Here is a 72,089-nt window from a genome sequence, read left to right on the forward strand (position 1 = left end):
GGCGGGTTCTCCTGCGGTGGCCCTACCATTTGGGGAACCAAGAGCCATCTTTGAAAGATGGACAATGATGATGATGATGATCAGGCGGCAGCTAGCTCCTCCTTCCCAGATGTTCTGATCACTGAGAAGGATAGGGGGCACTGTCCGTCGTCCGCATGACGATCCGATCGTCATTGAATGTAAGGTCGCCAATCAGCTGGTTGGTCGAATCCTTATTGACACCGGCAGCTCATTGGACTCATCAGTCTCTGGTGCCTGCAGAAGCTGAAATACAACCTCAGAAGCATGCACCGGTTACCCTCCCCCTGGTTGGCTTTGGGAGTGGGATGGTTTACCCAGTTGGTAGGATTGACTTACCTATCCGGCTAGGTGAGAAAGGAAAAGGACGATACCTGATCATCAAATTCTTGGTTGTTGAGGAGTTGACCGCCTATAACATAATCCTAGGCCGTCCAACCCTCGGTGAAGCCAAGGCTTTAATCATCCATTCTCTCATGCTCATTAAGTATGAGAGGGATGATGGCTCTGTTGGGTCCTTGAATGGGGATCAAAAGACGACCCAAGAGTGCTACCTCTCAGCCGTCAAGGATACTGTGGCCCTTGAAGGCCAAGGGAAGGAACCAATAGACCTTGAAAATGTCAAGGACGCTGCCCCAGCCCCACCAGCAGCCGGGAAGAAAAGAAAGGCTCCTCAGCTGGTAGAGGCGATGAAAGAGAAAAAATAGCAATCAATGACCGAGGAACGGTCAGATAAGCTCCATCCCCAACCGGCTGGAGAACATATTGATATAAATCTGGACGACAGCCGTCCAGAGCGTACTGTTAGGGTTGGGACGACTGCTTATGCTAAGCTGGGTGCAAACCTGCACCTGCTGCTCAAAGAATTCAAAGACATTTTTGCCTTTGAAGTGGAAGAGATGTCAGGCGTTAGCCCGAATCTTGCTGTCCATAAACTCGCCGTGGATCCAAAAAAGAAGCTCATCTGGAAAAAAAAAAGAAATCACGGCAAGGAAAGTAGTCAGGCGGCAGCTGCCAAAGTTAAAAAGCTGCTGGATGCCGGGTTCATTCGGCCATGTAATTTCCCGAACTGGGTGGCGAATGTTGTGTTTGTAAAGAAGCCGAATGGTACCTGGCGTATGTGTGTTGATTACACAGACCTCAACAAGGTATGTCCCAAGGACAGTATTTAGGATTAATCCTAATGATTGCATGTTAGTCAGAAAGCGCACATGAATACGATCAGAATAAAGTAGAGGCCTATTATTAGGGCAGGTTCAATCTCTTTTAGGTTGGATTTGTACCTTCATCCCCGAACCCTTATTTTGTTCATGACCTTATGGAGTTGACGATCTCATGGATCGTTAAGGGGTGTAACCTTCACCTCGTGAATGGTTTACAAGTTCCTAAAAAACTTGTTGGCGACTCTTTTGCTCTATCTTCTTCCCTTTTGGACGCCACCGTACTTTAGTGTATGATCACAGTGGGGTTCAAGCTAGTGGGATTTAAAAGCTTGAAATTATTCCCTACAGTTTTTGGCGACTCCACTGGGGAGGATTTCTATTTTAATTCTTGAATTTGTTTCCTCAATGATTTAGAATGAGTGGATGAGACTCGAAAAGTTCTAAGTATTTCATGTGCGTAATTTTGATTAACATTATTGTCATATGCATAAAAAAGATCTCATTGGAAAGACCATCCGTAATGAGTTAAAAACATAGGATTTTAAACGTAGGAAATTTGAGAAATATCTTTCACAACTAGGACTGAAATAACATCGCGCGAAACCGGAAAATTTTATTGAGCATAGAAAGCTGTTGAGGCATGTGGGAAGTAGCGTCAGGGGCCAGAGCTTGGCGCAAGTATTTTAGTCGTAGCGCCAGACGCCAGTATTGGCGCCAGGCGCTACATCTAAAGGCTAGCGCCAGTCTCTGATTGCTGGCGCCCATTTCCCCCAATACCGAGCCAGAAATATGCGTTCTAATTTCGACCGGTTTTTTGTATTGTTTGCTCGATCCTACTTTCTGATTGAATTTTTTCTCACTTTTCTGAAACCCATATGTGTGATACATATGGACATAACCTCTGGGAATTCATGTTCCATCTACCCGATTGAACGCTCCGTGCAACAAAGGGTACATCCGAGATGTTGAATTCACCAAACCATGGAAGCGAGTTGTTTCTAGGCTCGCGGTGTCCCATCCACTCGCGCCAACCCTTCATGGTTAGGCTTCTGCGCGGTGCTTCCGGACAATTAACCATGGACCCTCTATTAACTAAACCATATCCTGAACTTTAGAGAACTAGAGCCATGGTTAGGTTGCGAACTCATTGCATCATATTGTGCCTACTTGACTAATTGTGCATTATTTGTTGTGCATACTCTATGTGATTTTTCCTAACCGTTTGTTTGACTTGTGTTAAGACTAAATAAACTAATTAATGACTAAAGGACTCTGTTTAATTAATTAATTAATTAATTTGAGCTAGTAAATAAACATAAAATCTAGTCATAGTTCCTTTAAGTCAACCCGAATTTTTATTCCCGTATACTGCACAAACGTCAACTTGTTTTGGTCGTATCCGGAGTTCTATACAGAAGTACGAGTCGTACAACCTATGGATCTGTAGCCCCGAGTTTTGTCTTTAATTTGGAGTTAGTTTCATCCAAATCAGAGTCACAGATCAAAAGTTATGACTAAAATACCACAGTCTGTCAAGTTTAATGCATATACGTGAAGTCTTAACTTAGTTGTGTCTAGTCACATAGTCTAGCCACATGGTCATGACACGAGTCTTAACATGTTACCTACACTCACTAGTCTTAGCACACACTTTGAGTACACATCACCATGACCATGTCTTAGGTTCATGCATGAGCGAGTCGGTCTTTTCCGTCATTTGAGTTGGGGGTACATTCTATTCCTAATTCTTCATATCCGTCCACCTCCATCATCTTTTTCTTTTTTCACATTCTATTCCAATCTTCCTTCACTTTTTCTATCCATTGCATGTTGAATGAAGTTTGAGTCAAATAATTAACAATAAATATCCCCAAATTACTTTTCCACAGTACTTGGTCGAGGAGAGAAGGTCGATTAATCAAGGACAACCTCTTTATTCAAGTTTCACTTTTTGATAAACTGATTCGTCAAAAGAGGAAGGCTTAAAGGATAATGGCAACTCAAGAAGAAGTCAATGAGCTTAGGAACCAATTGGTTACCGTGACTGAGACACTGAAGCTTCTCACCCTCATGGTCGATGATCCCGTGAAGCAACAACAAATGAACCTCATGCAAGAAAGTTTGAGGAAGCTATCTAGCGATTATAAATTTCAGGGCATGAGTGCACAAGGGGTCTCGCTGGACAAGGAAATGCTTCCACATAAGTTCAACGCCACTAACATCCCTAAATTCAAGGCAACAGATAACCCTTACTTCCATCTAAGAGCTTTCGAAACTATAATGAACATTAAGGGTATCGATAAGAAGGCTTTCCCCTCTCTGTTCCCACTATCTCTTGAAACCGTTTGCCAACAATGGTTCTTCTCCCTTGACAAGGAGAAAACCTCTACTTGGGAATTGATAGTGAACGCTTTTGTTGATAGGTACAAGTGCAATATTCAAGTTGAAACCAATCATAGACAACTTGAGATGCTAAGACAAAAAGAGAATGAAGGTTTTACTTCTTTCTTTAATAAATGGAGGGAAACTTCCGCCAAGATGATTGAGGTCCCCACCAAAAAGGAGTCTGTGAGGATGTTTATCAAGAATCTCCAAGAAAAGTATTCAAAGCACTTAAAATATCAACACAACTTGAATACTTTCAAGGCTGTTTATGACATCGGAATTGAAATCAAAGATGACCTCGCAAAGCAAAAAGCTACTAACAATACTAACCACGGTGGCTAGAAAGGAAAGAAGAACGACAATCCTTCTTCTTCCGAAAACTCCCACTCTAGTAACAATGTCAGTACCTTTGATCTCAGTGAAATTTTAGCCATGGACAATCAAGGATCTAAAAGGAAACCCAGGCGAGAGTTCACACCCATTGGAATGACCTACGATGCCTCTTTCGATCGTCTCTATGATCTAGGATTAATCAAACCTATTGGCCCTACCGAGGATCCAACACCAGAAAATCGATCTTCGAGATGGAATCCAAACTCCTATTGCAAGTACCATCGAGGGCGCGGTCATACTACTGATGAATGCTACAGGTTTCAAAACCTCATTCAAGATCTCATGGAAGCAAACAAGATCCCATTGCCTCTAGCTAGCGAGAAGACTGGGTGATGATGAAGCGAACAACACAAGACAGAGGCGAGTTGCAACGACAAGATTTCATGACCTCTTTTTTTCTATTTCTTTTTCATTTTTTTCCTTTCCCCAATAAGTCTAGCATAGGCACCTTGTCTTTTCCTTTATATTAATTTTGTAGTTTTTTTTCCTTTTCCCTTTTTAATAAAATGAGCATTTATTTCCTTGCATATGATCATCGCATTACATTGCACCATTTAAAAAAAAAAAAAAAAAAAAAAAACCATGTCGAATTAAGCACAAGGTATACCAATGATTTAAGGCACCCCTTTCTAGCCACATCATATCTCCTTTCACCTTTCAAATATACATCCTTTTCTCATAAGCCAATTTGAGCCTCGTCTAACGATAGACCTCTCTTTTTCAACCTACATCTACCTAACCTTGGGATGGGATGGTGTGAACTTATGCAATCTCAAAGGCTTGAGTGAATTCAAAAGATTAAAATAGAAAAAAAATAAGTAAAAAATAAATAAAAGTGTACAAAAGGGCAAGTGTTCCAATGTCTTTGATATGAAAATATCTTTGATATGAGCACGTCTCATATTGCGTCTCTTATCGAGTGCTCGGTACCGTGCCTGAGAAACATGAATGCCAAGTGAGTGATAGACCGCATGATCAGGATTGCCCACACTTATAAAAATAAAATAAATGCTAAAGCAAAAAAAGCTAAAAAAGAGTAGAAACTCAAGCATAAAAATATAAAGATTCGAAAGCGAGGTTGCACACCTTGGGGGCTTAGTTAGGGTCTTGAGCCTTTATCCCCTTCTTCTTTAAAACCTTTAGCCTAACCATGTTACAACCCTTAAAAGACCTTTTTGAGGTATACACACTCTTGTGCGAGGTTTGGCTAGAGCTACGTTCGGCCTGATTCCTAACGGATACGTAGGCAATCTCACATCGAGGTGCGGCCGTAATAAACATGCATTCATATTCACATTCACACACTCACACCATGATCATATCAAGGGATTCCCTATGCTCATCCCTATTCATTTAGAGCTAGACTTGGGGGCTTGATCCCTACATCATTAGCTTACCTAGCCTAAGAGTCACCACCATTGGACTCTTTTCAATAATATTTTCTCCACACACTTAGCCTTTGCAACCTAACTTTAGTGTCACTTTCACACACTGCACATATACATGACCAAATATACCCTTAGGAACCCTTTGTCATGGAATCTTAACATAACGTTAAAGCATGCCTTGTCATATCAACATCACTCATCATTGCATCACGAAGTACGAAGTGCTTAGCCTCTATGCCTAAGTTACCTAAATGCTTTCATCATTGAGTCAACCATTGAGATAGCCTAGGATGGGTTAATCCTTGCACCTTGAGAGATAGTATCAAACAACATTTGACTAAGCTCATTCAACATGCATCTTCAAACTTCGATTCTTCTTTTCGCGTCTTTCTTTTTTGGGAGAAAGTCGGTACCCTCCACAAAAATGACGGAAATTTTTTGTTTTTTTCATCTTTGAGTCACATTGAGTCAACACTATGCACACACGGGTCACGAGTCACACGTGTCATTTTACTTCGTGTCGAGTCAACCTCTAGTCAGTCAATTATCGAGTCAAGCTTATACCTTGAGTCGTGTCAAGTCGATGAGTCAAGCAACATTAAACCTTAGGTCAACCCTAAGATAATTGAAAAGATTGGCAAAGTTCTATAGTAAAAATAAATACAGGTGTAGCAGAACAGGGAAGACCCTATCACAACGTTTGACGACAGAGTCAATTCTTGGCGCCAGAGATATTTCAGCAGCGACAGAGCTCGAAGCCTCTCCAAAAGGTGATTTCGACTTCATACAACGATTTCGGGTTCCTTGGTACGCCAGTTAGCCCCTATGAGCAATTTGACATGATTAAGTAGTTGGTTTGATTACAACAGCAAATAAGTGATCGACCTGATGAAAGATCGTCTCACTTAGCTTAAAGCGCCTAAGCATTGGCTCAAAAGTAGAAAAGGCACCGACGTATAGGTTCAAAGCAACAAAAGCGCTGACAAACAGGCATAGCGAAAGCAAAGTTCGAGCGAGCTTGAAAGATCGACAAGTGTTGGTCTTCGGTAATTTTCTTCGGAATATTATCGCAACAACTGAGGATGACTTCAAGTAAAGTTATTTTCGACGGCATTTGCTAAGATTGTGGAGGTTGTCACCTAATATTTGAGAAGATAGAACGAGATGGGCGGTCTTCGACGGCATTCGCTAAGATTGTGGAGGTTGTCACCCAAGATTTGAGAAGATAGCACAAGATGGGCGGTCTTCGACGGCATTCGCTAAGATTGTGGAAGTTGTCACCCAAGATTTGAGAAGATAGGACGAGATGGGCGGTCTTCGACGGCGTTCGCTAAGATTGTGGAGGTTGTCACCAAGATATGAGAAGAGCGGTTCATGATGAGGCGGTCTTCGACGACTTTTTCCTATGATTGGAAAGGTTGTCACTATGACTCAAGAAAAGGCTCGAGATGTAGCAACGTTGATTGACGGCGTTCCCTAGATTGCGGAAGATCGTCAAAACAAATAGCAAGATGGCGTTCCCTAGATTGTGGAGGGTTGTCACAAACAACTGAGGATTGTTTCAAGAGAAGGAATCTTCAATAGTATTCCCTTGGACGCGGAATATTATCAATGCGGATGGAGATTGTTTCAAGAGAATCAATCTTCGATAGTATTCCCTTGGACGTGGAATATTATCAATATAACGGAGGATTGTTTCAAGAGAAGCAATCTTTTATGGTATTCCCTTAGACGTGGAATATTATCATAGCGGAGGAGGATCATTTCAGGCGAAGCAATCTTTCAAATTTGGAAGCAGTTACAGGCGTAGCAGTTTTCAAGCGGGATGGCATTCTCTAGCTTGCAGGAGGTCATCAAAACAATCGGTTACTTTCAGAGACGTGTGCTCGACGGTGCAAGATACGCGTTTCTTAACTCTTTTATCTATTTAACTAACGCTAGTTTGCATGTATCGGCGTTACAAGAGTGATTCAGGATCGCAGAACGTTCTGAATCATCCTCCGTCCCTATCACTACTTTGACTTTTGTTTTCGAAACTTGCCTTTCTCCAAACTCAGTCAAAGTGGGGGCTTCTGTAGACACCCATTTGTGTCTCCCCAAAACCAAACCCGGTGATGAGTACCTTTCATGTCGAATCATAATCGAATGAAGTGAAAGTGTGAAAAGTCTAGTGTTGCGAAAAGTTTTAATTTCTTTTCTCTTCTCTCTATTTTTGAAAATTTATTTTTAGGAAACAGCCAATCCAGTTTTGTTGGTCCATGATATGGGTCCAATAGTAGTGTAGTTGGATGGGGCTTGAAAAGACCTTTCCAACGATATATTATAAGCCCAATTCCGATGAATATTGAGGAAATTATGACCAATTTACCAAATTGGGCCCGGTTTGAGCTTTATATACGGCCCAATGATCTTGGGGAGGGCCTAATATGATTTATCATTCCTAATGCAATTAGGTCATTCCTAATGCAATTAGGAATGGTTTTAGTCTTCTAGAATTTTCTAAAAGGTTCTTTTCAATCCTAATTGAATTAGCATTGATAAATTGACTTTTGACTTTTCAGAGTTTAAATTAAAATCAAAAAGCATTTTCGATAAAATTATATGATTTTATCCTCTAGTACGGTAAATTTATCTGATTTTCAAAAACGCGTTGGAAACAGGCTTGGCGCCTAACCCCAGGCCTTGGCGCCTGACGCTAGCCGTTGGCACCTGACGCTAGTGTTGGTGCCTGGCGCCAGTTAGCCAAGGGTGGCGCCAGCTCTGTTTTCTATGCGTCAGACTCTTTTTTGTTTATTTTATCCTTTTGGCTGATTTTCTCTATAAATAACGTATTAAAACTCCGTTTTCATTCATCAATTCATCATCTACATCTATCGTTCACCAATTCTCCTCATTCACAAGTTTTCATTCGCATTCATTCATCTCTTTCCCTCTTTCTCTTTTCTAAACTTGCTTTTCAAATACAAAATTCCGCATCCGCAAGACTTAGAAACACCTAGCCATATTCGAAGTTGCCTTCGCCCTAGACGTGAAAGGTTTAATTTCTGAGGGTTTGGTCCCAAATCCTTATTTCAATTATTTGATTTAATTGTTTGTTTATTATTTTTCTTGAAGTTACTAACGTGTGTATTTTTTTATTAGAAAAAGGTACGAGGCATCAAAGTAAGTGCTTTAATGGTTTTTTTTTTTTATTGATGTTATGATGTAGAAATCATGTTTACATTGATATTATGATATTCCTAGTATCATGTCTAGGGTAATTTTAATATCAAATATGATTGTTATGATGCTTCGTATGTTCTTCCTAATATTTATTCATGTTAGTATCATGTTAGGGTTAAAGATTTGATTTTTATTACTTAGCGACATGCTAGGGTTTGTTATTAATCTTGTTAGTATCATGCCTAGAATCTTGCTATTATTATGTTTTAATATTAACATGTATATGATTATAATTGTTATAATTATTATATTGATAATTTATTATGTTGCTTGTTGCTATTTATTGGTATTGCTTGATCACGCCTTTATTGCATGTTTAAAGGGAATTTGGTACTTGTAATCACGCTTAATAAGATATTTAATAATCTTGTTAGGGTTAATTATGATTATAAATTCATGTGATCGTCAATAATAGTTTATTTGTGCATTAAATTCAACCAACATAGATAAACAGGTTTAGGATTAATCCTAATGATTGCATGTGAGTCAGAAAGCGCACATGAATACGATCAGAATAAAGTAGAGGCCTATTATTAGGTCAAGTTCAATCTCTTTTAGGTTGGATTTGTACCTTCATCCCCGAACCCTTATTTGGTTCATGACCTTATGGAGTTGACGATCTCTTGGATCGTTAAGGGTGTAAAATTCACCTCGGGAATGGTTTACAAGTTCCTAAAAAACTTGTTGGCGACTCTTTTGCTCTATTTTCTTCCATTTTGGATGCCACCGTACTTTAGTGTATGATCACAGTGGGGTTCAAGCTAGTGGGATTTAAAAGCTTGAAATTATTCCCTACATCTAGGTGTCACGCGCAACTGATTAAGTTGCGAGCACTAGACAAGCGCGACTCATTGAGATGCGCACGGATATCTTTGCGGCAGCATTGATTTTTAACCTAGGCACCTCTAAATCCTTCATAATTAGGTTTGAACCTCAAGCTTAAGCCTAATTATGATCGGGCTTAGTTATTTTGGACCTTAATTCATTTTGTTTTCGATTAGGCTAGTCATTTTGCATTCTTGTGATTAAATCGATTGTCCATAAGCATTTTTCACGTTGATCCAACATAAAGATGGTTTTATTTATCATCATAGCACTTCCTATCGGGACAGGATGCCAAAAGTATATGTCTACACTATGAACGGGTCGATATCTTGGTGAGCTTGCATAAAATGGCCCAAAAAAGCAACATAGTTTGCTTCTCTATTACCCTCCCTATAAATGTGGCTAAAATCAACATACGTAAAATTTCGAATCAAACTCCTTGACGTCTTCCATCAAAGTAGATGAATTTTCCACAGGCACTGGCCCTTTAATTTCCTGGAAAATAGTAATAATAAGAAAATTATCCCATACTATAGGCATGCACCTTAAGAAGACTATTAAGAACGAACGTAGCTTCTACAATATAATAATAGTAGTGCTCATACCAATTTTAAAAGAACGACTACAATTCTCTCTCATCTGTTTCTCTTTCTAGAGATGGGCCACTCAAAGTGGTGTGTCATTAACTCATTGTACTTGTTGACTAAAATGTTATCTTTGTTGGATCTAAGATATACTTTGTATTATTCGTTAAGTACTCACTTAGTTCCATCCCAAGACTTACGAGTATTGTTATTTTGAGGTCACGAGTTTGAGCCCCGCCAATTATATTTGTTTGAAAGTATGATAATCCCCTTACCTTCTCCCTCTATTCTCAAGCGTTAACCCGTAGAGCTGGTTGGCTTAGCCTATAAAGTGTCGATTTAGTAGAGTCCTTACTCTGTAGATTGCTACACCTTTCTAATTAGCAGTTTTATTTTAATTTGATTTGCAAAACAATGTTTTCAAATTTTATAGTATTCTCTAAATTTATACTGTGTAAGAACTTATTACTTTGTAATCCCTCCGTCACCAAAACTTCGATCCTTTTGGGTTGATTTTGCGATTATTAAGAAACTTAAATAAAAAGAAATAAAAACATAATGAAAAGATAAATTTACATGGGGTTTGTAAAAAAAGTAGAGAGATAAAATATCAAAATACATGAAAAAACAAAAATTTATATGGGGAAGCTAATTTCGCACAAAAATTGTTGTAAATTAGTGGGTATTTTAATGCAAATGGATTGATCATTTTGAGACTAAAATTAGGCAAAAATGGTCGAAATTTTTGGGATGGAAGGAGTAACAATTATTTTACAAATAAGAATGAAAGTTTGGTTTACAATTTAATTTGATATATAGCCCAAACCATATTAATTCGATTCGGGAGTTTTCAAATAAAGCGAACCAAACTGTGTTACTATTTGGTCCAAACAATGAAAATTTCAATAATCTCAATCTTATTCAATTTACTTTCAACAACATTCTCACTTAATTCAACAACATTTAGCAATTCTATTTATTCTCTTATTTACCCTATCTTAAATAAACCCCGGCCTATTAATTTAATATAGTTTGAAATGACAACTTTAACATTGACCGCAAAGGAAAAATACTCCAAATATAATATTTATAGAGGTGACAATTTAGTTTACTAGGTCTTGTTTGGATAGGTTGGGTCAGGGTTCGATCAGGTTAATTATATGCATTTCAATATTGTAATGTTATATTATTTTACTGTGTCCATGCAAGATAGGATCCGAATCGAGTAATTTCGCGTGAGATTGGATTGATTGGGTTGGTCAGGTCAGTTTTTAACGGCTCTAATTATATATTTCCTGTATTTTTTATTTTATATGTCACTTTTTATGTATGAAAGCTTCAATTTAAATGCATCACTATCCATTTTAGTCAACTAATTCGATATCTCTATATTTTTTTTTTAAATATCACACATGGATCCTCCTTATTTTTTCTCTCTATCTCTCTGTACTCCAAAAATTACTTAGGACTTTAGGAGCCCGCAATGTCAATAGTAATGGATCTAATAAGAAATAGAGGAAGTAATAAAAAGCACACGCTTCATCTACCTCCGATCTCACTCTCTAGTATGTATTTCCTGAATTCTTTTTGTCTTTCAATCTTTGTTTTGCACAGGTATGTTTAACTAAAGCATACATACTTTTTGCATGAAAAATAAAGAAAGAAAAGAAAGGAAATTTTAAGCAAATGACTAATTACAAATTAAATCGACGTAAAAATAAAAATTACAACCATGAATTTATATTTTACTACAGTACTATTATGGCTATAACTTATAAATAAATTGACATAAATTATTTGTCCAATAATCTATGGAATATGATTGGTGCGTCCAATTGTGGTGTAAGAGCTCCATTGGCGGTTGGAGCATGAGCATAAGATGGTGAAAGCTCGAAAGAGAATCGTTGTAGAATTAAGGCCAATGTAATTTTTGCTTCGATCATAACAAAATTCGATCCAAGACATATTCTTGACCCCCAACCAAATGAGAAAAATGACATATTCCCATTTGTTGCCTTAGAAATGCCTTCACTAAATCTTGATGGGTTAAAATCCTTAGCATCATCACCCCACAACTTCTCATCTTGTTGGATAAAAGCTATTGGAAGATTGACTACCAATCCTGCAGGTAAGAAGATATCTCCTACCCTAATGTTTTCAGTAACTGTACGATTGATTTCAATAATCGGGGAATACAATCGAAGAACCTCTTGTAGTACCATGTGTACCTAAAAAGATAAAACAATTGATAAAAATCTAAACTATGACTGATTAAGATAATATAACAATCATTTCATTACAGACTTACCGTCTTTAGATGATTCAATCCTTGAAAATCTGGGATGTGGTTCCCAAATGTGTTTAAGATCTCTTCTCGTGCTCGAGCTTGCCATTCTTGATACTTTCCAAGTATAATTAGTGTCCACACTAATAACGATGAAGTGGTACCTTGGCCAGCTAAGTAGAACAACTTACTTTCATTAATCACGCTTCAATACTCAACTCAATGTGTTTTTTGTTATTATGTCCATTGTCATGAAGTTGGGACTCCAATAACAATCCTAACAAGTCATCCTTTGGTTTTGCTCCTTCTTTTATTGCCTTCTTCCTCTTATCAATAACACCTTTTAGTAGAGTGCGAATTTCCTTATCAACATCCACTATTCTTTTGTTTGCCTTGGTTGGGATAAACCTACACCACAAAATGAACAAGTCCAATTAAATACTCTTTTGATTACATATCTTGGTTATGAGACAATTGTTATTTTTTTTTTTATTATTTTTGAAAACAATGGTTTTAAAACATACATTTAACATAGCATATATTAATACATTTTTACATTTTAAGGTAAGACTTGAGCTTATTAGATAAAAGTTTAATAAAACATATAAATTTCTGTAAATTATTAAGTCAAGTTCATCACAAAAATAAAGATAAAAATAATGCACATTTTTTTTTAACTTTTTGACATTTGGCATAATTTTGTGAGAAAGTTTTCCCTCCAAAATTCTACTTGTATTGAATTTTTCCTCCAAATTTGATGCAAGTTAGAATTATATATATGTACCAAAATTTCTTCAATATATATATATTAATATGTTGAAAATGTAAAGTTGTTCTCTAAATCACCTCCATCCAGGGATATAAACTGCATTTAAAACCGGAAGTACAGTTTGTATTTGTTCGGTTAATAGCTCGAATATTCGCTTCCCTTCCTCGTAACTACTTCCAAACGCAACTCTAGAAATAAGACCAGCAGATAGTTTATTCAAATATGACAACACCTCTATTTCACATGAACCTGTCTTCGATGTCATTTCTTCCCACTCTTTAACCATAGCATTGGAGCTTTCCCATAATGCTGGAAGCATAAACTGCAAAATATACCAAAACAAGAATAATATTTAACACGTATGACACATAATAATACATTTCTTGTGAAAATATTTACTTATGTATGCAAAAAGGTTATCTACCTAAGCTTAGTCTAGTGAAGTAGAGGGAAAGATTGCACCTTCCAAATCTTGAGGTTGAGGGTTCAATCCCTATTAAAGACAATTAAAGATGATGATTCTTTACACTTCCCCCGGCCCCTTACTTTCAAAAGTTTCTGACCCGCAAATATTGGGTAAAAAAAACCATGAGGGTTGAGATAAGGTCTCAGTAACTTGAAATATTGAAATAAGAAACTTTTGTGTTACATTTACATATGTGTAACCAACAAACGCTTATCCAGAGATGTCAATTCAAACGTTCGAGCCAAGTTCGGTGAGGTCAGGTCAAGTTGGGTCCAATTTTAGTGGATTGCTAAACATCGCCCGCAAATCTCCACATAAAGCCCACAAATCTATATTGAATTTACCTTATTGCCCTAAACCTAAAATAAAAAAATCTAACCCATACCCACACTCTAATCACCCGAAAATACGGCAATGTTGAGGCGGCAAGGCAAGGACTTGGCGGCCACAGCGGCGGAGGGAAGGACGGCTCACGGTGGCAGGGTTTTTTTAAAAAAATTTTTTTTTAAAAAAAACCAGAAGAGGTGGCGCGCCTGGCCCGGACGCCCAGCCCCTGGTGGTGGCGTCTGCTCCGGCCGCCGGAACCAGGGGGCTGGCGTCTGACCTGGACGCCTAGCCACGGTTGTGGCGTTTTCCAGAGGCGCCACCGCCGTGGCTGGGCGTCCAGGTCAGACGCCAGCCCCCTGGTCCCGGCGGCCGGAGCAGACGCCACCACCAGGGGCTGGGCGTCCTGGCCAGGCGCCCTACCACTTTTTTTTTTTTTTTTTTTTTTTTTTTGTCTAATATTTTTTTTTTTGGAAAATCAGAATTCTTTTGTTAATGTTTAATATTTTTGTTTTATGTGTTAATTTTTTTATTTCTAATGTATATATTTTTTTTTAAATCAGAATTTTTTGTGTTAATGTTTAATTAAAAAAAACAAAAACTTTAAATAAAATTTAAAAACAATTACAAAAAGTTTAAATAAAATTACAAAAAAAAAGAAAAAAAAATAAATAAAAAAATAACAAATTACAAAAAAAAAAAAAAAAAAATTACAAAAAGTAGGGGTGGCGTCTGGCCAGGACGCCACAGCCATGGTGGCGGCGTCCTGACCAGACGCCACCCCTACTTTTCGTAATTTTTCCCCTGGATTATCTCGCTTTCCGGCGACGATGACGGCTCTTCGGTGTCCCTCGGCGATCCACTCCAGCTCCACATTCTTCGTGAGAGTGAATTACGGTTTCGGTAAAAATTAGAAAAAGGGCAAAAGAGTCAAAGTAAAAATATTTGTGGGCTTTATGTGGAGATTTGCGGGCGACGTTTAACAAATCCCTTTTTTAAACTTGAGTAATGCTAAATTATTGTGTCCATGCAAATTAAAATGTGAATTGAAATTCTTGTAGGTAAGTTTTTGATTAGATCGATTGAGTCAAATTTTGACATATATATATTGTGTACCACATGTTTTCATTAGAAACTCTTTATTTACATCAATATCAAAGAAAAAAGTTGTATATCAAATTTACAACAAACTAGAAAATAAAAATAAAAAGCAATCTCACACCAAATTTATGTTGAATACTTCCTCTTTTTCTAAATAGTTGACATGCTTGTTTTTTTCACTATTTTGTAACTATATTTGACCGTTGTTTTATGATAATGTTAAAAAAAAAAACCATGAAATATACTCCCTGCGTTTTAAAATACTTGCTCCATTTCTCCATGCGCCGAGTTTTAGGATAAACTAGTATAGTACCCATGCTATTGCATGGTTTTGATAGTTCAAATATTAAATTTCACAAGATTGAAACCAAAGTTAGCTTAATGCATAATAGTGATATTTTTTTTTACTTTATTTGATTATTCATTTACAATAATGTGTAACGTGTATCATGATATTGCTTATCGTAATTTTAATATAATGTCAAAATTTAATTTAGAAATATAAAAGAATTTATGGCCTTAACATATTTTACCTTTTAAATATGAATGACTCATGCAAGTCATGCCCATTCATATATTTTAGGGTTTTTCTAAGCTATGCCCCCCAAGTTATTATTCAGTTTCTATGTTGTACTCATGCTTTTTCAAAGCTATAAATTGTGTCCTCCACCTCACGATCTTTTTTATCAATATTACCCTTTAACATCCATATCCGTTAATGAAAGTTATGTTATTTTATCAACAATGGTATCGTGGCGTTATTAATTTGACACGTGTCCCATTCTAATTGGTTTAACAGTTTAAAAAAATTTAAAACATCAGAAAATAAAATAATAAAAAAAAAAGTTATTGTTAACTTTAAAGGTTATTGATAATAAAAATTAGTGAGGTTGAGGACACAAATTAGACGTTTGAAAAAGCATGGGCACAACTTAGAAATCGAAGAAGTTTGGGGGCATAGCTTAGAAAACCCCTATATATTATCTTATATTACATAGGGATGGAAATGGGTTTAAGACCCGAGCTAGACCCCCATTAGACTCGACTCATATTTTAGGGTATGGGTCTTAATTGGATCTGGGTAAAATTTGAATCTACGTGCAATGGGTCCGGGTTTGAAAGTTTAAACCCAAAACCCGACTTAGATTCGACCTATACACATTATTTTTATTTTTTTTATCAAAAATTACATAAATCATAAGGTATCTAATCTAAGAATTAGATGAAAAAAAAACCTAAAGAACGTAACTCCAAACTATAGTTACCACTTCTCCAAGGGGCTCCAAATCAATCAAACGGCTCCTAGCTCCTACTCTCATCAAGTCGATTGTCATATGATTAGTAGTATATTTTTCGATGTACTTTTTTTTTTTTATTTATATGAAGTTTCTTTGATATACATAAGTAGCAAAATTATTTAAAATATTTGTATGTATAGTCACACAAGTAATATGATAGTTATAATATATATATAAAAAAATATAAGTTATTAAAAAATCAATATTAAACCATTTTAGGCTTGAGACTCCCTAAACCTTTCATATCTTTGTCTAAGACTAGACCCAGTGGATCCAAGTCGCATCTGGAAGAACCTCCAAAAATCTGGGTCTGAGTCTTGTTAAAACCGACCCAAATATGACACATTATCATTTCTAATATTATTATGCGGCCCCTCTGTATTCTTGTGGTTTAATCAATATAATAAATCTCTCTTTTCATCCCATAATGTGGTTACGAAATTTTAAATCAGGTAATAATGCTTGGAGAGTAGAATTAGAGGCTACATTATAACATGAGCAATTATAATGCTTCTATTTATCATTTTTATTTAAATGAAACTTAAATCTTAAAGTTAGTGGATCTTTTGTTTAATATTTTGTGGGACTTATCTATCTACTATATATTAAGACTCATATTATCTATCTCGTTTAGATGAAACTTTAAACAATTAACATATGTACTATTTTTCATGAATATTATTACTAGTAAATTCAAATCTAAAATTGGCAAAATAAAATATTAGACGAATCAAATAATTAACATGCTGTAAATTTTTTTACTAAAATCAAAAGTTGGCAAAATACACATAATGATACTTGTTTACATTTAGCATATATAATTTGCTATTAATTTAATAAGATCACTATTCACAATCTATATGTATAGCTCAAATGCCTTATTTTGATAACTAAACTATATGCTATCTTTTTATATGATATAAAATATTGTTATTGTTTCTAATACCATATTTAGTTGTATAATGTAGCCTACAATATTAAGTACCAATTTAATAAAATCGACCAGTGAATATTAGTAACTAAAAATATTCATTAGATTGCATATTAATACCATATTTAGTTACATAATTTATTAAGTATCAATTTAATAAAATCGATGAGTGATTATTAGAAACTAAAAAGATTCGTTTAGATTGCATATTAATATATTGCAATAAACTTTAGAATTACCATAAATAATATAATGTAATTAGGTGGGAAAATTTTTATTGTAAGAGCGACATGTGTCAGTTTTAGGTTGAGCGTCCTCTGTTTTATTATAATTATAAATCAGATTGGAGATAGTAATAAAATATAGATATAGTGGGGTTAGTGGAAGGTAAAGTGGAGGAGAGAGAATGTAATAAAAGTAATAAAATTGGGTCCCACTAGTTCAGATAAATGAATTAAATATTATAAAAGTATTCCAAGGAAATGGACCAAGTATTTAAAAATGTCCGCAAAAGAAAAGTAAAGCAAGTATTTTAAAATGAAGGGATTATTATTTTTACTACATTTGTTTCTCTGAGTTCTACCCATCTATTATTATTCACCATGGGTCAAACTTGTAAAATTCTGACCATGTTGTCTAACTTTGTATATATATATGAGAAAACATTAGAAATTAATGGTTTAAATAGTGCCTTAGAGACCGCGTAAAATGCAAGTAAGTAACACTTAACAAAACTGAAGTTGATATTAGTCAATATAAAATTTCATTAGATCAACATTTTCATGTTTTTCATTAATATTTAATCATATATATTTCAAGTTAAAGTATTGTATTGGCGTGTGTGCTTGTTTAGCTGTCCCTTAATTAGTATTCTAGAAAAAAAAATTTATTTTTTTCTATATACAATACTCCTCCGTCCCTTATTGATAATCCTTTATGGTGATATTTCACGGGAATTAAGAAACTTAAATGAGTAGTAAAAATACATTGAAAAGGTAAATTTAAATAGGGTGTGTTAAAAAGTAGAGAGAGAGAGTAATAAAAATATATATGAAAAATGTTTAATTTACATGGAGAAAGTAAATTAGCACAAATATTGTTGTAAATTAGAAAGAATTTAAGTAAAAATTTATATTAATAATAGTTGAAAAAAAATAAATGACACTATCAATTTGAAACATAAATTTGACTATAATAAACTATTTATTATAAAAGACGGAGGGAGTACTCCTGTTATTCCTTATACATAGACACAGTACCCTGATGTATTCAGTCTTTACAAGTCATGTCCAAAATATTTTACCTATTTCAGAATCTTTTCATTTTAAAGTTGGATATTGTTTCCATTGCACAATGTCGTACACTAGTCGAGAAAGCACAGCCAACTTTACAATGACAAATTGACAACAATATGTCAATAACCGGCCTTATTGACTTTAAAGTTGGATTAGCAATATAAATAGAAAGCTGTTCTTTGCTATTATTCACTTCTATCTATTGATATATACATAGGGATGTTCGCGGCCCGGTTTGATGCGGTTTGGATCATAAACCGCACCAAACCGTAAAAGTGCGGTTTGTAATTTTTAACAAACCGCACTTTTAAAAAAAAATGCACCAAACCGCATCGGTGCGGTTTCGTGCGGTGCGGTTTGTAGTTTTAATCGTATTTTATTAAAATTGTAATTATTGTTTTTAAAACAAAACTTTTATTTTAAGTTATAATTATTATTTCTATTCAAAAAAAATTATAATTATTATTGGATAATTTAAATATTAAACTCTTTTTATTAACCTTTAATTAACTAATAGTAAAAAATTAGCTCATATATTTTAGTTCTTTTATATAATTTTTGATATGAATTTTGATGGATATAACCTTCAATCGCAGTTGAAAGGTTTGGAATCTTGAGTCTCGGTCAAGAAATGCTAAGCAACACGAGCTTAAAACCTAAACTAGGCCAAGAATACACAAGCACAAGCTTACGTAAAACTTTATAAATTTCAAATCAATCAATCATACTTTTCGTTAAACACCATCACATATTTATAAGCTAAATAATTAGCCTAAAAATCGGTAAAACAAATTCTAATCTAACTAAGAAACTAACTCTAACTTGTAAAGATAATATTTTGCAAATATGATCTTTAAAGTTAAGCTTATCTTATACTAACCGAATTAAACTAACAAAAATATCCTAATAAATTCGGTCATCTAATAATAAACTAAAAATAACAATAAAAATAATTATAATAACAATATTGATGCCTTGGAACCGCATCATACTCCCCCTCTTGAAAAAAAACTTGTCCCAAGTTTTAGCAAATCATGGAACCAAGATATCATCCAAATTAATCGAACATGAGCTAAAAGAATATGTCTTCATCCAACCACGTCATGCTTATATTTTACACCAATGAATGCACCACAAACTTCAATTGAATGCTCCAAAATTTTAATTGATGACACACCTTTGTCAATGCAATCAATATAATGGAAATAATACGTGAAAATATTTGTATCCCAATTATCACCATAAAAGGAAGTTGTAGAAATTTGACTTTTTGCTACCAAATTAGATAGTTCGAATGTAACCTCCTCGTCAACAAAACTAGACAAATATACACTTTTGTGCTCCATAATTTCTTTTTCTTCTACTAGTTGTTCATGAGATTTCTCTAAAATTGGATTTGTAAGATTATCACTCGGTAAAGATACAATCTTTTCCTCGTATATAGCCTCAACAATGGTTGCTCTAGTTTCTCTTCCTCATAAGACATATCTTGTACACCACATCTCACGTCACGAATTTGAAAACGAGCATCAATTCTATCCAAACATTAATTCATTTTCTTGATTTCCATCATAAATGTTTCAAACCAACTTTTATTTTCCATGTTTATGTGGATGAGAAAACACACAAAACCAGTCCAGAAATTGATCGAAAGTACAAGGACCAAAACCCAATGAAAACACCTCGAAAAATTCTGAAATTTTGTATACTGCTAGCCCTATCAGTCTAAAATACTCGACCAAAAATTCAGAAAAACATTCCCAGCCAAGTAATCGCAGTTTATTTTTTTCTCAACAATGGCAGATTAATTTGATTTTTGACCAGGTGTAAAGAACGAACCCAGTTTAATAGCTATGATTCTCGAAAAGTTCTCAAATTTTTCAGGTGAAAACTAGACAAAAAATTAACCAATTTGAAAAAAATAATCACATCAAAATCTTTAGAAACGAAGGAGAACCAAGTCGATCAATATGACATTCGAAACTGAGTTTTTTGACACAAATTGTCAAACTCGTCCCTCGTCATCCAGCAGCCACACCAATTTGATATGAATTTTGATGGATATAACCTTCAATCGCATTTGAAAGGTTTGGAATCTTGAGTCTCGGTCAAGAAACGCTAAGCAACACGAGCTTAAAACCTAAACTAGGCCAACAATACACAAGCACAAGCTTACGTAAAACTTTATAAATTTCAAATCAATCAATCATACTTTTCGTTAAACACCATCACGTATTTATAAGCTAAATAATTAGCCTAAAAATCGGTAAAATAAATTCTAATCTAACTAGGAAACTAACTCTAACTTGTAAAGATAATATTTTGCAAATATGATCTTTAAAGTTAAGCTTATCTTATACTAACCGAATTAAACTAACAAAAATATCCTAATAAATTCGGTCATCTAATAATAAACTAAAAATAACAATAAAAATAATTATAATAACAATATTGATGCCTTGGAACCGCATCAATTTTAATGAAAATATAGTATAAAAATCGCAAACTGCATTAAAGTGCGGTTTGCGATGCAGTTTGGTCTCAATAATTTTGGAAACCGCACCAAACTGCAAACCGCGGTTTGGTCATTTTGAAAAACCGCACCGCAATTTTCAAACCGCAAACCGCAGCAAACCGCAAAATTGCGGTTTGGTGCGGGCTAAACCGCACTCTGTATAACCCTATATATACATGCCCTTTTAATTCGCACTCTTTAAGTTTTAACTTCCACAATATAATTAATTTCTAGATTATTTCCTTAAGGAATTAAGTAGCAGTTGAAATCTTATACAAAAAGGAAGTAAATATATAAGAATGAAGTATGTATAGGTATAACCTTGAGCTTGTCCATGTGGAAAGCAGGAGTAAGAAGCTTCCTCCGAGTAGCCCAAAATCGCCCCTCTAACATAAGTAAGCCAGAGGCAACCTTCTCTAAAAAAGGGTTTGTCTTTTGCTTCTGAAACTCGTGTATCTTCATGAATACTTCTCTTATCAACTCTGGTTCTGCAATCGTCACCAAGGGTACTGGTCCATTCCATACAAAACATCTTCTACCTACACACATTAAAAAAGACGGAGTAATGTTTTATACTTCCTCCGTTCTTTTTTACTTGACCCGCTTTGACTTTTGCGCAATTCACCAACCCACCTTTGACCGTCTTTTGTAAATCATATAACTAATATATAAAGCTAAATTTTTAGCCAGCTCACGACATTGCGACACTTGACATTCTAACTTTTCGCCAAGTGTCGCGCCACGTTGGAGCAATTTAAATAGACTTCTTAAGATTAAAAAAAATAGAATTTTAGGATAAAATTTTAAGTTTAGAATTTTATTTTCGATAAAAGATCAAAATTTATGAGATACAAATTGAATTATAATTTTATTCAAAAAGATTATTAGATTATAATTCTTAAAAATTATCATGTAAATTTAATTTTTTTATGTAATAATATTTTTTTTTTGGAGCGAAGGAATTAGGTTAAAGTGTAAAACATCTATTTATAATATATACTAATCGGTTAAAATACTATACTTCACAACTTATATAATTTTATTACTACATAGACCTGTCAATTAGGGCTGAGTCATGAGTCATCTCGGATTGGGTCACTTTAGGTTACGAGTCAAGAAATGTTGAACTCTTACCCAAAGTTTTGGATTCGGGTCAACTCAACGGGCTTTGAACATTTATCTTATTTAATTTATTATTTGTTTTTTTTCTATGTACTAAATCGAACATTTCCACCAATATTAGTATTAGTCATTACATGCCTACTAGATAGCAAATCGTCACAAAGCACATCAATAAACTAATTTTGTACCAATGGTATATCTTAAAATTTGACGTATAGATTAAAAATTTTATCTTTAAATTCAATAAATAACCCAGGCATCGCACGGACACAAAACTAGTTATAGGTAAAGAAAAACATATTCATGTAGGATCTTGTTAGAATCGTCTAAAGAAAAACTATCACAATATATAATTTTTACTTGTAGAGTATCAAAATTATTGATGGTTAAATTTGTGCATTGACAAACGTGATAAAAGAAACAGGTCAAGTTAAAAAGAAAAGAGGAAGTATGATATAGTATTGTTTAAAAAAAAATAGAGGGAGTATATATATATACAAAATAAAAAATTTAAAAAAGCTTATTACCCTTTATAATATTTTAAATTGTAAATGTTAATTAGCATGGTAAGGTACAAGCATGGCAAGGTACAATTGTTGTTGTTTATTCGATTTAATCATTCATGCAGAGCAAATCAGTATTGCTCATTTACTTTTCACATATGAGCAACAATTTGTTCTCATAATTTGACAAAATAATTGTGCAGATAAGAAAAATCAAGAAAATGAACGAAACAACCTTACTGATTTATGTATGCAAAATAAATAATATCCATTTGCTCATTTTGAACAAACATGATAAAATCATAAGAATTTAAAACACACACGATTATATGAGAGCATAAAATGAATTTTAAAAATCAATTAAAATAATGCTTTCTCTTTTTCACAAATATTGCAACATGGGAAGGAGCACAAATTTTCATAAAATAAAATAGAGAAAACATGTGCTAATAAGGAATTGTTGCGAATATGTATGATAATTGTTGCAATATTTGTGAAACGGCCAGGAAGTTATTTTTAAGAGACAACATACCATATTTGTTCAGAGTTTGATAGAAGAATGGGAGGGCACGTGGAATATAGTCATTGGACGAATCAGGCAAAGGAGGCTTTGATCTGGCTTCAATAGTCATAGTAGCTCTATCCTTGGTATCTCCATGCAACAACCTATACGAATTACCTTTAAACCCTTGATTCCTAAGCAATCTCTCTAATCTTTTTGGCCTAAACCATACCCAATTTAACACACACCATGACACACTCACTAATACAATACATACCAAAGAAATTTCTATAGACATGCTTGTCACTTTCATATATGTTTAATACTTTTTGAAATCAAAGTCGGATTTAGTATTGTAAAGAAGACTGCCCTAACTCTTGTGTATTTATCCTCATCTGAAAGCAATAAAGGAATAAAAACTCTTAGTTTCAATAGACAAGATAAATGAAGGGAAAAAAAAGAGTATGAGATATATGGCAATAAAGATATATAGTACCTAGTGGCGATTCCAGGAATTTGTCATTATGGGTTCGGAATCTCAAATCTCTCGAATATAACAATTTTATTTTTTTTGGACGAGAAATATAGTTTTGTTAACCGATGTTAATCAAAAAAATATTATATACTACTTCCGCTTCATATTTTTTGAAACTTTAAAGTATAATTTTTAAGATATAAAATATTTCAAATTTGCAAAAAATATGAAACAAATATAATATAATACTTATATAAAATAAAAGTATGATGGTGTAAAAAAAAATCATATTCTTTGATTTTTTTTTTTTTTAAGAAATATTCTTTGATTTTAATGAAAAGGAAAAGAGTAATATATAATGGTAAAATAAAGTAAATATAATATAATAACTTATTTTTAAAGGAAAAAAATACTTGTATTAACTAAAAGTATGATGGTGTAAAATAATACTCATATGATTTGATTATATTGAAAAGGGAAAAAAAACAGTAAAATAGGCTATTGTGTTAAATTGTCAAGAAAAAAAAAATAGCAGATGGGTTTGGTGAGGGGTTTGATCCCGCGTCCCCATCTAAGAGAATGTCTTGCATATGAATTCTTTGACCGCTGAACCACAGATGGTAAACATAATATAATTAGTTGTATTTTTTTTTATTAAACTTACATTTTTTTCCCTCTAAATTACGAATTCTCTCCAAATCCAGTATGGGTTCAGCTGAACCCATACTGGAATCCCCATTGATAGTACCACAAGTATGTGGAGTAGAATAATAACCACTATTATTTATAACTTACAAGGTTTGAATATTCAAATGGACCATGCAACTTCAACTAGCTTTGGGATAACCGAATAAAGACTAATGCAACAGCTTATGATTTTTCCTTTGTGACTTTTTACAATCCAACGAGGAGGAACTAGAAATGGAGGAAAGTTATGCATTTACTAATGCATAACATTAATTAAAATATTATAAAAACACATGGTAGAGAGAGAAAAGAGGAGAGAGATAGGAAGAGAGAGGCATGTAGGTGGACCACACCTATTTTTTGGTCGGATTGTATCACGTGATGGGGGATCATATGCTGATTGTTCCACTAAAAGTTTATATAGTTCCATTGAATCCTCAGTGGTACTATTTACGCATAAATTTAGTACAACTGAATGCATACATAATACCATTATGTGTACATATAGTATCACTGTATATCCAATGGTACCATTTGATCATCCAATGTTATCATATTATTTATTCGTTTGTACATATGTATAATTACATAAATACCCTTTATTATGCATTTCTAAATGTCTAACATTTCTTCCTTTAAAATTCCTGTCCAAACGAAATATGATTGGTTGATAATCTCTTTTTTTTTTTTTTTTTTTTTGAAACATTTTGTTGATAATCTTATCATTAGACCTCAGTGTAATTGTCATATTAATTACGTATTCGAAGTAGAGCTGAGAAAAGTCTTAAAATAAGATTATTAAATAGTATGACACAATGATTTATTTTATTTATTTATTTTTGTGAGACATAGGTGAAGAGTCTTTTGGTCAATAAAAGACAAAACAATGTAAAGAAAGAAAGAAGTATAAAGCAATTATAATTCTCCCACATTGAAGTTTTCAAACAATTTCACATGTCACACTCACTTGATAATTTCATCATATTTACCAATAAGACAATCAGACAACGGCAAGCTAATAAGCTAATAGCCAAATTAATTAGTCTTTCATGTTGTATAACATTTAAGCTAATTCATCCTTTAAAAAATAAATAAATAATGTAATCTTTCGATTATTCCAGAATAATCCAACCGTTTGTACACATTTACTCCTAAATGCAAATCAAAAGGCATAATTACTTTGAATGAATTGTGTTAGTTTAAATGAACTACTACGAGAGGGGGGGTGAATGGTAGTAGGTTCCAATGGTGAAACTTATGCAGAGATTAAAAACAAAACATAAAAGGAACTTAAAGAACACAACAAGTTTTACGAGGAAACTATCCAATGCCTAGCTGGAAGTAAAACCTCGGCCTTATTGGGACTTATAAACAAATTCTACTATTATAGGCAACTCTCCTAGTACAACCTATTACACAGACCTTTGCTTCGTAAGTTCCTCCTCGGACACTTGCTAATTGATAAGAACCTATCCTATCAGACCTAAGACACACTCAGGCACCTTTTTTAACCCAAGACACACTCAGGTTCCTTTCTCGACCCAAGACACACTCAGGTTCCTTTTTCTCAATATGCAACCCAAGACATACTCGGGGTGACTAACTACCACTCGAATTTTAGAGAATTTAAACTCATACACTCAAACGTGAATTTAAGAGAATTCACAATCTCACCCCAAAACTTAAAACACTCAAAACCCTTTTTCCCATTACAAGATCTCATTGAATATCCTTAAATACATATCTAGGAATAAACAGATAAAACTAATATGCTGAACACTCAAGATCTTTCTGGAACTCACTGGACGTAGTGTAACCAAAACCTGATAGGAACTTTGACCAGGAGAACTGACTTAGCTTTGTGGTGAAGGATAAAACCATTAAGCACGTCCACTACACTTCATCAGCCTCAACTTTGAATGAATACATATGAGCATATTTATAGTACACTCGAATTATTCATTTCATCTTGAAAAAGATAAGTTTTCTGTAAAGATAAGTTTAAAAGATATTTTCTAAAAACAAGTTTTCCGAAAATATATCTTTTTGTTAAGAATAAAAACTGTAAATAAAATAAGATAGACTAGCATAAAATCAGATTTTTTTCAAAACTTATCTTTTTGTTTAAAATACTTTTTAAACAATCTTATCTTTTTCCAAAAGGGATTTATTAGAAGATAAATATCTTTATTTAGTAAAACCAAATCCTAAAGATATGCACGTATAAGGTAAATATATATATATCATTAAAACCGACTTTTAACGACGTGCATACTTAAGTTCCTATTAGGTTCCTGAACTCTGACAGTCTCCGAGTTCCTGACAAGTCAGTCACTCTAATTTCATTGAGTGTTTGGAGTTCACCTTGATTCTATATAGACTTGTTCCAGACCGACTTTTATGTCCAACATACTTACACGAATCCTAGAGCAATATACTTCTATTTCTCTGTCTTCATGTTGCTTCTCTGAAACTCTTGTTCTGGAATCCTGTAGTCTTGATATATTGTGGATCTTAGGGTTTGCCCCAGCATTACACCGGAACCAGGTCGTTACAACCCGTTTCAAAGTTCCTGTTAAGAAACTTCTTGAAGTTCCATTTCTAGAACTCTTCTCCTAACTTTACTTGTATCCTCATGGATCTTCTAAAGTTCCTCTGTTTCAGTTCCTTCTTCAACTCTCATAGTTTACTAAACTTGAAAACATCAAAACACTAGAAAATCCTTATTAAATGGAAGTTTTCTCAATCATAACTATCATCATCAAAACCTCATAAGGGTCAACAAGTTGCCCCTTTTTTATGATGACAAACTGAGCAAACTTCTGAGGATAACAAAGTAAAACAGAAGGTTGGTTTTTCATTTATAAAAAATATAAAGAAAATTAAACTAAATAAAAAGACTCCTACACATACATGACCTATATATGCATAGGATACTTACCTCGTGAAGCTAACATATGCAAACACATATTTACATAGTTACCTTCATGGTTCCTTAGCCATCATCATGCTTATCAACTATAATACTTATCATTGTTCTTGTTCCTCTATTGCTTATCATATATTACTCAAGTTCCTAATATATATATCTGTCATTACTCAAGTTCCTTATACCCTGTTCCAAGCATAACTTGTTCTTTCTATGCACAATTAAACAAACATGTTAGATAGATGATCATCATTAGTTTACACATCAAAACCTAATTACTCAACAATTTCCCCTTTTTTGATGATGAAAAACTAATGATGCTTATCACATATTAAAGGATAATCGTTGTACATTTATTCCCCCTTAGTTTTTTAAGGAAATAACATTTGAACAAGTTGGGAACATACACAGGAACTTAACATAGTTAGGAACTTAGCAATACACATCATTTATCAATATAAAAATACTTTCAATGATTATGATGTAAGAACTTTAGACTTTTGACTCACTACTACATATCATAAGCATCATACATATTCTTCCCCCCTTTGTTATTATCAAAAAGGGTATTGTTCCACACGTTTGTTTTTCGTAAATTATAAACATTTAAAGTCAAATGTCACACCTACCACCATATAATAAGTAAATATATAATGATTTAAAAACTTGTTGTTCCTAAAAGCCTCAAGGTACTCATTTTTCAAACACGGATACCATTTCCACACTAATTTCCAACTCACAATCAAAAGGCCTAACTTCAAAACCCTTAATTGAACTTGACAAATAAGAAGTTAAAAATCAAGTAAAGATCAGAGCTAAAAAGTTAGAAATGGATTGCATGAATAGGCAAATGAAAGCGCAAGCTCAAAGGATATACAGAGAAGCATACGGAAAAAAATAAGTAGAGGGAACAAGAATTGGAATTTGTGCTCTTTGTTTAGACCTTTAGGGATGAGTGCTGCCACATTGTACTTCAACTCAAACTCTTGAACCTCCTGCTAAACACAACACATATTCATCTTGCCAATTGATAACCAAGTTCCCTTACTTCAACCACCAAATTCTTTGAGGAACATTCTCCATACTAGAACTTAAATAGATTTCAGTTTCATCATAGTCAAATTCCTTCATCGTTTATTATTGTTCCTTCACTAGCTCACCAAGTATACGAGTACACTACATCAACATAGTCATCATTCTTCATATATAGATGTCTAGGAAATTAAATATTTGATCACCCTTTTTCATTTTTTTTTCACAAGGGGTTTCATTATACAATTTTGCATGCTTTCCTGGAATAACACATTTTAAATCAATGAAGATATTACGTAATCATACACTTGATTTCCACAATCAGACATGAACCATTTTGATTTCTTGGTTCCTACTTTATTCCCCCTGAGTCCCTTACCATTCTTCTTCCTTTTCAAGTACTTATTTCTTTCTTTTTCTTCAACTTCCCCCTCAACATATAATCACCATTTTTCATGTTTCATCAAATCATAAAAAGATGATCAACAAACTTAGAGCACATGGGAATTAAGAATAAGAAGTAAAAGTGTGTGAACAAAAAGAGGAAATTGAATAAGGTGAATAAGAATCTTCGATTTTTAGAATATGAGACAATTAAAGTATATGCAACACGGACACACAACTTAGAGTTTTAGAATAATGTTGCGATCGAATATATATGGCGTGGATGATTGAAAGTTGGCTAAAAGATAGGTTAGTTGCCTCTGAAATTTTAACACGTGAGTTACAAACGGTCTAGGAACTTACTTGTCTTGTTCCATCAAAATTTCTTCTATTGTTCCTTTGGCAACTTAGGAACTTCGTGTTTGACAACACCCATAGTTCTATTATGAGACCTCTAATACTCTTAGGCAAGTGAGTATGTCTTTTACAACACAAGAACTAAGTGTGACACATAAACAATAAGCGCACATTCTTTACTTATGTTTAACATGCATAGGAACCCTAACTTGACATAACTTAAGGGAAAAATACTTTATACTCATGTTATGTTTCATCAAGTCTTGCTCCATTAAGCAATAAACAAGAATATGATAACTCGAGACAAAACCATAAGAGAGTCAATTCACAAATTCACATATTGCATTCATACCAAAAATATATCAATTCAATTCATCTAATGCCGACATGTGAAAAGGAACTTATATCTTATGTAGTCTTTTACCAGTAAAAATATAACTTTAAAGCATTGGTTGAATATGATGGCTTACCTGAGAGTTCTTGAAGTGGTTGTTCTGTTCCTTGATGATCTCAATTCTAATATGACTTCCACTTCTAACTCAAGTTCCATTGTCAGTGGCTAATGCTTACAAATATATTTTCTTTTCATAAATTAGCAAAAACCAATGCACAATGGTTCGTTAGTGGTACCAAAAATATAATCAATGTAAATAAGTACAACTAATAACTATTCCATCTTGAAAACAAAAATTGACAATTTTAAAGCTCAATTTTCAAGAAGGAACTTGGATAGCATTCTATCCTAGAGTATGTTCCACATAGACGTCTATATAAAAATTTTCATCAAGACACACAAGATATCTATGTGGTAAAACTCTAATCCCATATAAACAGCAAGAACAAATATTATTCAATTTTCTTCAAGTCTAGCTACACACGCAGCAAGTTCCTTAAAGACAATACATACCTTTTGTAGACACCCATTTGTGTCTCCCCAAAACCAAACCCGGTGATGAGTACCTTTCACGTCGAATCATAATCGAATGAAGTGAAAGTGTGGAAAGTTTAGTGTTGCGGATAGTTTTAATTTCTTTTCTCTTCTCTCTGTTTTTGAAAACTTATTTTAAGAAAACAACCAATCCAGTTTGGTTGGTCCATGATATGGGTCCTATAGTAGTGTAATTGGATGGGGCTTGACAAGAGCTTTCAACGATATATTATAAGCCCAATTCCGATGAATATTGAGGAAGTTATGGCCAATTTATTGAACTGGGCCCGGTTTGAGCCTTATATGCAGCCCAATGATCTAGGGAAGGGCCTAATATAGATTTATCATTCCTAATGCAATTAGGAATGGTTTTAGTCTTCTAGATTCTTCTAGAAGGTTCTTTTCATTCCTAATTCAATTAGCATTGATAAATTGACTTTTGTTGACTTTTTAGAGTTTTAATTAGAATCAAAGAACATATTCTGAGGAAAATACGATTTTATCCTCCTGTACGGCAATTTTTATCTGATTTTAAGAAAATGCGTGGATTTCTGAGTCAGCGCCAAACGCCAGCTGTAGCGCCTAACGCTACGATTGGCGCCTGGCGCTAGACTTGGCGCCTGGCGCTAAGGTCAACGTTTGGCGCCAACTCAGTTTTTTCCGTCAGAACGCTGTTTTTGATATTTTATCTTTTGGCTGATTTTCTTTATAAATAACGTCGTAAAAACTCCGTTTTGATCATAAACATTCATCCACAATCACCTACAATCACCGATTCTCTCTATTTTAACTAACTCTCATCAAGATTCTCTTGATTACTCTCTCTCTCTCTTTTCTAAACTAGCTTTTCTCAAATACAAAATTTCGCATTCATTAGATCTAGATACACCTAACCATATTTGAAGTTGCCTTCGTCCTAGACGTGAAAGGTTTAATTTCTGAGGGTTTGGTCCCAAATCTCTCTTTCAATTATTTAATTTAATTATTATTTTCCTTGATGTTACTAACGTGTGTATTTTGTTATTAGAAAAAGTTACGAGGCATCAATGTAAGTGCTTTAATGGTTTGTATTGATATTATGATGTTATTATGATATTGTTAGTATCATGTTTAGGGTAAAGAATAAGTTCCTTAAATTAAATATGATTGTTACGATGCCTTTTATGTTCTTCCTAATATTTATGATTGTTAGTATCATGTTAGGGTTAAATATTTGATTTTTATTGCTTAGTGACATGCTAGGGTTTGTTATTAATCTTGTTAGTATCATGCCTAGGATCTGGCCGTTATTATGCTTTAACATTATTATAATTTTTTTTTATGATTTATTATAATTGTTATAATTATTATTTTTAAGTATGATGATTATACTTATTATTTTGTTTATTATTTTTATTTTTATGTTGCTTGTTATTCATTGTTATTACTTGATCACGCCTTTTATGCATGTTTAAAGAAAATTGGTATTTGTAAATCAAGCTTAATAAGATATTTAAAAATCTTGTTCAGGGTTAATTTGATTATAATTCAAGTGATCGCTAATAATAGATTTATTTGTGCATTATACTCAACCAACATAGATAAACAAATTTAGGGTTAGTCCTATTGATTGCATGTTAGTCAGAAAGCGCACATGAATACGATCAGAATAAAGTAGAGGCCTATTATTAGGGCAGGTTCAATCTTTTTTAGGTTGGATTTGTACCTTCATCCTCGAACCCTATTTGGTTCAAGACCTTATGGAGTTGACGATTTCTTGGATCGTTAAGGGGTATAACCTTCACCTCGTGAACAATTTACAAGTTCCTAAAAAACTTGTTGGCGACTCTTTTGCTCTATCTTCTTTCCCTTTGGACGCCACCGTACTTTAGTGTATGATCACAGTGGGGTTCAAGCTAGGGGATTTACGCTTAAAATATTCCCCACAGTTTTTGGCGACTCTACTGGGGAGGATTTCTATTTTAATTCTTGAATTTGTTTCGGCAATGATTTAGAATGAGTGGATGAGACTCAAAACGTTCTAAGTATTTCATGTCCGTAATTTTGATTAACATTATTGTCATATGCATAAAAAAGATCTCATTGGAAAGACCATCCGCAATGAGTTAAAACATAGGATTTTACACGTAGGAAATTTGAGAAATATGTTTCACAACTAGGACTGAAATAACACTGCGCGAAACTGGAAAATTTTATCGAGCACAGAAAGCTGCTGAGGCATGTAGGAATTAGCGTCAGCGAACAGAAGCTGGCGCTAGACATTTAACCGTAGCGCCAGACGACAGCCATGTCGCCAGGCGCTACAGTTAAATCCTGGCGCCAACCTCTGTTTGCTGGCGCCAAATTCTTCCAATACCGAGCCAGAAATATGCGTTCTAATTTCGACCAGTTTTTTGCATTGTTTGCTCGATCCTACTTCCTGATTGAGTTTTTCTCACTATTCTGAAAGCCATATGTGTTCTACATATGGACATAACCCTCTCGGAATTCATGCTCCGTCTACCCGATTGAATGCTCTGAGTAACAAAGGGTACATCCGACAATGTCGAATTCACCAAACCATGGAAGCGAGTTTTTCTAAAAACTCGCGGTGTCCCATCCACTCGCGCCAACCCTTCACGGTTAGGCTTCCGCGCGGTGCATCCGGACAATTAACCATGGACCCTCTATTGACTAAACCATATCCTGAACTTTAGAGAACTAGAGCCATGGTTAGGTTGCAAACTCATTGCATCATATTGTGCCTACTTGACTAATTTTGCATTATTTGTTGTGCATATATATGTTTTCTTAACCGTTTGTTTGACTTGTGTTGAGATTTAATAAATTAGTGACTTACAGAACTTTGCCTAATTAATTAATTGATTAATTAATTTGAGTAAATAAAGTCTAATATTTTAATCAGAATTGACCTAGTACGACTTTAGGCATGCCCCTGTTGATTAATAACACCGAAAACAGTCTTAGATTGATGCTCCAACATTGGCGCCAAAAGATGAGCTGTAGCGCCACTCTGTGGGGTGTGGCGCCTGGCGACAGCTCTGTCGTCTGGCGCTACACTACACAGTGCGACGCCAGTCCTGTCGTTTTGCCGACAGTTCGGATTATTGGTCGAGTCATCACCTAGTGTCTAATTAACTAGTTTGCTAGTTAATTCGGTTAAATTTACTATCAATAATACTTTGTGGAGTCAGTAATTGAGTTTAGGCATTAAGTCCCATGGCCTTACACAAGAGTCCAAATATGTCACTTACACTCAACGCACACACCAATACACATACTTTGACCATGTCTAAGAGAGTCTTGTATGCGCGTTTTTTCCGTCATTTTTTAGGGGGGTAAGTCAGATATTAATCCTCCATTTTTTCTAAAAAAAATATTATACTTAGCTCTTAAAAATATACACATTATTTTGCTTATTTTTGCCAAAATATATGCACCCATTTTCTTTTATTTTTTTCCTCTTTAAAAAATCGTAAAGTCAAGTCGATTCGAGTCGAGTAATTAAAACGTAAAATGGTTTAAATTACAACGCGTGGTCAAGAAAGGAAGGACGGTTAATCAAAGACAACCTTTTCGTACAAGTCCAACTTTTCGACAAACCCAAAGCTTGTAAGAGGAAAGCTAGGACACTAATGGCAACACAAGAAGAAGTCGATGAGCTTAGGAACCAATTAGTTACCGTGACTGAGGCACTGAAGCTCCTCACACTTAAGATCGATGATCCCGTGAAACAACAAAAGATGGACCTCATGCAAGAGAGTCTAAGCAAGCTATCTAGCGACTACAAGTTTCAAGGGCTTACTTCACAAGGGGTCTCGGTGGACAAAGATCTTCTTCCGCAGAAGTTCAATGCCAACGACATCCCAAAATTCAAAGCAACTGATAACCCTTATTTTCATTTAAGAGCCTTCAAAACAATAATGAGTATTAAGGGTGTCGATAAGAAGATTTTCCCCTCTCTGTTCTCACTATCTCTCGAGACGGTTTGCCAACAATGGTTCTTTTCTCTTGAGAAAGAAAAGACCTCTACCTTGGAGTCCATAGCAAACGCTTTCGTTGATAGATACAAGTGCAACATTCAAGTTGAGACTGACGATAGAGAACTTGAAATCCTCAAGCAGAAAGAGAATGAAGGCTTCACCTCTTTCTTTAACAAATGGAGAGAAACCTCAGCTAAGATGATTGAGGTGCCAAGTGAAAAAGAGTCTGTAAGGTTGTTCATAAAAAACCTTCAAGAAAAATATTCCAAACATCTCAAGTATCAAAATAATCTCCATACCTTCAAGTTCGTCTACGACATTGGGATCAATATTGAAGATGACCTGGCTAAGTTAAAAGCTGCCAACAATAACTCTTACAGTGGCCGGAAAGGAAAGAAGAACGACAATCCTTCTTCTTCCAAAACCACCCACTCAAACAATGTTAGCACTTTTAATTTAGGTGAAGTCCTTGCTATGAACAATCAAGGACAAAAGAAACCATTTAGGAGAAACTTTACTCCTATTGGCATGAGTTATGACACCGCATTTGATCGATTAAATGCAAAAGGTCTTATAAATCCTATTGGACCATTTGGGGACCAACCAGTCGAAAAGTGGTCGGCTAATTGGAACCCCAATGCACACTGTAAGTATCACCAAGGTAGGGGCCATCTCACCGAAAACTGTTGGAAGCTTAAGAAAGCTATCCAAGACTAAATCGATAACAACAAGCTACCATTGCCCCCTGCCAGTAAGAAGCCAAGCATTGATAATGCACCTCTCGCTCATGCCTTTGTTGGGGTTTGGTGAGTCCGACTCACCGCGGAAACAAACCCAAAAACAAGACCACACTCGCAATAAATAAAACCATAAACCTTTGACGCGTGCTTCGTTCCAAAATGAGCTCTTACTTGAAAGCTTCAAGTCCCGCTCACACGGAGACCTCCAACGAAGTCCACCCGCACCAACAAAACCGACTAGGTCCAATGTCTTGGGGTTAGCAAGACCCGACCAATAAAACCCGAGTAATTATATTGAGTTCAAAGGTTTTCACTAATTGTGATGCCTTTTTCAACTCTTACTCAAGCATCATTCCCAATGCCCATACATGGGTATTTATAGGAAATGATGGGAGTATCATTTACTCTCCCATCAATGTGGGATAGTATGATTTTTCCATTTTATTTTAAAGCTAAAATAAAATTAAATCAAGCTAGTAATAACTCAACAAGTGGCAAGCTCATGTGAGTGGTTAGGTGAGGACCACTTGGAGAAGGGGGGGACCAAACTTGCTCCCCACTCCCTCTCCCATAACCGGCCACCTCACTTCACACACACTCAAGGACCACTAGCCACATGGCACCCACCCTTGGGCACCAAGGCAGCCAAGATGGGCTGCCATGTGCTGCTGTCCGTGGCAGCCACGCCCAGCAAGCCCAGCAGGCCCAGCACTCGCATACGGGCTACCAGGCGCTGCTGGCCAGCAAGCCCAACATGCTTGTGCGGGCTGCTACTGGCCTTGGCCAGCGCTGCTAGGCAGCAAGAAATGGCCTAGCCATGCTGCTGCTAGCTGTAGCGAGCTGGCGCGCCTAGCGTGTTAGCTGCTGCTACTTGTTGCGGCATGGTTTGCTAGCCATTGCGCGCACAAGGTTGTGCCTAGCATGCTAGCACGCACTAGGCAGCGCCTAGCCTTGCGATGCTAGCATGGGTGCGCTAGCACGCACCAGCCAGCCTAGGCTCGGCTTGGTGCGCATGCTAGCCACCATGCTAGGCCATACGCCCTTAGCACTCGGTTTGCTTGGGCATTCTGATGCTAGGGTATTTTGGTCTTTTGTTGATTTATTACTATTTCTCGTCTCGTCTTTCACTATTTTTCGACTTGACTTCCGACGCTCGGTTTCGACGCTCTAAGCTCGAAATTCCGACGTCTAAATAAATATTACTCGGTCGACTCATTAATTCCTTCCGAATTAATTCGTCGGTTCGGTTTGTTGAATGCTTGGGTGTGACCCGAATGATTCAGTCAAGATTAAGCTGTAATATTAATTATTCATTAATATTACTGATCGGAAGCGACCTCCACCCAGGCATTCCGATCACTTGACCTCACTGAATATATTAGCTTTCTAATAATTCTGAACCCACTAACGGAATAGTACACTTGTTCGAAGGACACCATTCCTTTCAATCTCCCACTTGTCCTTCCGGACAAGTGCGCATTTTGTGTACAACCTTTTTCCTATGTCGCTTAATGTCTCTTCATGAACTATAAGGTAAGATTTATTTTGTCATCCTTATTACGTCCAGAAGTGTTTCCCGATTCCGAGTCCGACTGTCAATAAACAGATGATTTCTAAAATCCATCCGAGCACGACCATGCATTTTACAGTCTCACTCTACGAGAGGCCTTGTATACAACAAAGACATCTTCCCTATTTTAGTAGGGGGACATTCCCTGTCTTGTAATGTAGCTCCTCTTACTGAGAGGACCTAGTCGCCCGAGTGTTGCCGTTATAATCCCTATTACGGAAGATGTTTGACAACATCAAAGCGAACTAGTACTCAAACAAGAGAACTCACAATACTCATGGTCGAGGAAATAGGTTCCGATAGCCATAATGAGAAGTATAATTATGACAAATTTTTAATTTCTTAAAGTATTCTCATAGGTCGATCCAGTATGGTTCTAAATCAATACCTGTGCAAATGATTTATGACAATCATGTCCTTTTAGCACATGAAACGGTGCTATAAATCAAACTACACACTAATCTCAATCGGTCATTAATCGTCCATCGTTTAAATTACCTTGATTAGGGATAATTTTCGATTATAATATTCAATGTTCACTTAATAGGTGTTTCCTTACCAAGACTGGTCTTGATACCCTATTTTGAATATTCTCAGAATCGAATGGACTCATTATTTAATCCTAAACCACAATTAAATAGCATAACGGAGTAACAAAATATTGCATGAAATTTTATATTACTCCAAAACTTGAATGGTTTTCCTTAGCGTCTTCCATTAATTTTTCTCAAAATTAACTAAAACACTAAACAAGGAAATCAAAGCCAGTCTCCTACATGCTTGATTCCCATTGCCTCAACGTGCTTGTTGTGCTTCACTTGAGGAAAAGGTTTAGTAAGTGGATCGGCTACATTGTCATCCGTTCCAACTTTGCAAATTCTGATTTCACCCTCTGATTTCCATTCTCGAATCATGTGAAATCGCCGCTTGACATGTTTGACCTTCTGATATTCCCTAGGCTCTCTGGCCTGAGCAATAGCTCCATCGTTGTCACAATAGAGGGCTATTGGACCCTTTATAGAGGGTACAACATCAAGTTCACCAACGAACTTACCAATCCAAACAGCCTCCTTAGCTGCTTCAGCAGCTGCTAAGTATTCGGCTTTAGTTGTAGAATCTGCGGTTGTACTCTGCTTTGCGCTCTTCCAACTAAACACCCCTCCATTTAGACAGAACACATATCCAGATTGCGATTTGAAATCGTCTCTGTCTGTTTGGAAGCTTGCGTCGGTATAACCTTCCACAACTAAATCCTCTGCACCACCATACACCAGGAATTTATCCTTGTTCCTTTTCAGGTACTTTAGGATATTTTTTGCCGCAGTCCAATGCGCCTCTCCTGGGTCTGATTGGTAACGGCTCATAGCACTCAAGGCATACGATACATCTGGCCTAGTACATATCATGGCATACATGATCGATCCAATAAGCGAAGCATATGGAATCTGATTCATTCTTACCCACTCATCAAGTGTCTGTGGACACTGCTTCTTGCTTAGGGTTATGCCATGTGACATTGGCAGGTGACCTCTCTTGGCCTCCTCCATGCCAAATCGAGCAAGTACCTTATCAATATAAGTACTATGACTCAATCCAATCATCCTTTTCGATCTATCCCTATAGATCTTGATGCCTAGTATGTACTAAGCCTCTCCCAAGTCTTTCATTGAGTAGCACTTTCCAAGACAAGCCTTTATAGACTCTAATAACGGAATGTTGTTTCCGATGAGAAATATGTCATCGACATATAAGACTAGGAAGGCGATGTCACTCCCACTGACCTTCTTGTAAATACAAGATTCATCTGGATTCTTGATAAAACCAAACTTACTGATGGCTTCATCGAATCGCAGATTCAAACTTCTGCTTGCTTGCTTTAGTCCATAAATGGACTTCTTAAGCTTACAAACTTTCCTAGCATTGTTTTGGTCGACAAAACCTTCAGGCTGTGTCATATACACACTTTCTTCCAAATAACCATTAAGGAAGGCGGTTTTGACGTCCATCTACCATATTTCATAATTGTAATATGCAACAATCGCTAGGAGGATCCGAACGGATTTAAGCATTGCGACTGGTGAAAAGGTTTCATCGTAATCAATACCATGAACTTGTCTGTAACCTTTTGCCACCAATCTAGCTTTGTAAATGAATACATTTCCATCTTTGTCGGTTTTCAACTTGAAAATCCACTTACATCCGATAGGTGTATAACCTTCGGGTAAGTCAACCAAGTCCTAGACTTGATTTTCAAACATGGAATCCATTTCAGATCTCATGGCCTCTTGCCATTTAGCAGAGTCGGTGCTTGCCATCGCTTGCTTGTAGGTTGCCGGTTCATCTCAAATCGATGATTCTCGGTTAATACTAAACCAACATATCTATCAGGTTGAGATCTCAGCCTCTGAGACCTATGTAGGGTAATGGATTGAGCATTTGCATTGTCGGTTCGACTTTGCACATTTTGATCATTTTGACCTGCGTCAACAAATGCTGTTTGAGCACTTTGACTGTCATTATGATTTTGTTGCTCATCCTCACGAACTTCGTTGAGTTCAATTTTCCTCCCACTTGTCATTTTGGAAAGGTGCTCCTTCTCCAAAAAGACACCATCGCGAGCAACAAACACTTTGTTCTCCGATTTGTTGTAGAAGTAATACCCTTTGGTTTCTTTTGGGTAGCCCACAAAGTAAACCTTGTCAGATTTGGGATGAAGTTTGTCAGAAATCAATTTCTTGACATATGCTTCGCATCCCCATATCTTTAGAAAAGATAACCTAGGAGGTTTCTTCGTCCATAATTCATATGGAGTCTTTTCTACAGCTTTTGATGGAGCACGGTTCAGCGTTAGTGCCGCAATTAGAAGTGCGTGTCCCCAGAAAGAGATAGGAAGATCACTAAGACCCATTGTTGATCGTACCATGTCTAACAAGGTCCGATTTCTCCTTTCGGATACTCCGTTCCATTGAGGAGTTCCTGGAGGTGTCAATTCTGAAAGTATACCCTTTTCTTTCAGATGGTCATCGAATTCTTGGCTCAAGTATTCACCACCTCGATCCGATCGAAGGGCTTGTATTTTCTTGCCAAGCTGATTTTCAACTTCACTCTGAAATTCTTTGAACTTTTCAAATGATTCAGATTTATGCGACATGAAGTGGACATAGCCATATCTACTATAGTCGTCTGTGAAAGTGATGAAATATCGATGTCCATTTCTTGTGGTTGAGCTCATTGGTCCACATACGTCGGTATGTATAAGACCCAATAAGTCACTTGCCCTTTCTCCCAACTTGGAGAATGGTTGTTTAATCATCTTGCCTAATAGACATCCCTCGCAATTATCAAACGATTCTAAATCGAAAGAGTGAAGAACACCTTCTTGTAGAAGTTTCTTGATGCGTTTGATGTTAATGTGGCCAAGACGACAATGCCACAAGTAAGTATGATTTGACTCTATGGTCTTAGCTCTTTTGGTATCATTATTCACATTATAAACTTGTTTGTCTAAATAAAGCACATAAAGGACATTTTCAAAATGTGCAATACCATATAAAACATTATCGAGATAAAACGAACATTCTTTGTCCTTTACTCGAAATTCAAAACCTTTGGCGTCTAACGCCGAAATTGAAATAATGTTTTTGGTAATGTTAGGAACATAATAAACATTATCGAGTTCCAAAACTAGCCCGGTGGGCAAAGACAAACTGAGAGTTCCTATGGATACGACACCAATTCTGGCTCCATTGCCGACTCGGAGTTCAATCTCTCCCTTCTTTAGCCTTTTAGCGTTCCTTAGTCCCTGAGAATTGGAACAAAGGTGTGAGCCACATCCGGTATCTAATACCCATGATGTTAAGCTAGTGAAGTTAAAGTCTATAACGAATATACCTGATTCAAAAGCAACGGTTCCGTTCTTCTTATCTTCCTAGAACTTGAGGCAATCTCTCTTCCAATGTCCCTTCTTCTTACAGTAGAAACATTCGGAATCAGATTTAGAAGACGCTACCTTCTTATTCTTGATAGCTTTAGACTTAGGCGGAAAAGTTTTCTTCTTACCTTTCCCCTTAAAGCCTTTCTTCTGCTTGCCCGAAAATTTGAACGGCTTGCCCTTTTTAATCATGAGCATATCATGCTTTCCCTCATCCTTGAGCGTTTGCTCAGCTTGCTTCAACATACCATGAAGCTCGGTGAGGGTTTTCTCCATGTTTTGCATTATAGTTCATCTTGAACTGATCATAGCCTTTGTGCAGCGAGTAGAGAATGATGTCAATTGCCATCTCGGTTGAATACCCCGCATCAAGCCTTCCCATGTTTTCAAACAATCCAATCGTTTTGAGTACATGTGGGCTGACTGGCTCTCCTTTCTTGAGCTTGCTCTCAAGGATCTGCCTGTGGGTTTCAAACCATTCAGTTCGGGCCTGCTCTTGGAACATATTCTGCAATTCAGAAATGATCTCAAAAGCCGTCTCTTTTTCAAAGAAAGTCTTTTGAACCTCAGGAGACATTGTGGCCAACATGATGCATTAGACATCTCGATTGGCACTTTGCCATCGATTTAGGGCAGCTTGAGTCACCTCCTCATTGGGAGCCTCGGGCATTTCCTCGTCAAGGACATATTCCTTTTGCTTTTGCATGAGAACAATTCGCAAGTTCCTTTGCCAATCAAGAAAATTTGGCCCACTCAGCTTCTCCTTGTCGAGAATTGAGCGTAACAAGAATTGGTTGTTTGAGTTATTTGAAGACATGATTCTACAATTGAAAGAATTTGAAATGAAAAACCATTCATTATACTTAAATAAGATTGAATTCATGCATTTTAATAAAACTTATTTAAAACGTCTTATTCACACATTAAAGATTGTCCCCATTTTAGGTGAGAATAAGTCGATTCCAAGATCCAAAGAAACAAAGAGTGGTTAAGCATGCTTTGGCTTGTCTTAACACTCAATCTCCTAAGGTAAGCAACGCTTTGCTAATGGCTCCAAGCCACTCTTGGTTGAATAAATCGTCGCATCCAATGCTCTCTAAACAATTTATTCACTTTGCCACGACATGTTAGGACTCCATAACTCATATCGTTGAGTATAACCAAAACCACCTTGCATACCCGGTATGCCTTACGTTCCTTGGAGAAGTAGTGATGCCTCGCTTTGGCGTAGCCCACCACTACCCTCGTTCGGTTGGTAAGTGTGTTTTGGAATGGCAAGTTTTACTCAATATTTTAGGGACCTAGGGTTTCTATGTTGGTTGATTTAAGTGAACTTAATTAATCATCTCAACATTCAAAATCCTAAACATGCATCTAACATATAATTCATATATATATAAACATAAATATATATCGAAAACGTAAATAGAGATGCATTTGGCAACTAGCATGACCCCTTGAGATCTTCAAGTCTTCAAAAGGTCTTCATTTGCAACTTCATAGCTTGTCTTCTAAGAACCCCGTCTTCAAGACTTGACCAAAATATTACAATTGCTAGTATCTACGATTAGGACTAATCTAAATATTAAGGTACAAAAATACTCAATGGTTCGCAGACCGTATTTAGATTTACAAAAATACATCACGGATCACAGTCCGTATTTTCTATCCTAATCGGGCCCCACTAGATGCCATTTCATAAAACCTGTGAGAGAATTTACATTCCATTCATCCATTCACTATTTGTGAATGGCCCATGCATTTTACAATGATAAACAAGTAACAATGCATAAAACGCGCTAGAACTAGTAACTAATCTAGGTGGTTAATCCAATTAACACGCCTAATTAAACTAGTCAAAGTTGTTTTAACCGGTTATGGTAATAACTTAGAGACGCTCCCACTAAATTCCGCATCCAACTTAACTAATCCAATTAATTAAGTCGGTGAACCCAAATATTTGCCAAAATTAATTTTGCAAATGTCGCTCAAAACTCGAGGCCTAGCCTCCAAAAATTTTAATTAAATAAACAAAATAATTAAAATAATTAAAACGACAATTTAAGAAAAATACGTATTCCAAAATGTCTAAGTGCCTAGCACTAAGACTTGGAGTCCAAAAATTAAAATACTCTTATTTACATATTAAGCAACGCTAAAATTAACTTTAAAATAGCATCGCCTTAATAACCCGAGGTTATTGTGCCAATTATGGGATTGTACGTACCGTACAACAAGCACGTAGTATGCCCATGCGCACCCCCGCAACACCAAGCATGCATGTGGGCTGCTTGTGCTCGCATGCGCTACGCCCAGCCCAGCTAAGCGTAGCAGCACGCATAGCGCGCACAACATTATGCTGCTGCTGCGCCATGCTGCTGCTTGCTGTTGGCTGGCGCACTATGCTGCTGGCAGCGAGCAGTAGCCCACACCCTTCCTCGCACACACACACACACATCACCAAGCACCTAAAAACGAAGAGCCTAGCAGCCTCGGCAGACACATATGGGTTGCGTGAGCAGCACAGCTGGCCGAGAGCTAGCTCGGGGCTCTTAGGCCTCGTGTTGCGTGCTAATGTTTCGAAAATTATCAATTTTTGTGTGTGACATTATAAATCAATTCTAAATTAATTTTAGACTCAATTTTGAGGAAAAATGAAAAATAACAAGTCCAACTTAAATAATTCATCCAAATGCAATTAACCAAATTTATTTCCAAGAACCATTCTTTAATAAAATTGGTTTAACTTGATGTAATAAAATAAATTAGGGCAATTCTCAATATTAATTTAATCACTTTAAATTAATCTTGAGATTTTGACAAAATAAAAGGGAGTTGGAAAAAATGAACATAAGTTCAATAAAGACTCCAACTTTAATACTTGTGACTTCATGAAAAATTATATCCTCCAATATGAAGATAAACCAATTTCAATCACAAGTTTTAAACTTTATGATTCCAGTCAACTAAAAAATGATTAAATCAACAAAGTTTAACCAAAATTCATGGAATTTAGTAACTCAAAGTTTCAATCACTTATCATAAATAAAGATTGAATCTTTAGTACTTGGAAGCAACAAAGAACAACAATTTCACACTTAATGCAATTAATTTGCAATTATGTGAAAAAATAAAACCAAACTTTCAAGCACCAATTAATACCAAGTAATCATGCTTAAAGTGGTCTAAAATTACATATAATTAAAGGAAAGAACCAAATTCATAACCACCATAAATATGCAATCAATTTTCAAGGTTAGAAAGACTTAAAATTTTTCGTCAAAACGAAAAATCCCTCGAAAAATGCATTTCTGGTCGTTTTTTTTGGCTAAAAACAGAGTCCTATTTCCAGAACACCTTTTCCACCCAAAATTCACTATTTTTAGGTCGAAATCGGAAAAACGAGTTACTAATCTAATTAACAACTTAAAACTAGAAAAATTAAGCCATAAAAACACCTTGAAAATATTATGATTTTAAAAATAAACGAGCGAGGCTCCGATACCGCTGTTGGGGTTTGGTAAGTCCGACTCACCGCGGAAACAAACCCAAAAACAAGACCGCACTCGCAATAAATAAAACCATAAACATAATTAAATTAATCACAAGATTAAGATAAGCTAATTACCTTTCACGCGTGCTTCGCTCCAAAATGAGTTCTTACTTGAAAGCTTCAAGTCCCGCTCACACGGAGACCTCCAATGAAGTCCACCCGCACCAACAAAACCGACTAGGTCCAATGTCATGGGGTTAGCAAGACCCAACCAATAAAACCCGAGTAATTGTATTGAGTTCAAAGGTTTTCACTAATTGTGATGCCTTTTTCAACTCTTACTCAAGCAGCCACCTCACTTCACACACACTCAAGGACCACTAGCCACATGGCACCCACCCTTGGGCACCAAGGCAGCCAAGGTGGGCTGCCATGTGCTGTTGTCCGTGGCAGCCACGCCCAGCAAGCCCAGTAGGCCCAACACTCGCATGCGGGCTACCAGGCGCTGCTGGCCAGCAAGCCCAGCATGCTTGTGCGGGCTGTTGCTGGCCTTGGCCAGCGCTGCTAGCCAGCAAGCAATGGCCTAGCCATGCTGTTGCTAGATGTGGCGAGTTGGTGCGCCTAGCGTGCTAGCTGCTGCAGCTTGTTGCGGCATGGCTTGCTAGGCATTGCGCGCACAAGGTTGTGCCTAGCATGCTAGCACGCACTAGGCAGCGCCTAGCCTTGCGATGCTAGCATGGGTGCGCTAGCACGCATTAGCCAGCCTAGGCTCGGCTTGGTGCGCATGCTAGCCACCATGCTAGTCCATAGGCCATTAGCACTCGGTTTGCTTGGGCATTCTGATGCTAGGGGTATTTTGGTCTTTTGTTTATTTATTACTATTTCTATTCTCGTCTTTCACTATTTTTCGACTCGACTTCCGACGCTCGGTTTCGACGCTCTAAGCTCGAATTTCCGATGTCTAAATAAATATTACTCGGTCGACTCATTAATTCCTTCCGAATTAATTAGTCGGTTCGGTTTGTTGAATGCTTGGGTGTGACCCGAAGGGTTCAGTCAAGATTAAGCTGTAATATTAGTTATTCATTAATATTATTGATCGGAAGCGGCCTCCACCCAGGCATTCCGATCACTTGACCTCACTGAATATATTAGCTTTCTAATAATTCTGAACCCACTAACGGAATAGTACACTTGTTCGAAGGACACCATTCCTTTCAGCCTTGGCTATCTCTGATGAGGAAAACGAGGTTGACCCCTCGTCTCTCATTAAACCTGTCAAAGAAATCCATTCCATTGAAGAAGACGAGGAGATATTCTTCGACGCCATGGATAGCCTTCCAGAACCGGCAAGTAAAGAAGACATACAATCGCTCATACTGTCTATGAGGGAATGATCGCATTTACTACGTGAAACTCTCAAAGCTATAAAGGAACTTCAATAGAATTAAGACGAGGTTTCACTCCCAAAAGATGAACCTAAGAGAGAATTCACACCCAGGGGAACGACTTATGAGGCAAAACGTTTTCCTTTACAAGTCACTGAAAAACCCAAGAAGAGTAATAGAATTTACACTCCAATTGGGATCCCATATGCACAAATGTTCAAAATGCTCTCCGAGAATGGCGAAATCAAACCTTTCGAACCGAGACCATTCAAATCATTGAAAAGGACAGATAGATATTACTATCAGTATCATCAATCAGGGGGTCACACTATCGAAAACTGTTTCAAATTCAAGGATTTAGTTCAGAAAATGATTGGTGAAAAGAAACTAGTCCAAGTTCCACAAGAGGACGATGCAACCATTAATGGAGTTTGGGACAGTGATGAAGAAGACATCTATTTAAAAGACATAGTAGGATCTCCACCTTCTGTGTCGTACGCCATGGATGACTTTTTGACTGAAGAAGACTCATCGATAGACGTCCTCACAAGATCCGGGACAATGCAACCTCCCGTTTCAACACAACCTATGCTGACCACACAACAAGTTCCCATACCTATCATTGAAGACAATGATATCGTTAAGCAGTTTAAGAAGACAATAGTTGAGATGAACGTATGAAAACCTTTGGCGACATCTCGAGAACATAGGTTGGCTGTATTGAATGCCTTGGACAAAATAGGGATAGATTCTGACACTACTCCTTAGGTGTTAGCCAACTTCCTCACAAGTGATCTTCCTAGTCCAATCAATTTGATCACCTTTTCTGACAAGGATTTACCTCCAAAAGGTGACAAACATTACAAGGCATTAAACCTCACAGTAGTTTGCAAGAGAATGAATGATCGTATGACTCTTGTAGACAATGGATCGGCCATCAACGTCTGTCCACTTAGAACTGCAAGGATGCTAGGCATAAGGGATGAAGATTTAACTCCGTCTACACAAGGAATAAGGGACTACGACAACACTCGTCGTCAAGCTCTTGGTAAAATTACCATGAACGTAACGGCGGGAGCAATAGAACATTCTACTACTTTCCAAGTAGTAGACATTAAAGCTTCGTTCAATTTGCTTTTGGGGCGCCCTTGGCTTCATGACCTAAAGGACATCCTCTCATCTCTCCACCAACAAGTAAAAGCTATAGTTGGGGGAATTCCTATCACCATCGATGCTTCGCCAATGAGGATCAAGTCTATAGAAAATCCAATCATTAATGTGGAGCACGATGAGGATGATGAAGACTTATGGGGCTTTAACGAAGAAGTCTCCTTAATCCAGGAGGATGAAAGGACCCCTCTTTTCCATGACCCCCATTCCAACATGATTGTAAATGCTATTCTAAAGAAATAAGGACATTTTCCTGGGATGACCCTAGGAAAGAAGAAAGGAATAGCAAAATCGTTGGAGTCACCTGAGCTCCCTAAGTTAGACACTTTCGGACTTGGTTTCGAACCGACTCGGAAAGATCACAAGCGAGCCCAGGAAAAATCAAAGGCACGTAGAGACGTTCGCACTCAAAAGAAAAAGAGGACTATCCATGTCATGAATTTCCCGAGCCATTTGTTGTAAACGGCATAAGGCAACCGGGATTTGATATTTTCTTGGATTGTTACTTCATAGATGAAATCCCAACTCCTGTCCATAAGGAGAAAGCACCCCCATGCTTTGACTTTAACGTCATGGAATTACTATTTGGGCGAGAAAAGAATGAGCCAACTTACAGAGAAGATAACTCCTCGCTCATTCAAACAGTCTTACAAAGCGAAAGCTTCGATCCCTCGAAGCTAATCACGTACTCTAGCTGAAGGATCACTATAAGGGTGGCGCAAGACCGTCAAGGGGACTACTCCAAGTGGAAGAAAAATATCCATCACGATAGGGCAAGGACCAATGTTTGAAGAGTCGTTTGAGTCAGAGTTTGAGTCGGAGTCTCTCCCTATGGAGTCTTCTAGGTCTTTATTAGTAGCACCTTCCCCTCCTATTTCTTCTCCTAGAATAGTTAGTGATCAAGTCCCTGAGGACATATCACTCTTTGATTTAATGATCTCATAGTATAATAATATTTCTCCTTCTCCTTATTTGTTGTGTTCTTCTTTAACAAAAGATGACGAGCATTGCTTAACTAACAATGAAAAAGACAAAGAAATTATTAAAGAAATGGAAACACTCGTAAAGAAAGCACCGGTAATTGAAGAAACTGAAACGGTTGATATCTCAAATGATTCAACTAAACAAAGAGAAGTTAAAATCGGACTAACACTTAATGAATAAGAAATAACCGATTTAATTAACTTACTTAAAGAATTTATTGATGTATTTGCTTGGTCATACGAAGATATGCCAGGCATTAATAGAGAATAGCTCAACACACTATACCACTAATTCCGGGAATGAAACTTGTAAAACAAAAGTTACGTCGAATGAAACCCGATGTAGCTCTTAAAATAAAAGAAGAAATCCAAAAACAAATAACTGCAGGTTTCATCAAGGTATCCAAATACCCTGAATGGGTCGCCAATGTCGTCCCCGTTCCGAAAAAAGATGGAAGCGTAATAATGTGTGTCGAATATCGAGATCTAAATAAGGCAAGTCCAAAGGACGACTTCCCTTTACCACACATCGATATTCTGGTAGATAACACGGCAAATCACGCGCTTCTCTCATTCATGGATGGGTACGTAGGTTACAACTAGATTCTCATGGAAGAAGAAGACATGGAGAAAACAACTTTCATAACACCATGGGGCACTTACTGCTACATGGTAATGCCATTCGTGTTGAAAAACGCGGGTGCTACTTACCAACGTGTAGCAACTGCCTTACTCCATGACATGATGCATAAAGAAGTCGAAGTATATGTCGACGACATGATTGTAAAATGAAAAGACCGTCCAGGCCATCAAGTAGCCTTAAGGAAATTTTTCGAAAGGCTAAGAAAATATAATATGAGGTTGAACCCATCTAAGTGTACTTTTGGAGTCACCTCAGGCAAGCTTTTGGGTTATGTCAAAAGCTCTAGAGGAATAGAGATAGACCCAACCAAGATCAAAGCAATCATGCCGATGTCACCGCCCAAAACCGAGAAACAGATTCGAGGATTTATTGGCCGGTAGCAATACATAAGTAGGTTCATATCAAAATTGACGACAATATGTGAACCAATCTTCAAAAAGCTCAAGAAGAATGTACCAGTGATATGGGATGACGAGTGTCAAAAAGCCTTTGGAAAGATCAAAGCCTATCTCGCAAATCCTCCCGTATTAGCACCAACACTTCCCGGAATACCTCTTAGGTTATATTTGACGGTTACCAAAGAAACAATGGGAGCTATGCTAGCACAAGAAGTAGAAGGCAAAGAAAACGCAATATACTATTTAAGCAAAAAGATGCTCGAATACAAAATACGCTATACACCACTCGTGAAGTTGTGCCTCGCCTTGGTGTGGGCCACAACCAAGTTAAGACATTACATGCTAGTGCATACCGTCTTCATAGTCTCCCGGTTAGATCCAGTCAAGTATCTATTTGAGAAATCTACATTCAACGGACGCATATCGAGATGGATAGTCAATTTATCCCAGTTTGATGTAAGGTTTATGCCGCAAAAATCTATCAAAGGATATGTGGTGTCAGACTTTCTAGCAGACTTTCCAATAGAAGACTCGACACCAATACAAGACAATGAATTTCCATATGAAGGCTTAATGGTTACTAAAGATGATACTTGGACCTTGTACTTTGATGGAGCCTCAAACCAGAAGGAATGTGGCATTGGAGTATTACTAGTATCACCTAAAGAAGAGCATGTTCCAAACTCCATAAAGCTTGATTTCGACGTTACCAACAATGCTGCTGAATATGAAGCATGCGTGGTAGGCCTTGAAACATCTTTGACATTGGGAGTAAAAAAGTTAAGGATATTTGGAGACTCTTCTTTGATTATCAATCAAATATCTAAAAGGTGGAAAGTAAGGAGCAAATGTCTAGCCCCTTACCAAACCTATCTGAAAACTCTTACCGATCAGTTAGAGAAGGTAGAATACACATATCTACCTAGGGAAGAAAATCAATTTGCTGATGCCTTGGCAAGACTAGCCTCAATGGTTAGGATTCCCACGAAAATAGAGCAAATGCCTCTAACTATAGAGAAAAGACACAAACCAGTATACATCCAAGCTATAGAAGACGACGAAGTAGTCCAAGACGAAGAAGAAGAAGAAGAAGAAGAAGAAGAACCGTGGTACACGGATATACTCAATTATGTCACCAAAGGAGAATACTCTCCCCACGCTGACAATAGAGAAAAACGAGCATTAAGACTCTTGGCTTCCCAATATGTACTCATAGACAATGAGCTACATAAAAGGGTACCTAAGGGTCGAGCTCTCTTATGTGTAGGAAAAAAGGATGCACAAAGAGCAATGAGAATAGTCCACGAAGGAATATGTGGCACGCACATAAATGGCAAAATGTTAGTCCAAAAAATAATGCGAGAAGGATATTATTGGACTACAATGAATAGGTATTGCCATCAATATGTAAAAAGATGCCCTAAGTGCCAAATCTATGCCAATTTACAACATGTTCCTCCATCCTTGCTCTACACCTACACATCGCCATGGCCATTCTCTACATGGGGAATTGACATCATCGGCAAAATCACTCCCCCAAGAACAGGAGGCCACGAATATATCTTAGTAGCAATTGATTACTTCACAAAGTGGGTCGAAGCGCAATCATACGCTAAACTCACTGGAAAACTTGTAGCACTCTTTATCGAGAGAAATATTATTTGTCGACACGGAGTCACACATGAAATGATAAGTGACAATGGAACTCACTTTCAAGACGAATGTGAAGAATTGTTACAAAAATATGGTATTCAACATCATCATTCTTCCCCTTACAGACCTCAAGCAAATGGAGCAGTCGAGGCAGCTAATAAAAATCTAAAGACTATCATCGAAAAAATGACGGAAAATTATAAGGATTGGCCTGACAAACTTCACTTCGCATTGTGGGGTTACCGCACGTCAATCCGTACATCAACAGGAAATACGCCATTTTCCTTGGTTTATGGAATGGATGCCGTACAACCTGTCGAACTAGAAATTCCATCTCTACGCATTGCGTTAGAGAGTAAACTCGATGAAGTTGAATGGACTAGGGCAAGATATGAAGAATTAATTCTACTCGATGAAAAACGACTAGAAGCTCTACATCACACTCAGTGTTATCAAACTCGTATGACTAGGCATTTTAATAAGAAGGTCAAGACAAGGAACATCAAAGTAGGAGACTTGGTGTTAAAAGCATTAAGGAAAAATGTTTTAGATCCAAGGGGAAAATTTAGACCTAATTGGTCTAGACCCTACATTGTCAAAATAATCTTGTCAGGAGGTGCAACAAAACTAACTGATATGGATGGCAATGAGTTCTCGAACATGACAAATCTGTACCAACTCAAGAAATACTACCCATAATTACTTGAGTAGGATACTCAAGAGAGCTACGTTTGGCCTGATTCCTTAAGAAAGGATATGTAGTAAACCCTTTACGGGTGCGGCCACTTTATTTTTTTTTTTAACAATCTCGCGCCCAGAATTAATTAAAAATCCGACAGAAGATCGGCGAAATATCGGCGTCGTAGAAAAAATTCTGGCGCTAGCCGAGGACCATCAGCGCCAGCCGACGGTACCGTCGCCTGACGCCAGACTACCGTGGCCGGCGCCAGTCGCAGATATGTGCGCCAATTCACAGGTTAAATTCTGGGAATATTTCGGTGTTTTTCGGAAAATTTTCGACTTCCGTACTCGAAGAATTTCTGGAAAATTAATTTTTTCGGTTTTCATTGCTTTAATAATTAAATTTATAGTAAAGAATAAATTAAAAGCTGGAATATTCAAAAATAAAATAAAATTACATTATTGATGAAATTTTAATAAAGCTGAAATAAATTAACTTTAAATAAAAAATTATAAACTAAGTCTAATAATTGGAAATTAAGCAATGCTCCTAATCTTCCTTTTCTTTCCTAGCCCTTTTCCAATTTTTGTCTGCCTCCTCTTCCTCATCCATAACCTTAGCTAGTAGGCATCCTTTAGAGGACCTACATTCAATCTTAGAGTAGATAGTTTCCCCTTCAGCTAGGACTCCATGCTTCTTTTCTACCCAAGCTTTTTTCTCTGTGGTATCAGCTTTCCTTTTTCCCTTATCTTTGGTAGTAATTTTTTTCCTAGGCATTGCAGGTGTCTTGAATTCAATTCTTTCACCTAAGCGTTCCCTTACAGGAACCACCTTGTCACCTAGACGAATCTTCACATCAGTTTTACCCTGATTTTTCTTCGAGTCCTTTGAAGGTTTCTTCAGCAGCCACTTCTTTACATCATTAGGCAAGGAAGGAGGAACCTTTTGGGTAATTACTTCCCATAAAGGTCTAGCACTCCAATAAGCATCAAATCTGTCTACTTCCTGGGAGACAGGGAACTCGTAGGGAGGACGAAGATCTCCGGAAGGAATATTCTGAAGTAAGTCGTATTGTCTTTTTACCCTGCAGGGATAGTAATAAGTCATACGGGACAAACTTGGAAGACGGCAGTAAGGTTGCTTGTTGACAGCAACCATCCTTTCTATTTTCTACTACGGGACAACACACTTGATAGCAAAATTGCGAGATTCGAAGACCCTTTTCCATTCGTGGCGCCCCATTTTAGAGAAGCGTTTCTTCCTCCTCACGAAACAATACAGAGTGTACTTCTCAATGTTGTCCGGAGGGCTAATTAATTCTAGCCTTTCCATTAGCCACATCTGTAAAAAAATTGTAATGCAAATAAATTATTATTACTATACGAAAATATATGTTTTGATTTCTGTAATTAAAAATATTATTTTTCTACCTGTAATAAAATTGGAGAACCTCGAAAAGGTGCTTTTAGGTTCTTTTTCAATTCATCAAGACTAATCATAGTCTCTCCAACTATCAATGGCATTGGATTTCTCCCTGATTCAATTTGTTCTAGTACGGTGGTTATAATTGATTGACCCTCATTATTTTTACCACTAGTAAGAAAAAATTGATTAAGCATACAAAATAGGAAAGCCTTTCTTCTATATATATGAAAAGATTCGGAGTAAGGTTTATCAAAACAATGGCGAGCAAATTCTTTCAAGCTAACCATGTTGCCATCTACTATTTTTGATAGATCCCTTTCTTTTAAATTGAAGAAGCGTTCAAAATCCTGGTAATAATATGCATCTATTCTAGGGATTACTGTGAGGTCTATCGCAGGTAAACCTAAAATAGAACCAAATTCTTCCGGCAAAGGGCTAATTTCATCATACCCTATTCTAAAGCAATGAGTATCAACATCCTAATATTCTAGAGCGTTATGAATAAAATCTAAGTCAAGATTTACCCCTTTGATACCATAAATTTCCCCAAGTGGAACACATCTAATTCTTTTCTTTCTTTGGCTTAAGAGACCGACACCATTCATGGGTGTATTGGGTAAAAGTTTTGGTGACTAGAGACATGATATTATTTTTCTAAAGCTAAGAATTGATTTATTTGCGGAGATTATGAAAAGAATCGACTGGGCAGGGGGCTATTTATGCACGAAATCGGAGCATTTTTATTCTGGGAAGGATACGGAGTCAGCGCTATTTGGCGCTAGACGCTACTATTGGCGCCAGACGCCAAATCTTGGCGCCAAACGCTAAGTGTAGCGCCTGGCGCTACACCAATACGTGTGGCGCCAGTTGGCGCCAATTTTCCTCGTCGTACGCGCTTTCTAAAACCGCGTTTTTACCTTAATTCGAGTCTACTAATGACTTTACGACTTCCTTATCTTTTTCTAAACATCTTTTTATTCTTTTTTAATTAATATAGCTATTATATTAATTATATTTTTCTTTTTTGGATTTTATTTAGGTTAATTTCCAAGTTTTTATAAACCCAAGTTTTTATTTACCTTTTCCTTTTTTCATTTTTTTTCTTTTTGGGGGAGAAAGTCGGATACCTTCCATCGATAATAAAAATGACGGAATTTTTGCTTAAAATTACTTGTCACACTTTCTTGCACACACAAACATGCACATAATAATGATAATAATAAAAATTGAAAAAACATGATAAATAAAATAAACTCATAATAGTAGGTATATACAAAATATGTCTAAAAAATGAGTCTAACTAAAAGGCAAAGTTCTATACAAATTCAAATAAATAATAAAAAGCACAGGTACAAACTACGGCGCCGGGGAAGGTAAACCATCATCGCATAAAACTCCGCCGTACGAGGAGTAGCCTCTCCACCTTTTCCAGCTCTAGCTCCAGTCTCAGATCCAGTCTCCGTAGGAGGAGGAAAACTCAACGTGGGACCAGTCCACCCAAGATCAACCTGAGGCTGAGGCTGCGGAGGCTGCTGCGATGACGAGCCAACCTTGTACATCCCACCACCTCTAAGAGCCGAGGTAGCCTCTCCCTGCCCTACCGGCGCAGCATGTGCACCCTCAGAGGAAGAACCTGAGCCCTCTGCCACATCAATACGGGCGGCCTTAGAGCGACTGCCTCTACCTCCCGAAGTAGTGCAGCGACGCCTCGTGCTAGACCTCGCCGGATCCCTCTGCACCTCAGGTCTCGTGCGGGTACGAGAAGGAATGGGCTGACCCTGCAAAAGGAATTAAAATCAGAAACAAGGCAAAATTGAAGCGGTAGTGCAAAAACATATGAAAGAAAGACTACCTCCTGAACAGCGTCGTCCCGACGGCAAGTAGCCACGTTCCTCATCCAGACAAGCTGGCTCCGGAAGGCATCTATGCATCGTGCCATCGCCAAAACCACCTCCCGCGAGAACTGTCAAAGAAATAAGTCAATAAACATGCATAATATATATGGACGAAAGTTGCAGATAAATAGGCTTACCCGAGTCTGGTGGAGAGGAATCGACCGCTCCACGAAGCGCTCGTCCTCAGGAGCCGGAGGAATCATCTCCTCAATCGGCCCATAAGTCCCCTGGTAATGGATAGACATACGGGGTGGCATGAACTCAGCAGTATCGTCCTGATAAAGCAAAAACAAAGTCAATGAAGCGTCACTTGGGGGCTACTTAACGAAAGGTAAAAGCTGAAAAATCGTACCGCCACATCCTCAGCCGGTACAGGATTTGGAGCTAACAACGGCAGTAGCTCCTCTGCATAGCATCGCCCAGAGATCGTGTAAGATCGCCAAGGGGTACCAGCTCCCTCTGACAGGCTCAACAACCTCGCGGCGTTAAACATGTGACGTGGTGGAGGAGCAGGAACGACAAAGGTATCAGAGGAATGCTATCTAAAAAAACCCTCTCTCCAAGGTATGCAGTCGCTCCATAAGTCCCCAAGAAATAGAGACGCTCAGCAAAGTATTGTGCGGCTAACCCAGGGAGTATCAGGCAGACCCACGGCCGGTACAACACCTCAGGCTCTTGCAAAGAGCATCAATCAGGTAAGAGTCTATCTAAAGCACCACAAAATGGAAAATAAGAAAAGAATCATACCGCGATGATCCAGTCTCGAACATACGCAGTGGACATCCCCACACGGCGGCTGCCCAGGAAGCACTGAATGGAAACCTGCGCGGCGATGGTCTCGCCAGTGTGGCTAAAGGGAAGTACTCGTAGAACAAGATCTACAAGGAGTTAAAATTATCAGCAAGTGCTAGCTAAAATGTAGAGCTAAACTTCATAGGGAATAATTTTTACCTCTACGACCCTCCAAAAGCTGGACAGAGAAACATTTCTCCTGAAGGACCGGTGTCGACATGAGTCCCTCAGCGCTCGAATGAAGTCAGTATAGGCCAAGCTGGCCCAGTCGTAAGTCCCGATCCGATGTAGATCGCGGACGGCAGGAAGGTAGTAAAGCAGCGCCCTACTACCCTTGTCTTGGGAGAACGTCCCTGACAACAAAATACGCGCAAAGATGCGCACCCGCTGCTCTCGGGTGGTCGCACTATCGTCAAAAGCCGCGCTAGAGTCAAACGACGAATCCCCCTAGGGCTGAACTGAGACGACTCTACATCAGCTCGAGCCCAAATGGTAATCGGCCCCAACAGCTCCTCGGCCTTAGGGGAAAAGACGTCGATCCCGCTGTCGAACGGCAGTGGCACGGAGCTAAACTTCAGTCCTGTGATGAGACTGAAGTCAGTAGGAGTGACCATCATCTCATCCCAAGGAAAGTGGAAAGTGTTGGTGGTGTCCCAAAAGAACTCCACCAGAGCACGAACTACATGGTGACCCCTGCTGGAGGCAAACATTACCTCGGAGGTCTCGTACAGCGTAACAAGACCGCAAGACTCCCATAGGAGTCTCGTCTTGACATCCCTGGCGATGTACATCTTGTACAGATCGCATAAACTGTCACAGCCGGAGCCATGACAGCGTGTCCTCCCAACGGTGATACCCCGTCTCACCCTCTCAGAAATGTGGTGGACGGGGGAAAAGAACAAGGTTTGATCATTCCACTCAGGGAGTCGACCAAGCGAAGTGGACGGCTCGGCATCGTCCTCCACGGGCTCGTGCTCCCGTCGAAGATCTCGGGACCGTGAACCAGAACCTCGCTGTCTAGCCATGCTACATTGTGCATAATTATCATAAATCAAAGTTCTATAGTATCTAAGGTTCGCCTAGCCGCATGATACTATGTTCGCAAAAAAAAAAAAAAAAATAGAGTACGTAGTACTAAAACGAAGCACAAATTTAACTTGAGCGTAACGACATTTTTCAAGCAATAAAACAATTTCTTGGAATACTATAGTAATTATTGTGACAAATTGGATAAGAATTGCTAGCAAAAACATCAAGAACGGGCCACATTGTATTCCCGACCTCAAGAGGTCCAACAATGGCAATTCGTTCATTTCTTCACCAAATTGAGTCAAACAAGTCTCAAATTACTCCCAAGGAAACATAGAAACATAATCAAGCAATTTCATGGCATAAAATTTGATAAATAAAGAGAATTGAGCATTTCGAAGTTTTGAATTTTCATGAAATACGAAAATAAACACATGCAAAATTCATAAACACCGGTGTGAGTTCGAAGAAAACTTACATAGATCGAGAAAATGGATGAAATAAGCTTTGATTTGCAACAAATTTGAGCGAATTTTATTGAGAAACGAGCAAGAACGAAGCAAGTTAATTTCTGGAAATTTTCGAGCAAAAACGCGACGAGCAGCAGCGAAAATGAAGAAGAAAAGGGTATTTAAGGAATATCCTATTCTAGCGCCAAGCGCTAGACCTGGGCGTTAACAGATAGGCTTGGCGCCTGGCGCCAATCCCAGCGTCTTGCGCTACAGCCAGTTATGTGGCGCTGATGTGTTTTCAGCGGCGCCAGAATATTCAGCCACTCAGTGAGATTGTTCTAATTTTTTTGCAATATATTTTGGGTTCCTTGGTACGCCAGTTAGCCCCTCTAAGCAATTTGACACGAGTTTTAGTAATCGGCTTAGTTGCACAAAGTGATCGACCTGATGAAACGTCGTCTCACTTAGCTTTAAGCGCCTAAGCATTGGCTCATTAGCAAAAGGCACCGACATAGTGGTTCATTCGCAAAAGGCACCGACATACAGGTTCAAAAGCAACAAAAGCACCGACGTACAAGCATAGCGGAAGCAAAGTTCAAGCGAGCTTTTAAAGATCGACAAGCGGAGATCTTCGGTAATTTCCTTGGAAAATTATCGCAACAAATGAGGATAGATTCAAGCGAGGATATCTTTGATGACATTCCCTAGATTGTGGAGAGTTGTCACAAACAACTGAGGGTGATTTCAAGCAAAGTTGTCTTCGATCATGTTCCCTTAGACGTGGAAGATGGTCACATAGCAGTAGAGGATTGTTTCAAGCGAAGCAATCTTCGATAGTATTCCCTTGGACGTGGAATATTATTAAAGCGGAAGAGGATCGTTTCAAGCAAAGCAGTCTTCAATATTGGAAGAAGTTACAAGCGTAGCGGTTTTCAAGCGGGATGACATTCTCTTGGCAGGAGGTCATCAAAACAACGACAATGCGGCAGCAAATCGGTTACTTTCAGAGACGTGTGCTCGATGGTGCAAGATACGCGTTTCTTAACTCTTTTATATGTTTAACTGACGCTAGTTGTCTAGGTATCAGCGTTACACGAGTGACTTAGAACCGCAGAACGTTCTGAATCATTCTCCGTCCCTATCGATACTTTGACTTTTGTTTTCGAAACTTGTGTTTCTCCAAACTATGTCAAAGTGGGGGCTTCTATAGACACCCATTTTTGTCTCCCCAAAACCAAACCCGGTGATGAGTACCTTTTACGTCGAATCATAATCTAATGAAGTGAAAGTGTGAAAAGTTTAGTGTTGCGGATAGTTTTAATTTCTTTTCTCTTCTCTCTGTTTTTGAAAACTTATTTAAAAAAAAAAGCCAATCCAGTTTGGTTGGTCCATGATATGGGTCCAATAGTAGTGTAGCTGGATGGGGCTTGACAAGAGCTTTCCAACGATATATTATAAGCCCAATTCCGATGAATATTGAGGAAGTTATGGCCAATTTACTGAACTAGGCCCGGTTTGAGCCTTATATGCGCCCCAATGATCTAGGGGAGGGCCTAATATATATTTATCATTCCTAATGCAATTAGGAATGGTTTTAGTCTTCTAGATTCTTCTAGAAGGTTCTTTTCATTCCTTATTCAGTTAGCATTGATAAATTGACTTTTGTTGACTTTTTAGAGTTTTAATTAGAATCAAAGAACATATTTTGAGGAAAATACGATTTTATCCTCCGGTACGGCAATTTTTATCCGATTTTAAGAAAACGCGTGGATTTCTAAGTCAGCGCCAAACGCCAGCTGTAGCGCCTAATGCTACGATTGGCGCCTGGCGCTAGACTTGGCGCCTGGCGCCAATCTTAGCGTTTGGCGCTAAGGTCACTGTTTGGCGCCAACTCGATTTTTTGCGTCAGAACTCTGTTTTTGATATTTTATCTTTTGGCTGATTTTCTTTATAAGTAACGTCGTAAAAACTCTATTTTGATCATTAACATTCATCCACAATCACCTACAGTCACCGATTCTCTCTATTTTCACCAACTCTCATCAAGATTCTCTTGATTACTCTCTCTCTCTCCCTTTTCTTACCTAGCTTTTCTCAAATACAAAATTCCGCATTCATTAGATCTAGATACACCTAACCATATTCGAAGTTGCCTTCACCCTAGACGTAAAAGGTTTAATTTATGAGGGTTTGGTCCCAAATCTCTCTTTCAATTATTTAATTTAATTATTGTTTTAATTATTATTTTCCTTGAAGTTACTAACGTGTGTATTTTGTTATTAGAAAAAGGTACGAGGCATCTAAGTAAGTGCTTTAATGGTTTTTATTGATATTATGATGTTATTATGATATTCCTAATATCATGTTTAGGGTAAAGAATAAGTTCCTTAAATTAAATATGATTGTTACGATGCATGTTATGTTCTTCCTAATATTTATGATTGTTTGTATCATGTTAGGGTTAAATATTTAATTTTTATTGCTTAGTGACATGCTAGGCTTTTTTATTAATCTTGTTAGGATCATGCCTAGGATCTTGCCATTATTATGCTTTAACATTATTATGATTATTTTTATGATTCATGATTATAATTGTTATAATTATTGTTATGATGATTATTTTTAAGTATGATGATTATATTTAATATTTTGTTTATTATTTTAATTTTTATGTTGCTTGTTATTCAATGTTATTGCTTGATCACGCGTTTTATGCATGTTTAAAGGGAATTGGTACTTGTAATCACGCCTAATAAGATATTTTATAATCTTGTTCAGGGTTAATTTGATTATAATTCAAGTGATCGCCAATAATAGATTTATTTGTGCATTATACTCAACCAACATAGATAAACAGGTTTAGGGTTAATCCTATTGATTGCATGTTAGTCAGAAAGCGCACATGAATACGATCAGAATAAAGTAGAGGCCTATTATTAGGGCAGGTTCAATCTCTTTTAGGTTGGATTTGTACCTTCATCCCCGAACCCTATTTGGTTCAAGACCTTATGCAGTTGACGATCTCTTGGATCGTTAAGGGTGTAACCTTCACCTCGTGAACGGTTTACAAGTTCCTAAAAAACTTGTTGGCGACTCTTTTGCTCTATCTTCTTTCCCTTTGGACGCCACCGTACCTTAGTGTATGATTACAGTGGGTTTCAAGCTAGGGGATAAACGCTTGAAATATTCCCCACAGCTTTGTATTGGTTGTTTCTTTTAAGAACCAACCTGGCCTTGTTCCGTTCACGTGTCTTACTCAACAAGATTTTTCCAGAACACCCTTTTTAATCTCCGACCCTTTTTAGGTGTTTTAGAATAGGTTCAGGATGTGACATGCATCTTCTTCCTTTTAAGCTTTTTTAGTTCCTGCTGCACATCTAACCTGATAACAACCAATTATATGTTTACATTAACCTTAAAAACAAACTTATCTTTTATACAATTATGAGTTATGAAGTCCATCCTTTTCGGTTGATATCTCGAGCTCTTCTCTGATCCTTGGTTGTTGAGGTTTTCCCTTTGGTTACATATGCATGAAAAACACTTTAGTTTCATAGTTTGTTGAGATATTGCTGGTCGGAACAAATATTATCTCAGCTCTGGAACTTCGTTGGAACTTGCTTTCTTGTATTGAGTTCATTGAACTTTAATTTGCTGCATGAGTTGGAACTTAACATCTCGAAGTTCCTCAACATATGTAGCTATCCCTTGTTGTTATTCTTAGTGACATATTTCTTTACTAGGAACTCATTTAGTTCTTCAAGAACTTGGAAGTTCGCCTTTTATCACTTGTCTGATGGAAACAAACATGTTAGTCTCAAAATATGTTCACTTATTGCACATTAAACAAGATAGGGTAAACTCTTTATGTTTTGCTGGTCTCGGCGTTTATGGATAAATCGCCTTGGCACTTCTATCATCAAACCTCCCTAAGTGGAACATAGGGTTTCTTGTTAATCAAAGATCTATTTCTTCAGTGTTGATGATGTAGCAAGAGGCATTGAAAACTATTCCAAAGAACCTGCTAAGACAATTAGTATATAACTTTGTTCTTTTCTTGTCTTTCATGATTCAAAATTGGAAACTTGTTATCAATCCTGTGTTCCTGCAACAAACACTAAACATGATTGGAACTAGGTTCCGTTGTTAAATCTATAACCTCATAGATGATGAACACTTAGCCACTTACCCTGTGATAGAAAAGACTTTCAACAAACAGTTCATCATCTCATCTATTAAGAAAAGTAACCAAGTGCACATTTGCGTTCGTCTCTTATAAACAAGACATCTCTTTCAATTAGCCATAAATATAACTTGGTAAACAAGTCCATGCCACTAAGATCCAATGGATTAGTGTTGCTTACCATCTACCTGATGTTGAAAGAGAATGTAACATGTGTTTGATTCTCATGCTTCTCGATCTTAACCTGGTTGGAACTTACATATATATATATATACCCATTATCGAGTTCCTACTAGGTTTATCAAGCATGAAAATATTAATATGTTTACAGTTTGAAGTATAGAAGTATTTCATCTTCAATAAAACCTAAAAATGTCAGGTTGTTGTTAGGAATCAACTTGAGATACACAGATGATGTGTTCCTTATTGATTCCCTTCATATGTGACATTTCCACTCTTTATTGATGATGTCATCTTGAAACTACGAAACAACTAGAGTTACAAGAAATTGAAAACCAGAATGTGCATTAAAAACTCGACAAGAAAAATATTCACAATGGGATATGAACTTTACTTACTAACTTCCTGTTATGTAGCATTTTACCTTTCGTGTTAGTATTATAAGGCAGAGTTCTTCCGTTGTAGATTTATAGCAAGAGATACCTTGATTTGGCTATCATCATATCTTTGGAACCTCGCTGTCGAGATACTATGAGTTTCCTCCTACTGTAAACCTTCAACTCTTTATGTTCCTTTTGACATAAGGTGGGAACATGTCCTTCTGGTCCTTTAGACCATTGTTTCTTGGGTAAAGGAACGTGTTGAGTTAATCTCAAATTCTTCAACACCTTGTCAATGTCCCTCATATTATCATTCAAAAGATATATCCTAAAAAATCAAAACCCAAGAGAATTCTTTTGTGCTTTCAATAGGTTAGTAGGTTAGTCAAAAGAGATAGATACAACCTAAAGCATAAAAGTATTGAAACATAGAGTTCCTGTAAGAATACTCCCTTTTGGATGTTGTTCCATCAACGAAATTATTAATCTCTAACATGTAGTCAAAGATAATCATATTGCTTCATCATCCTTCATGAGGGATTGCTACAGGAATTTATGCTTTGTTCCAAAGAACTTTGAACTATAGGAACTTAACTGGAACTTGAGCAAGAAGCCGAACAGAAACTTATACGTTAACTCCTATAGCACCTTGATATAGAAGCTTTGTTATTCCTGTATCCCTAATCCATTTTATCATTTCAAGTTCACCAAGTTCCAACTCCTTTCAGCATTGAGTTCCTAAAGGAATAAACTGTTATGCCCCAATTTATCTATATGGACAAACATACAAAACAATCATTTATAACTTGCACAAAACTAGAAGAGAAATTAGTTTGTCATGATATATATTATAAGCTTCAAAACAAGTTCTCTTTTACATCCATTCACAAATACCACCTTAGAAATATGGAATTGAAGTTCAATAGGAATTTATGAAGGATTAATACATACCAAAAGCAAATGTCCAATATTTACAGAGAGATGTATAGGCGACTTACACACTTATCCATGTTAGCGCTTCACTTATTACAAACCTCTTATAAAGACTCTCTAGTGAGAGGAACTTGCACATAATTCCTTATATACAAACAACCAAAGTATCGTCATTATTAATAGGTTGTCTCCACTCACATAGTCTGAAAAATCAGTTAACCTTTGGCTTTGGTTACCCAATATATATTGGGTACCTTCTTGTTAGTAATAGTTGTCAATAATCCATAATTAAACCAACTACGGTTAAACCAACTATCTTTACTAACAATAAACATCATGTGTCTACATAATAGTATACAGAATAATAAATACACATGATAAGGTCATTCTTTGGCAAATATTCAAAATAAACGTTCAATACCTTGCCCAAAGAATTAAGTTTCCATTCAAGGGTTATCCAGGTTCCAAGAGACCAAATATGCATAATTCCAAACAATATGTTCCTTGAACTATTTCTAGCAAACTGATTCTTTAAAAATAAATCAATTTGTAAATCTGAAAAATATTTTTCACACTATAAATCAGAGTTGAGGTTACACAAAATTGATTTAAAAACTTTCAAAACAAAATCAAAAGTTTAACTAGAAATAATGCAAGGAACTTGTACACATAATAACATGCATATTACCAAGAATTCAAAGACGAGACACTTACCTCAAAGATGTTCATCTTTGATTCACTTCTGCTTCACAAGCAGACTTTGGTCTTCACGTGGTATGGGAACGTTCTAGGGTTTAGTTCCATTCGATGCGTTCCTCGTAGATATCCATCCTAGCCTGGAACTTGCTCCTCGGGGTTGCCCGGTTTATCAAGAGAACCTACGCTGATACCAATTGTTAGTTTAAATGAACTACTACGAGAGGGGGGGTGAATGTTAGTAGGTTCCAATCGTGAAACTTATGCGGAAATTAAAAACAAAACATAAAAGGAACTTAAAAAACACAACAAGTTTTACGATGAAACCATCCAGTGCCTAGCTGGAAGTAAAACCTCGGCCCTATTGGGACTTATAAACAAATTCCACTATAATAGGCAACTCTCCTAGTACAACCTATTACACAGACCTTTGCTTCGCAAGTTCCTCCTCGGAAACTTGCTAATTGATAAGAACCTATCCTATCAGACCTAAGACACACTCAGGCACCTTTTTTAACCCAAGACACACTCAGGTTCCTTTCTCGACCCAAGACACACTCAGGTTCCTTTTTCTCAATATGCAACCCAAGACATACTCGGGGTGACTAACTACCACTCAAATTTTAGAGAATTTAAACTCATACACTCAAACGTGAATTTAAGAGAATTCACAATCTCACCCCAAAACTTAAAACACTCAAAACCCTTTTTCCCATTACAAGATCTCATTGAATATCCTTAAATACATATCTAGGAATAAACAGATAAAACTAATATGCTGAACACTCAAGATCTTTCTGGAACTCACTGGACGTAGTGTAACCAAAACCTGATAGGAACTTTGACCAGGAGAACTGACTTAGCTTTGTGGTGAAGGATAAAACCATTAAGCACGTCCACTACACTTCATCAGCCTCAACTTTGAATGAATACATATGAGCATATTTATAGTACACTCGAATTATTCATTTCATCTTGAAAAAGATAAGTTTTCTGTAAAGATAAGTTTAAAAGATATTTTCTAAAAACAAGTTTTCCTAAAATATATCTTTTTTTTAAGAATAAAAACTGTAAATAAAATAAGATAGACTAGCATAAAATCAGATTTTATTCAAAACTTATCTTTTTGTTTAAAATACTTTTTAAACAATCTTATCTTTTTCCAAAAGGGATTTATTAGAAGATAAATATCTTTATTTAGTAAAACCAAATCCCTAAAAGATATGCACGTATAAGGTAAATATATATATCATTAAAACCGACTTTTAACGACGTGCATACTTAAGTTCCTATTAGGTTCCTGAACTCTGACAGTCTCCGAGTTCCTGACAAGTCAGTCACTCTAATTTCATTGAGTGTTTGGAGTTCACCTTGATTCTATATAGACTTGTTCCAGACCGACTTTTATGTCCAACATACTTACATGAATCCTAGAGCAATATACTTCTATTTCTCTGTCTTCATGTTGCTTCTCTGAAACTCTTGTTCTGGAATCCTGTAGTCTTGATATATTTTGGATCTTAGGGTTTGCCCCAACATTACACCGGAACCAAGTCGTTACAACTCGTTTTGAAGTTCCTGTTAAGAAACTTCTTGAAGTTCCATTTCTGGAACTCTTCTCCTAACTTTACTTGTATCCTCATGGATCTTCTAAAGTTCCTCTGTTTTAGTTCCTTCTTCAATCCCATAGTTTACTAAACTTGCAAACATCAAAACACTAGAAAATCCTTATGAAATGGAAGTTCGCTCAATCATAACTATCATCATCAAAACCTCATAAGGGTCAACAAGTTGCCCCTTTTTGATGATGACAAACTGAGCAAACTTTTGAGGATAACAAAGTAAAACAGAAGGTTAGTTTTTCATTTATAAAAAAGAATAAAGAAAACTAAACTAAATAAAAAGACTCCTACACATACATGACCTATATATGCATAGGATACTTACCTCGTGAAGCTAACATATGCAAACACATATTTACATAGTTACCTTCATGGTTCCTTAGCCATCATCATGCTTATCAACTATAACACTTATTATTGTTCTTGTTCCTCTATTGCTTATCATATATTACTCAAGTGCCTTACATATATATCTGTCATTACTCAAGTTCTTTGTACCCTGTTCCAAGCATAACTTGTTCTTTCTATGCACAACTAAACAAACACGTTAGATAGATAATCATCATTAGTTTACAATCATCAAAACCTAATTACTCAACAAATTGAACAATGCTTTGATTATTCTAGATAGGAATTTTTTTCAAAAAAAATTTGTTTGCTAATACTCCATCTTCCTCATTTTGGTCCTATAGGACATAGGTATATGTTAGCTTTATTAATTTTTAGTTGTTTTAAATGGGTGAGAAAGATTAACGGTTGTCCAAAATAATTTTTTGTGAGAGGAAAATAGTGATTCATATAGCAATATATATAGTATGGAGCAAAATAAAATAAAATAAAATAAATTAAAAAAAAATCATAAAAGAAAATGAAGTAAGAATTAAGAAATGGCGCCGCGGAGGGAGTATTGATCTTTTTAAAAATGAAAAGGCAAGAACTCTTAGGCGCAAGCACTATTAATGGTTGTGATGATTTAAATTATCCATAGTCTATTCGAATAAAAGGTAGACAAATTTGGTAGGTCATTGTACTTTTTTTTACTAATCTTTGTTGAATCCAAGATATACCTTGTACTATTTTTTATGTACTCACTTCCAAAGACTAACATTTTATTTGGATATATAGAAGGAAATGAAAGGAAAAGAAGGGGAGAGAAAGGGAGGCGGTACAAACTCCCTTAGCTTGTTTGGGTAAAGGATTTAGGTAAGGGAAAGGAGAGGAGGGGTACAAAATTGAAGAGCTAACCCTTTGAGCCTATCCCCTTTCTTGATTATGCCACATTACAAACCATATGACCTCTTGTTTCCCTAACCCTTAGTTTTGTGAAGCATTTTGGTTGGAGAGCTTGTTTTGTGTTTTAATGGTTTGAATGAAAATGAGAAAGCAATATGCTCTTTTAGACCAAACAAGAAAGTAAAACTGTATATATTGTGTTTTATAAATCAACTACATTCAAGAAAAAGCCGTCCATAGTTAAAAAAAAGGCAAAGATACCAAATAAATGAATGAATAAATAAATAAACAAATAAAGAGAAAAAAGAAAAATCCATAAAAATTAGAAAAGATTCAAAAACACAAAAATATTTTAGTTGGTTTCGTTTTTCTTCCCTTGTTTAAGCATTAAGGACAACGCTTCGTGTAAGCTTGGGGGGGGGGAGCGTTACCGTAGACACCTAAAAATGTCTCCCCAAAACCAAACCCGATAATGAACAACCTTTCATCGCCATTATTGGTCGGGTTGAGTATTTAATCTTGGAGTGCTTAAATCCATATTTCCATTTCATAAAACAACCCAATTCCTGGCCCATTTCCCCAAACCATAAATTATTATCCTCTTTTTGTGCCTTTAAACCCAAAATAATTCATTTCGTGTCCTTTAAAATCATTCATTTCGTGTCCTTTTTATAAAAATGTTTAGTCCAGTTTATTTTGGTCCATTATCTGGGTTCAATGATTGAATAGTTGCATGGGGATTTAAAAGAGCTTTCCAACGATATATTATAAGCCCAAATCCGAGTTATAACGAATAAGTTATGGCCAAAATATTAAATTGAGCCCAAACCGAACCTAAGCCCACCTTACCTACGACCCAATGATCATGTGGAGGGTCCAAATAAATTAATCCAATTTCTAAAATAATTTTGGATTAATTAGAAACTTCTATAAGTTTCTAAAATATCCCAATGTTCCTTTTTGAAAAGATAAGATTAAAGAGTTTGAAATTGAATAAAACTCTTTTTTTTTTAAAGTCCTAATTTTATTCGAATTGAAAGACATTAAAAGATAGACAGATATTATTTTCGTTCCTCGTAGTTTTTATCAAAATTTTATATTGTTGGATATCCCTTGAAATTATCTTTCCAATGATATATTATAATATCAATCCCAAGCTATAACGTAAAAAATATGAATAAAATATCAAACTCTATCCAAAACTGACACCGTCTCACTATTTCAACCATATCTTTTATTATGTAAAATATTTTAATCTGACTCTAATTGATTTAGAATTTAGACTTCAAGAGCTTTCCAACGATATATTATTCATCTTATTCCGATTCCTGGATCAAAAGATATGATAAAAACAAAAACCACAAAAACTGCAGTCTATCGAGTTTTATTCCGATTTAATTCGGATCTTATATTAATTCTTCGACCCTTCTTTTTTTCTCTATAAATAAACAAAATAATTCTCTTCTCCCTATTTATCGTAAATTCTATCCATCCTATTCTTTCACTATTCCTTCCCCTAAGCACTCCAAGAAGTCCATACAATACCCGAAATTCTATACTTAAACCAAGGCATGAAAGTTATAATTAACTGAGGGTTTGGACCAAATAAAATCTACATTTATTTAATTTAATCGTTTCAATTTCATTTATATTTTTATTGAAGTTACTAACAGTTTATTCATGATGTAGCAATTTCATTTATATTTTTATTGAAGTTACTAACAGTTTATTCTTATTGCTAGTATCATGATTAGGTCTATTTATATTTGATTTGACTAATGCTATTATTGTTAAATTGCTTCCAATATTAATGTTTATTTTATTATATTTATTGATCACAACATTACATGTTAAAGGGAATATGTAATTGAAAATCACACCTAATAAGATAATTTGGACAACCGGCTTAGGTTCCTTTTTAATCTTGTTATTTAATTCAAGTGATCATTAATATATTAGAATTATGTGTTGCATTAATATTAAACAAATTTATCTTAATAATAGTTTGGAGCAAATTGAATCTTTGTTTGTATGCCTTTGAGATCGCAGGAATCACTTTTTACTATAAGAATCGAGTAGAGGCCAATACGGGGGATGTGACTCCATGACTCACTTCGTACCATCATTCCTGATCCTCCTTTCGTGGTTCCGAACCATATGGAGTTAGTAATCTCAGGGATTATGAATGGGGTGTAACCTTCACGGGTCAATCGTTGTTGCCTTCGTTGTCGCCTTCGTTGTCCCTTTATCGTGGTTGTCTTTTATGAACGGTGAACGGTTTACAAGTTCCTTATAAACTTGTTGGCGGCTCCCTACTTTCCTTGTCCCTAATCGTATTATGTCAATTCCCACTTCTATCAGTGCCAAGAATATTCACACATGCTTTAACGTAGGCGCAGTTCGAGCGACGCCTACAATTTGGCGACTCCACTGGGGAGGATTCTTGGTTATTTATCGATTTGAGTGATCGATATTTAATTAAGATGAGTGGACGAAACATGAAAGATTCTTGAATTGTATTCCTGCAATTTAATTGGCATTGTCACTTATGCATATGAAAGTTTAGGTCACCTATTTTGCAACAATAGTACGTGTTCAACGTATGTGGCTAGCCCGGGGGATTTAAGCTCTATCAACTCGAAAACGTTCATGACAATAAGGGTTCATCTGAGTTTTTAAATCCACCCAATCCATGGAGTCGAATTTGATTTCATCACAAACTCGCGGAGCTGCCCGTTGGAATACACCCTTAAGGGAGGCTGCCTTGCTAACGCGTCCAAACTCTTAACCATAGTACCCTTTGACACCCAAAAGCTTGACCATAGTGGAACATAGATCTTGATTTTAGGTTGCAAACTTCATTGCATCATGCTTGACGATGTGCTTATATGTACATTTTTATATTGACTTTTTTTAATTAATTTATTTTTCTCTTATCAAACCCTTTTTATTTTTTAGAGTCGAGTCATAGATTTTTTTAAAAAAAATTTGAGTCAACCCGGTTTTTTTAATTCTCGTATCCTGCACAAGAGTCTATTTGTTTTGGTCATAGCCGGAGTTCTAGAAAGAGTTACGTGTCGTGCCACCTATGGATCTGTAGCCCCGATTTTTATCTTTCATTTGGAGTTGGTTTTGTCCCAATTAAAGTCACAGATCAAAAGCTATAACCAATATACTACACCATGTCCAGTTTAGGTGTCTTTTTAGCGTCAACTTTTTTTTAATTTTTTTATATCTTTTCGTGTAAAGCTAGTAGTAGCCAAGTCCTTTAATCCAAGCTAGATTTTTATTTTTATTATTTTTTAAATACCCATGAGTCCTAACTCTTCTAGAATTCGATCTAGTCCTCTTGTTAGTTTCTTGTGATCGATTTTTGTGCTAACCTTAACATGTGTTCTTTGTCTTTGATTGTTGTTGATATTATTTATGACTAATGATTGCCAATGGATCGTTTTCACCTAGTAAATAGCATAAACATTAAAATTGGACAAAATTAATCAAGTTAGTTTGTCTTTTAGTCTTTCGTGCTATTTGATCATTGGGTCTTTGTTTTTCACAACGTCCTCATGTCTAGCCATACGATCATACTGAAGGAGTTATGTCTTCGATAAGTGCAATTACTAGATATATCAAGGATCACTATTATAGAGATAATAAGTTCGTTCTCTTGGGGCGTCATCATCTGTTGCTAGACTATGAGAGATGATCTTTGGGCTAGTAAAATAGCCCAAACCCCGCTAGAATGGATCCTATGAGGTCACACACAAAGATATTGGGTTAAGCAAGTAAGAGGCCCATTATTAGGCCTTATGAGTATTTAACTAATCATGAATAGGATTGGGCTAGTGTAGTTTGATTGGGATTAGGAATTGGGTTTGGTCATGGACTCTTATTTATGGATATGATCTATAAATAAGATCTGTGCCTAGGATTGCAAACATAAGAGTCACAATCAACTTACAGTGAATTGTGAATCAAGGCAACCAATCCCAATTCTCTCATCTCTCTCTCTCTCTCTCTCTCTCACGGCACCCCTCTCCCCCCTTGGACTTGCGGCCGACCACCCCTGGTGGTGTTCGCGGTGGTTCGTGGTGGTTCGTGACTAGTTCGTTGCTCATACCTCTCCGTAGAAGGTCGATTGAGGAGTTCGATCGCGACTAACTAGCATTAGTGGAGGTCTTAACCTGTGCCTGTGGACCAAGTAGAGGAATCACGTTTGAGGTTCTTTGTCTCCCTTGTTCTTACTTGATTGCTAGTGGAATCACGCTTCAAAGGTATAATTCTTACTCTCTATGTTTTATGCATGAGATCCTTGGTTAGGTGCTAGATGAATATGATTCATGTTTATTTCCGCTGCGTAGTACCTATAATCCCCTACATATACCACGAGTCTTATAGAATCACTTAATTACTCACGAGTCAAGTATAGTCCACACACTTTCTTTATGTTCCGACTCGAGTCGTGCACTAGGTCGTTTATGATCGTATACTAGGTCATGCACCCTTTTTCGTCATAATAAAAAAATGAGTGGAGTTTTCTCACCTGTTTTCGAATGTCTATTTTTTCTTTCCTTTCCTATATTGAGCAATGAGTCAAACAATTAAGTGAATTTATTTCATTTCACAGTACTTAGTCAAGGAGTAGGGGTAGATTGGTACGGTTCGAGTCATTACTACATCAACCTCTTAGAACAGAACTTCACCATCTCCACATCACTCATCACCTTCAAACTGCTTTAAGTTTGTCCCAATGGCCATTAAGGAAGATATTGAGAACATTAACAAGTCCATTGAGACAATGTCTAACATGTTACAAGCACTCACTACCAGAGTCAACACAGTAGAGCAAAACAATGTTAATGCGGCGGCAATGGACAAGATCAAAGAGCAAATGAGCAAGATTTCCGAGGATTTTACCTATGTGGAACGGCCTCCCACTCCTTTGGATGTGAAGGATAGACTCCCTGAAAAGTCTCCACTGCTGATATTCCAAAGTTCAAGCCTACTATCAATCCAATATTCCATTTGAAGGTGTTCTCTGCAACCATGGCTCTTAAGGGATTGGACGTAACACTCTTTCCTACAGTGTTCCCTCTCTCCTTAGAACATGCTTGCCAACAATGGTTTTATTCCCTGGATGCCAAGCGTACTGCGACTTGGCAAGATGTCACCGACAGTTTCATGAACCGTTACAAGTATAACATTAAAAGTAAAACTTTTGAACGTGAACTCTCCAATCTCAAACAGAAAGAGAATGAAGGCTTCACTGCTTATCTGAACAGGTGGAGGGAAACAACTGCACTCTTGGTAGATCCTCCCATAGAAAAAGAGATGATTCGCCTCTTTATCCAAAATTTGACTTACAATTACAAGCAGCATCTCAAATATCTTCCTTTAAACACTTTTGAAGCTGTATATGACATTGGCATCAATATCGAGGATGATCTAATAAAGACTGCAGGTAGTAACAATAATAACACTTGGAAAAACAAGAAGAACGACCTCCTTCTTCTTTGTCTTCTAAGCACGAAAATACTACCAACAATATAAGCTAAATTAATCTCAATGAAGTATTAGCTCTTGATTCTCCGTTGCCCAAGAAAAGGAGAACCTACACTCCTTTAGGAATGACTTATGATGCGGCCTGTAACACCCTAGAAACTCCTTTATTTTAATATACCTGTTTTGCCCTATATAATACTTTGAATAGAAATATCTAAGACATTACTGCCACCGTGAAAACGGTTAAGGCAAATATCAAAGATACACGGCGGAAGACTAATTTTATAAACCTTTCCAAAACAAACCATCTTGAAAAGCTAACCAAACGAAAGTAAAGTTAAAACCAAAATGAGCGAAGTAAAATGAAAATCAACCTACAACTTGGAACCATTAAAGGCCCTTATTAAAAACCAAACCAAATCCAAACTTGATGTTAGCTTCACATATAAATATTAGCATAAATGATTAAAGTAGAAACACATTGTAACTAATATAAACTAGCATGATTCGCTCTTCACTCGTGCCCCATCATGAATATGCCTCAATACCTGAAAAGCTTATCTCTACTTGTCTCCACTACTCTCCATTAAAAATGGGTCATTATAGGGCCAAGATAAAGACATGGCCAAAACACAAAAACACACACAATCAGCAAAGCTGAGTACATAAGCATAATTAAACACACTAATATGCTTTCATCTATCAACACACACTTACCTCATTGCACCTGTTCACAAGCACACACACCAATCAACAAGACACAATGACTAGACACTAATTAATTCATTTTTCATTGATTACGCATCGAACGGGTTTCCACCTATTAACCTCCCCCAAATAAATTTCAGGTTAACAGGCAAGGGAGCTAACCGTGCCAGCGACAAAACCACACAAAGGTGGCGGATTCCTGCGCATAATAATAAATAATAAATAAAGGAATATACAGCGTCCTGTACTCCATTGGAAGTTATGGTTAAATATAAAACCCCATAACTCCCCCCATTATTCATACTCAAGGTATATATGTTCCAAGAGTTTTGGTGCGTAATCTCTTTCACTTTACGTTATTTACATATTATTAGACTTGGTGATGAATCTCAAAGCATAATAAGTCAATCAACAATAATTATACAATCAAACAAACATACCAATTCAATTCTTGAATAATTAGTGACCACATATTATTTATTGTTGAACCCTTTTTAATTCTACCTCAGTGTCAAAGACACCTTAAACGCATAATGCGCCAAAAA

At 36.6% G+C, this 72,089-nt stretch overlaps 1 pseudogene; it reads right to left on the minus strand.

Moving 5' to 3' along the window:
- Positions 1-11,686: 11,686 nt before the first annotated feature.
- On the minus strand, positions 11,687-23,443 carry LOC110694097 (annotated as a pseudogene).
- Positions 23,444-72,089: the final 48,646 nt, after the last annotated feature.

This window comes from Chenopodium quinoa, unplaced genomic scaffold (genome assembly GCF_001683475.1).
Source record: "Chenopodium quinoa cultivar QQ74 unplaced genomic scaffold, ASM168347v1, whole genome shotgun sequence".
Classification (NCBI taxonomy): domain Eukaryota; kingdom Viridiplantae; phylum Streptophyta; class Magnoliopsida; order Caryophyllales; family Amaranthaceae; genus Chenopodium; species Chenopodium quinoa.